Here is a 72,089-nt window from a genome sequence, read left to right as displayed (position 1 = left end):
AACGCTTCTTGAGGTCTGGGAAACAGCTGGAAAACGCTCCTTTTGGCAGGACTGTCAGCTCCTTTGTCGTGGCGTCTTAAATGACCTCCACTCTCTCCATCCAGAGATCTTTTAGGGCTCTCTTCACACGAGGAAACAGGAAAAAATCTCATGGGCAGAGGTCAGGCGAGTATGGCGGATGGAGAAGTACAGTAATTCTGTGCTTGGCGAGAAATTTTGTCACGCTGAGAGCAGTGTGCGGCCTTGCGTTATCGTGCAGAAGTCTCCATTTTCCAGATGCCCTTAAGTCAGGGCGACAGCGTCGCAGTGTATCACGCATGGGTTGGAGCAAGCGGATATAAAACTCATGATTCACCGTCTGCCCTTGTAGGACGAACTCGTGGTGTATGACACCTCTGGCATCGAAAAAAAAACTATCAGCATCATCTTTGTTTTGGTCTTCTGTCACCGCACCTTTCTAGACGCCGGTGAGCTTGTGAACTGCCATTGGGTGGTCTGCCTCTTTGTTTGAGGATCGCATTGAAAATACCATGTTTCGTCTTCAGCTATGATGCTGTCGACGAGTGCAGCATCCTTCTCTGCCTCGCAGAGCAAATCAGCGCTCACTAATGCCCGCGTGTCCTTCTGGTCCTGTGTGAGGGAGTGCGGCCCAAGTCTATCATTCAGCTTTCGTTTCCCCACGTTCTCACGCACAATTTGGTGGCATGTTGTCTTACTAATGTCGAGCGAATCTGATAACATGCAGACTGTATTGGTGCGGTCTTGCTGTACGATTTCCCTGATCCGAGCCACGTTGTTTTCATTCCGTGAGGTTGAAGGGTGCCCCTGCCTTTTGTCGCCTTCCACCGACGTTCTCCCCGAAACGAACCTTTTGTGCCACTCGAAAACTCGCGCCCGCGATAAAGTCTCGTTGCCGTAATCGTCACGAAGGAGCTCATAACGTCTGTATGGCTGTCTTGCCAAGCTTCACACAAAAATTTATGTTTACACGCTGATTGAGGTAGGCGTCCATCTCTCCACATTCACTCACTGTAGAATTCGCCGACGGCTAGTGACAATGTATTTTTCTACATGTAGTGCCATCTAGCGGCTGCCACAGCAATTAACATAAATAGCTCAGGTTAGCCCGAAAAAATGGCCCAACATATATGCAACAACATGTCTTTTGGGAAATCATTTCCAGTCTAGCGGCTTACCACTGAGCCACCGCGGCGGGTCCGAAACGATGGCGCAACACATATGCACCAGAATTTGTTTTTATAAACCGCTAAGGCGCCCGTGTGCTGTGCGATGTCAGTGCGGGTTAAAGATCCCCAGGCGGTCGAAATTGCTCCGGAGCCCTCCACTACGGCACTCTTTCTTCCTTTCTTCTTTCACTTCCTCCTTCATCCCTTCCCTTACGACGCGGTTCAGGTGTCCAACAATATATGAGACAGATACTGCGCGATTTTCTTTCCCCAAAAACCAATTAGTATTATTATTATTAATCATTTCTAAAGAAGAAATAAATCAGTCTCGAAACTTTACGGACAAAGGTTGTAGCATTACATTACCGCCGTAATATTTTAAAGAGATTCCTAGTTTCCTTTGAAAAGGATCCCTGCTGGCCGTAAGATTTTAAGGTTGTGGATTAACAATGCCTGTATGTATTTTCCTTGAAAATTTAAACCTGATTGGAGAATGAATGATTTATGTTCGTCCAAGTTGTGAGTAAAACATGATAAAGGTGTGTGTGTGTGTGTGTGTGTGTGTGTGTGTAGTGGTACAGGGCTGCCTTCATGAAAGGTGCTGTTTCGGCTCCTTGCACAGATGTACGATTTACGTTGAATCCAAGTTGTTGAAAGTCATGTTTCTGCCATTGGTTTTATAATCCTGGCGCATCGTTTGCTCGTACTAGAATCGTATACAGTAGCCATTTTGATATACGAGGACTGCAACGCGCACCCATATAGCTCCCAAAATTAAAGTTCGTTTTGCACTAAGTTAGAACTGGAGCAAATGTACAGAGAATTTTATTCTCATCAGACATAACTTGCCAGCCGAGGCGAGGCGAACCGAGAATTCCAAAAATGGCTTTATAAAATTGTTTTCTTCTGAATTTGAACTGCTTTCTGCTACAGATCTGTTTATTGACGCAGAGCGCAGATTTTATTGACACTCTATGTGTGGACTTCGCTGGAGGTTTCGCTTTACTTTCTCATATTTAGAGACTTTCAAACTATCTCTTTTTAATTTGGACCTGGATGTATTTTTAAGGCTAAAGGGTTTCCTGCCTAACTGAATCTAGTATGTAACTGCCTTGGAACATGCGACCAGACCACGCCCTGCCCTTCCTGCGTATCCCGAGGATCGGTACTTGATCTTTCGCTTTTCTTGCCTGTAATAATGAGCATTCATTAGTATCACGAATTCAAGCCATAAACCGTGTTTGTGGGCTACTGTGTCATTTACTACAAATATCTAACCTCACTGATGCCCAGCCTCAAGATGATCCCAGTGTCATGACAAACTGGTGTCACAAAAGCTAATGCATTTCAACACATCTAAATGCGAAAGTACGCGCGTTTCTCCGCCTGCTACCCCTTCTGATGCAATCTCCTCTTCAAATTGCGCTACCTCCCTGTCGGTTGTTTTGTTCTATCAGTAGCTTAGCCAGCGTGTCACTAGCAATTCTAGGTGAATATTAGGCCTTTTAAGAAGCAGCTTTGCATCAGGACCGATGTTATTTATTGTTAGCCCATACAAAACACAAAATAATTATAAATTGGAATAGTTTTTGGCCATAGCGGACATGCTCATACTAATCTCACCCATTCCTTTGAAAGCATTCAGAACTGCACCGTTTGCATTATTATCTTTAACTATTCACATCACTCTATGGTCCGTTAATGAAAAAAACATTCTAACTAACGTTCATTACACGCTACGACACAGACTGACAAAGCCCAACGGAACTAGGACGAGTAGAAGAAACACGAAACACAGGACAGGCGCTACAACCAACTTTTATTGCGCCATAAAATACCAGCACAATTTATACCATTCACATGAACGACGTGATATACTGTCAGCCAGTAGAAACTGCGAAGGAAAACGCCTCCCAACGCTGGCGATCATTACGTAGTGAAAAAGCACTCAAGACACGTGCAGTCAGTAACACGCAAAGACACTACTAATCTAAAGATAACCGGATAACAGAAACATTAGAGTTGCGCTTGTGCCTCTGCCATACACATCGGTGGTGCCAGGAGCAGTGACGAGTAGAAGAAGCGCGGCGAAGCAAATAACAAGAGAAAGGCGATGAAAGGGATGTGTACAATCAGCTGGAGAATGAATAAAAAGAAAGAAAAGAGAATAAAAGAATGACAACTTGCTATGCAAAAGGCACCGTCAGCAAAATAAAAGTTACAATAAAAGTAATATAAAAGGAGAAAAGATCCGCTTAAGGCCAACAGTCAACACGGCAAAAAACTAAGATCAAAAAATAAAAACGCAAACAAACAGGTAAGGTGCGAGGAAAAACCTTTTGTCAGGATGCCTAGATGTGGTTAACATGCAGGAACCGCGTCCGTTCTAAGAACTTTTCTTTCTCCAGTAGACAGACAGACGGGCTGCTGATGCATTTGTCCCCAGCCTTTTCAATCAAAAATCCCTCAATAACTTCCCTCTCTATTTTACTCCTTGCTGTCGCCAGAAACTTAGTGGCTGATAACATAGGCCGACATTCGTGGCAGGGTTGATTGCAATGAACTGCCATGTGGCTCCCAGACTTGTTTTTTATCTTGAGAAGGTGTTCGCTTGCTCTGCCATTGAAACAGCGTCCGGTCTGGCCGATGTATACTTTGCCACACGTGAAAGGAATCTGATAAACCACTCCGGAGCGACATTCGGTGTACTGATTCGGTGTGGTTAACTGTGGAGGTCACCTGTTTTTTTCGGTTCACCATCGGGCATATCTTAGCCAACTTATACGTTGCAGAAAAAACAACGTTAACATCATACCTGGCTGCAACCTTTTTGACATTGTGCGAGAGTTTGTGGATGTATGGAATGACAGCCGAACGTTTCTTTTCCTTGGGCTCCTTCCCTGTTTCGCCTAGCTTCACTTTCTGGAGTAAGGCTGCGCACAGGCCTGATAAAAGGAAAGGTGAGTAGCCAGCCGAAAGAAGGCGTTGAACCTGGTTGTCGAAGCTATAATCAGTCATGTGTTCACAACTCTTTGTTAGTGACGCATTAAGTGCACCAGTTACGACTGCCCGCTTAACAAGTTTAAAATGCGCACTGTCGAAGGGGAGCAAACCTTTCTTCGACCTAACGTTATATGACCAACACACCCGCTCGTCGGTAAAAACCAGCATCAGATCTAAAAATTGGATCCTGTTCTCTTTTGGCATTTCCCACGTAATGTTCATTCCACCAGACGAGGCCTTGAACACCCCGACGATGTCCTTTACTGCTTCAAGCATGTCGATGGCCGCTTCACTGTCTAAAACAATTAGGAAATCATCCACATAACGGTATATCTTGACGATGTGCTTGTCATGCAGATGTTCTTGAACTCTACTATCCATGGCGGACAAGTAAATCTCTGAGAGCACTGGGGCGACGGACGAACCAATACAGATTCCTGATTTTTGTATTAAAAATTGCTCATTGTAGGACACTACTGTGGACTGCAGGTAGAACTTAAGTAGGCTGATGAACCTGTCTTGGTTTATTCCGGTTGCATTCTGAAAGCTGATGGCGCCGATCTCGTCTATTCTTTGGAGCACAGCTGCGAATAGACCTTCATGTAGAATAGAGTAAAAAAGATCCTCTACGTCAATTAGAAAGGCCGTCGCAGCACCTTGCAAACCCTTGCGTAGGTCTTTGACTACTTCCAACGAGCCACGCACTAGGAATGGATCAGCTCCAGTCAGACAGTTCAAGCTGTCACGAAGATAATGCCCAAGGTGTTCCTGCCATGTGCCTTTTTCTGAAACTATTGTTCGTAGCGGGAATTCAGGCTTATGGGTTTTGCCTGTGAAGAACATTTCAAGGCATCTAGATTTTGATTTCTCCACTTTTCGTGCTATTGATTCCAGACGGCATTCTTTTAACAAACGTAACGCAGCTGATTTCTTCCTTGTCTCTCTAGACTTTACAATCTTGAAATTTTTTGCTATGGCAGTCAGTGCTTTCTCGTTAAAAATACCATTCGGCATGACCACAAATCCACCTTCTTTGTCTGACTGCATCACAGTTAGGTTGTTGTCTTGTAGAAATTTCGTGACTTTTAGAAGGGGCGGACGTATTTTCCGGCTGTGACTCACGTTTTTGATGATGCAATCCACACCGTCTCCGATGAGGCGTTCCTTATCCTGTGTGCGCGACCGGTCAGCCACCTCCCTCACCATGGCCAGCAACAACCGAGGCCGTGTAGTGGTCGGCTCATATGAGTACTTAGGCCCTTTCTGCAGAATATCCTTGATGTCCTCTGGAAGTCTGGCGCCTCCGAGAACGGTGACTTGATTTTGTTGGACGCTTTTTCATTTGCTCTTAACAGGGAAGCTGAGGCGTGCTTGCTGCCACAGAAACTCTGTGCTTTGGGCGGCAAGCCTCTTATAGTCCTGTAATTTCCTGGCTTCTCCACGGCTGCAACACTCGTCCTGGATGACACATCTGAGACAGTCCTGGTAGAACCTCACTTCTCGCCAGTACTCAGACTTCATAATCTTGCCGACGCGTCGTGCGTGGCCCCAGGAAGGTGCCAGTCCACCAAACAAGGCTTGAACCTATAGCGGGATTATTCTTCTCTTGAGGCAGTACGACAACACTCTAGACTTGCAGGTGGTGACAGCAACCAGGTTGACCAGCTCGTTGTGCATAGGTTTCCTTCGCAATTTCCACTGGCTGACAGTATATCACGTGGTCCATGCGAAAGGTATAAATTGTGCTGGTATTTTATGACGCATTAAAAGTTGGTAGTAGCGCCTGTCCTGTGTTTCGTGTTTCTTGTACTCGTCCTAGTTCCGTTGCGCTTTGTCAGTCTGTGTCGTAGCAGTATGAACCAACTAGCCCACACCAAGGTCCTCTTAGAACATATTTCTCCTACATTGGGCTCTTTTTTCTGTCAACGACCTATGCACAATTCTGCCATAACCCTGGTCAACCTGGTTGCTGTCACCACCTGCAAGTCTATAGTGTTGTCGTACTGCCTCAAGAAAAGAATAATCCCGCTAGAGGTTCAGGCCTTGTTTGGTGGACTGGCGCCTTCCTGGGGCCATGCACGACGCGTCGGCAAGATTATGAAGTCTGAGTACTGGCCACAAGTGAGGTTGTACCAGGACTGTCTCAGATGGGTCATCCAGGACGAGTTTTGCAGCCGTGGAAAAGCCAAGAAATTACAGGACTATAAGAGGCTTGCAGCCCAAAGCACAGAGTTTCTGTGGCAGCGAGCACGCCTCAGTTTCCCTGTTAAGAGCAAAGGAAAAAGCGTCGAACAAAATCAAGTCACCGTGCTCGGAGGCGCCAGACTTCCAGAGGACATCAAGGATATTCTGGAGAAAGGGCCTAAGTACTCATATGAGCCGACCACTACACGGCCTCGGTTGTTGCTGGCCATGGTGAGGGAGGTGGCTGACCGGTCGCGCACACAACATAAGGAACGCCTCATCGGAGACGGTGTGGATTGCATCATCAGAAACGTGAGTCGCAGCCGGAAAATACATCCGCCCCTTCTAAAAGTCACGAAATTTCTACAAGACAACAACCTAACTGTGATGCAGTCAGACAAAGAAGGTGGATTTGTGGTCATGCCGAATGGTATTTTTAACAAGAAAGCACTGACTGCCATAGCAAAAAATTTCAAGATTGTAAAGTCTAGAGAGACAAGAAAGAAATCAGCTGCGTTACGTTTGGTAAAAGAATTCCATCTGGAATCAATAGCAAGAAAAGTGGAGAAATCAAAATCTAGATGCCTTGAAATGTTCTTCACAGGCAAAACCAATAAGCCTGAATGCCCGCTACGAACAATAGTTTCAGAAAAAGGCACATGACAGGAACACCTTGGGCATTATCTTCGTGACAGCTTGAGCTGTCTTACTGGAGCTGATCCGTTCCTAGTGCGTGGCTCGTTGGAAGTAGTCAAAGACCTACGCAAGGGTTTGCAAGGTGCTGCGACGGCCTTTTTAATTGACGTAGAGGTTCTTTTTTACTCTATTTTACATGAAGGTCTATTCGCAGCTGTGCTCCAAAGAATAGACGAGATCGGCGCCATCAGCTTTCAGAATGCAACCGGAATAAACCAAGACAGGTTCATCAGCCTACTTTAGTTTTACCTGCAGTCCACAGTAGTGTCCTACAATGAGCAATTTTTAATACAAAAATCAGGAATCTGTATTGGTTCGTATGTCGCCCCAGTTCTCTCAGACATTTACTTGTCCGCCATGGATAGGAGAGTTCAAGAACATCTGCATGACAAGCACATCGTCAAGATATACCGTTATGTGGATGATTTCCTAATTGTTTTAGACAGTGAAGCGGCCATCGACATGCTTGAAGCAGAAAAGGACATCGTCGGGGTGTTCAAGGCCTCGTCTGGTGGAATGAACTTTACGTGGGAAATGCCAAAAGAGAACAGGATCCAATTTTTAGATCTGAAGCTGGTTTTTACCGACGAGCGGGTGTGTTGGTCATATAACGTTAGGTCGAACAAAGGTTTGCTCCCCTTCGACAGTGCGCATTTTAAACTTGTTAAGCGGGCAGTCGTAACTGGTGCACTTAATGCGTCACTAACAAAGAGTTGTGAACACATGACTGATTATAGCTTCGACAACCAGGTTCAACGCCTTCTTTCGGCTGGCTACTCACCTTTCCTTTTATCAGGCCTGTGCGCAGCCTTACTCCAGAAAGTGAAGCTAGGCGAAACAGGGAAGAAGCCCAAGGAAAAGAAACGTTCGGCTGTCATTCCATACATCCACAAACTCTCGCACAATGTCAAAAAGGTTGCAGCCAGGTATGATGTTAACGTTGTTTTTTCTGCCCCGTATAAGTTGGCTAAGATATGCCCGATGGTGAACCGGAAAAAACAGGTGACCTGCACAGTTAGCCACTCGAATCAGTACACCGAATGTCGCTCCGAAGTGGTTTATCAGATTCCTTTCACGTGTGGCAAAGTATACATCGGCCAGACCGGACGCTGTTTCAATGACAGAGCAAGCGAACACCTCCTCAACGTAAAAAACAAGTCTGGGAGCCACATGGCAGTTCATTGCAATCAACCCTGCCACGAATGTCGGCCTATGTTATCAGCCACTAAGTTTATGGCGACAGCAAGGAGTAAAATAGAGAGGGAAGTTATTGAGAGATATTTGGTTGAAAAGGCTGGGGACAAATGCATCAGCAGCCCGTCTGTCTGTCTACTGGAGAAAGAAAAGTTCTTAGAACGGACGCGGTTCCTGCATGTTAACCACATCTAGGCATCCTGACAAAAGGTTTTTCCTCGCACCTTACCTGTTTGTTTGCGTTTTTATTTTTTGATCTTAGTTTTTTGCCGTGTTGACTGTTGGCCTTAAGCGGATCTTTTCTCCTTTTATATTACTTTTATTGTAACTTTTATTTTGCTGACGGTGCCTTTTGCATAGCAAGTTGTCATTCTTTTATTCTCTTTTCTTTCTTTTTATTCATTCTCCAGCTGATTGTACACATCCCTTTCATCGCCTTTCCCTTGTTATTTGCTTCGCCGCGCTTCTTCTACTCGTTACTGCTCCTGGCACCACCGATGTGTATGGCAGAGGCACAAGCGCAACTCTAATGTTTCTGTTATCCGGTTATCTTTAGATTAGTAGTGTCTTTGCGTGTTACTGACTGCACGTGTCTTGAGTGCTTTTTCACTACGTAATGATCGCCAGCGTTGGGAGGCGTTTTCCTTCGCAATTTCTACTGGCTGACAGTATATCACGTGGTCCATGTGAATGGTATAATTTGTGCTGGTATTTTATGACGGAATAAATGGTGGTAGTAGCGCCTGTCCTGTGTTTCGTGTTTCTTCTACTCGTCCTAGTTCCGTTGCGCTTTGTCAGTCTGTGTCGTAGCAGTATGAACCAACTAGGCCACACCAAGGTCCTCTTAGAACATTACACACATCTTTTTGTTTATTAATAAGAACTACTATTTTCGCTTCATACAGAAAAATTTTCTTCAGCATACCCAGTCACCTCAACACTTATTCGTCATAAACGCAAAGCAGATGTGCCGCCTCTGACGCGCTAATATCATCATTTCCTTGTACCAAGACCTGCAACAGAATATACCCACTTTCCTGCATCTGCAGTCTCCATTGGTGACAAAGCAAACGTCGCGGTCGGAGTACTAAACATCTTATATTTTAAATATTTCATCTATTTATTTTGAAATGTTGCAAATATGTATATCTGAGCAGGAAATGCATGTATTTTGCTGTTTCTTGCTGCACATTCATGTATTAACTTCACCACTCATTTCATCTTTTTTGTTTTAACTTGGTATCCATAAAGTATGTTGAATAAACAAATAACTATGGGCTATGGTATACTACTACTATAAGATTATATTACTATATGTATCATCCAGTCAGAAGTGCAGTCATAACCCTTAGTTTCTCCACGCATGCTCTTCTGCACTTATCTTCAAGCATTCACGACGAACAAGTGCCGTGTACTTTGATATTTTTTGTTTTAATATATTCTCGTGATAGGCTGGGTTTTATTTGAGGGTAGCGTTTAAGCTTTCTTCCTTCAGGCAGGTTGTGGGGGAGGGGTATCTGAGACACTTGTTTAGGGCACATAATTGATAGCATAACTTACTTAGGTAGCTGTTACTAAGAATAGACGCAAACTGCTTGTAAATGCAACGCCGAGTGTTGAAGGCTTTCGTACTGTGAACTTTTTTTTTATATGCGAAATCTTTTTATACTGACAAGACAGGTTTTCTGAACTGTAATGCAATTTTTACTGGTGGGAAACATTTTGTAGGACGCCTTCAGGCAGAGTTTTAATGCTCTATCTGAGCCGTCGCAAAACCTTGTGTCCTGTATAATTTATGCTGCCGGTGCACACACAAATCCATGAACAGGAAACAAAATATTTCTCACAAAAAAGCCATCTGCCGCACTGGTGCATAAGATATTGACAAATTTGACACCGCCAACCACATATATTCATTCCTTTTGTGCATTTCTCCAATAATACATCACTACAGCTGCTAAAGAAAGAATGTGTCCTAGCCATAGGTTGTCAGCTCATGAAGAGCGCTGACAACAGAATACTAGTCCTATGAAGCTTAAGAAGAAAGGCGAGTAATACGTTTTGCTGGGCTAGCTGGTGCTTGATTGCCTTGGGTAAAAGTATCTATTGGGCAGTGCTTTCCTATCTTTGTCTCGCTTGTGAACGTTTTTGTGTGGCGGTAACTTTTTACTTAAGAAAAGAAACAAGAGGTGCAGCGAGAAAGACAAAATAAAGAAAAGCTATGAAAACTTCACAGATTACCTTGCAGGTCTTCACTATTCTTCCCTCCTAATCATCAAATGCGCGCCTTTCATGACCGGAGCAATATCTGTACCCTGCTTCGGTAAGCAGTCAGAGACGTCTACTGTTTCCTAATGCCTCCTTACACGTAGCTGCACCCCCCCCCCCCTCCCTCCAGTAACTAATCATCAAGTTTTAGGCTCTGGATACTTGAAAACGGAGAACTGAACGGTGCCCCACAGCTAGATTTTCTAGGCTGTGAGAGACCGCTTGCTTCTCCTTAAGTATTAGTTAACATCATAACGGTGATGTTCCTGATATCTCCACAGCACCACGACTAGTGTCGACATGAAGCAATAGTTTTCTCAAATACGCCGCTGCGGTGAGTCAGTCGTTATGGCGCTCAGCTGCTGACCCGGAATACGCGGGTTCGATCGCCGCCGCGGTGACCGAAATTCGATGGAGGCCTAAATATACAGACCCGTGTACAGTGCGATTTCAGTGTACGTTAAAGAACCCTGGGTGGTCGAATTTTCCGGAGCACTTCACTGCGGCGTTCCTGATAGCCTGGGTCAATTTGGGAAGTTAAACCACCATAAACCAAGCTTTACTAAGATGGACTGCGCGAAAACTATGCAGAAAATGATGTTCCTAATTTTTAAACCCTGGATAATAAGATTATGATAAGTGGTTATGCAGATGAGCGCATGTTTCTGTCCTGAAAGAAGCGAGATGTACTAAGGGCGCAGACTTGTCTGAACAATTAAGTCACTTTCTAGGGAATAGATAATAAAAAGTTTGAAGTTTTGCGGCTCAAAGCTGGAATTGTGAGCGTGTACATCGGCTAAATATGTTGGTGCTCATTACGCTCAGGTGCCGATCGAATAATTTAGCACGCCGTCTGGGGCGTAAAAGCGCTGTCCGCGCTTTAGGAGACACCGGAGATTTAAAGGGCAATATTCAAGAATTTCTTTACATGTTCTCTAATATTCAGTACAACCTTCGCCTCTCACATGATTGCACCAACCAATCTCTGTTGCGTTCTTCAAACTACTCATTGCACAAAGCTTTACATTTACGAGTTTCACAGAGTTATCACGATAAATGTGCGGGGCTTGTGCTTTCAACCCACCAAGACCTGAATAATTTTCTCTACCAAACAGCACAAGCGGGATTGCTTAAGTAAAACTTTTTTTACAGTATCCTTCTTGATGTTTCATTCCAAAGTACTTCCCACTTGACAGTTTTTCCATACTAGGAGACCAGTTGACCTTATGCTTTGTTATCCAAAATTATTTCCTCCTACTTGCCGCGTTTCTTGTTTACTGAAGCTAATGGAGGATGTGTACTTGGTTTTATGCATTTTTGTACTAGAGCTTCAACCTGGTATTTTAATATTACTATTACGTTTTTCCCTAAACTTTGAATTCAGCGCACTTCAATTCATCCATTAGCCGTTTATTGAGCTTTGGCTTCCCGGGACTCGATTCGCTTTGGTTATAATAAGAGCCAAACTGCGTCTACTGCAGTACAATGGTCGCTCATATGTGTCTTCAATTTACCCGACCCAGGTCCACGTTTTTAACGCTTTCTTTCTTCTTTCACTCCACACCTTATCCTACTCCTAACGGCGTGGTTGAGGTCCCCACCGATAAGCTAATTTTTGCAGCCTTTCATTTTTATTGCGGAACACGTCCAAATTTAATCCACCCACCTGACTCTTAGCCGCCTCTTGATAGGCCTGCCCTCTCTCAAAAGCCATTCGCTGCCCAAAAGGACCATCGGTTATTTTCAAGTCGCATTACATGCCCTGCACAAGGCCATTTCTTCTTGGTTGCGACAACGGTATTGTTACCTCGCGTTTGTTCCTGACCTACTTTGGTGTCTTCTTGTCTCTCTTCGTTACACATATTATTTCCTCCCATAGCACGCGGCAAATTACGACCAGCCTAATTATTCTGCCGTCACGTTTCTGCACCGTAGTTTAACCCAGGAGAAACAAAAATGTTATACACGTTCTTCTTGTGGGATACTGGTACACTGCTATTCATGACCTGATAGTGTTTCCAAATTCACCCCAGCCGATTTTTATTCCCGTGCTTATTTCATTCCCGTGGTCCGGATCCACGGTCATTACTAGCCCGAAGTAGATGTGCTCCCTTACTGCTTCTAATGCGTCATTGCATGCTGAAACTGCACGATGTTCCCATCTGAGGCAGCTGAATGTTATTTTAGATTTTTTCGACCTGAATCAAGATTTCCAATTCGCCCCCTGAGTTTCTTTGCAGGACAAGGTGTTCCGAAAATCAGAGCTGTCTGAAATATCTTTCTTTTATTTCCATCTCCGCGCTATTAAGTTTTCTGAATACCTACTGTCAACTCGCTGTGAATAGTCTTGGAGAAATCGTCTCTCTGCAAGTTACTCTTTGATGTCGTGTTACCACTTGTACTTAGCAGCACTGTTATCACTGTGCAGCCGCTTTAGATATTTTCCAGTCTCTGCTCATATACCTCTTCTATACCCTGGTTACGCAATGCTGGAACAAGTAGTGTTGGCTTAACTGAGTCACATACAACTGCACATGTTCAGAAATTCTTACTCCTTCCATGTACACAGACTTTTCTCTACAAGTAGGACAGTAAGTCTTTGACCGCGAAGAAAAATTTGCGTTGGGTAATCTACCGTCTCATGCTACGGTCACAGCTTATCTGAACATTATTCAGTCTCAGCAAGGATGCGATACGGTTCTATAATCTTCTGCACCGGACGATTGTAGAATCTTCTAAAAGCTTCTACAATCTCCAATCTTCGAAGAAGAAATTTTCAATTCTTATGCCAGTACGGTGCCGTCTTGCTCCTAAAATGTTGATAAACTGCTTCTAATGTATTTTTTTATTTTACACTGCAGTCTAGGAAACTCTCATATAATGGTTCTACAATAAAAAATTTAGTATTTGGAACATATTTCTATTCATCGAATTAAGCCGCCGCGGTTGCTCAGTGGATATGGCGCTCGGCTGCTGACCCGAAAGACGCGGGTTTGATTCCGGCCGCGGCGGTCGGATTTCGATGGAGGCGAAATTCTAGAGTCCCGTGTGCTGTGCGATGTCAGTGCACGTTAAAGAACCTGAGGTGGTCGAAATTTCCAGAGCCCTTCACTACGAAGTTCATCATAGCCTGAATCACTTTGGGACGTTAAACCCCCACAAACCAAACCATTCATTCAATTAATTTTTATCTGCAGGAAATTGTTATAAAATAAAACCAGATGGACACTGTCCAAGCCACATGTTCTGCCTTCCCTTTTAGTCAGCTCGGGTGTAGCCATGGTTTGTCAGTAAAAATATTTGTTACCGCTGAGATGCTTTTCATATAGCTTAGGCCCAACTATTAGAATTTTACTATGAAAGAAGCACTGCTTGACAAGATTGGAAGCGCTGCGCTGTGCGGACGCACTGGCGAAGCGTTTGACTACTGAAACCTAGGAAGCACGTTCGACCGCGGATATGGTGGCTACGTTTTAATAGAGGTGAACCGCAATGCGCCCGTGATCTCAAAGCACATTAAAGGACCCGAAGCGGTCGAAATTGTCACGAAGCCCTCCACTCAACTGCGTGCCTCATAGTCCCTGTCTGTTTGCGACGTGGAACCTTATATGCCATTTCATATCTTACGAAAGCAAAACGTCACTCTTAGCGTGGTCTCTAGTGCTGGGACTCTTTCTCACATCGCTCTCAATGTTTTGTTATGGTCGCCAAAGATTGGCGAGTTTCATGCCTGACTTATTGCTTGGAAAATGTTCCCTATCTTGATTTTTGATTACACTTGTCATCTGAAGAGCTTCAATCCTCATTCCATTCAGGAAAACAGTGCGACTAATATATATTTATTATGATGCTTTTAACAATTCAGATCTCTGAGAAAGCCACTTAATGGAATTGTCATGCCTGACACTCCTCGTAACGAGCATACTAATATCTCTCGGTCAATCACTAAGCTATTGTGAATGACTGAAACCACTAGCATCTCGGATAATTCTGCACAATTATTTTTCCCGTGTGCGCAAGTTTACATTTTGCCTTTTCTGGCGCTATTTGTTGCTTTTTATTGACATAGTTTGTTAAAAATCTGGAGAAAGAGACATTGTGAGCGCAAAAGGCTCGGAAAAGGTCAAGCAACTCGCTATAATTTTTCGTGAGTACCCATCAGATACCATAAGCACAGAGTGCGCCATGAGAGTCCATCACTCGAACGCATCATGGTCGCTCATCTACCTTTCAAAATCTAAACAATAGTTAGGACAAACCTGAGTCAACGCCTTTGTCGCTCTTGTTTCGTCCTGCGTTCCCACTGTTTTCCTTTTTGTCATTTTACCAGGCTTGATATAACTTTCTCACCCTCATTCATCTGTTCAACTGCGGTCGGTGGTATGATTCTTCATCTCAACAATTATTCCGTTTCAAAAAGTTTTAAGGAAAAAAAGTCTGCAAGCCTTTCAATTGTGGCAAGTCCCATGCCTGGCCACAAAAATCTCATTGCGTATGTTTTTTTAGATATATTTGGCACTAATAATTTTATGTACGCATGTTATCCTATTAAGCAATCATTCTAGATGTTTACTACATAAGACTGCATCGCAAAAAATATAAGTTAAAGATAGTCATATTACTGCGAAAAGCTAAACATGCGCCTTCCTGGAGGTTAATATGTCGGCAGTATGCTAAATAACCAAACCACAATACTTTCTTGCACCACATGCGTTTTTTAGAGACTTACTCTGAAGATGCGAATGAGATGACCCACAAAACGAAACCTGAATGAAAAATATCGAGCAGTAGGGAGCAAGGCTGGTGGAGAAAATTTGGACAAACAAAATTTCGATGATTCTGCCGCACTTCGTAAACCATGTGCTTCAGGGACACTCGTCCGGTCACGTTTCCACACAAACGTGCCCCAGCGAACAGCAATTCATTTAGCAGTAGCCTTCTCGAAATTTCCATTAGGCCTGCCCCTATATATAATGCGGCGCGTGTTGCTGAATGTGTACAGCTCATACTCGTAACAGTAAGCGCATGTGGCTAGGAAATTCGTCACATTAGTAAAAAAAACACTTCGAAATGTCAAACGGAAAGTATAAACCGCTGAGCTTCGCCTCCGGAACTGATAGAAGAAATCTGAACTTCCGAATTACAGGAGGGAAAGGAAGGTACCTTTTTCTGACTAGAGAGAGATACTTTGTCCTTTATAAATAAGTATAGACACAATAGTTGACATATTTTGGATTGTAGTGACTATGTACTCCAAATATTGTCAGAATTAAAAATTAGCCAACGAAAATTTCAAAAGAAATTAAAGCAGAGGAAAGTATATTTCGAAATTCTCGCTAGTTAAAGCGAGGGAAATATACCTAGCTCTTCACATGTGTTAGATTTGTCGCACTAAATGCGCTCCCAGATATGAAAATCCTATTTTTCCTGAGCGAGTGAACTGTGTCAAGGTGTGGTGCCGTTACCAGAACACTCCAGAAATTGCCATCTGACGTCTCAGAATGGGCACAAAGTAAATAAGGCAGGGGAAAACCTCAGCGTACTTGCCAGCATTTAAACAAGAGGACTTGCCTTCGTCTCATCAAAGCGTCCATCATTGGTGGCGATTAACTGCGGTCTTCGCACCTAGGAGGAAGGCCTGGTGATGGGGAGGAGGGTGTAAAATGGTAAGAGTGGTAAGATGAGGAGTGTGAATTTTGTCCAGGCATGATGGCTGCCAGATGTAGCGAGCCTGGGCTTGAAAGGCTGGGTGTCCACCCTTTCAATCCCGCGATCGCATCTCTCCACGCTCCAAACCTTGGATTCCTGTCTACCGGACTAGACATTTTCTTTTCGCAGTTTTGCTGGTCAACCAGTTAATCCTCTTTAGCAGCCCTCATGCCTGCACAACATTCATTATCCTCATCTTAACACCCTTCCCACTTACGTCTTCCCCTCACCGGGCCTTCCTCCTCGAACTGAAGACTTACGACATCGCCAGTAGTGAACACTTTGCCCAGACGAAGACAATTCCTCTTGTTAAAATGTTGACAAGCACCCTTGAAGCTTTCCCCTCCTTGTTCACTTTGTCAATGTCAAGAAACCATCTACCTATTCTCTCCTTACCATGGACTTTTTTTTGTAAGAGAGTTTACTTTCTACATTTCTCTTTTATGCCAATTGAGGTCGTGTACTGCTTTCTTATAACATTTTTCTTGTTCTCACGTATCTTTGGTACGTTTCGTGGCTCTCCTGAGCTCGATCACTCCGGTCATAACTAAACTACAGATCACCTTATTGACATGGACGCGGTCTGATCATGCAAGAGCACAGAAGCCTTGTTGGATAAAAAGCCACGTGTTGTGCCTTTAAGTCACACCGAGAAGGGGCGTGCAATGAAAGGGTAGAAGAGGGCACGAGAGGGATCCCAACTTCGGGCAGCGCGAGCGGAGCATATTCCGCGACCACTGCATTAGACGACTAGGCCATACTTTCTTTTTTTATTGTCACCACGCCAGCGCCACAGCCTACTATTCGTGTTTAACTGTTTCTCTGGCTATGCTTTGAGTGTAGTATTTATCAACTTCCACCCGCTTCCAAAATCAATGTACAAAAAAGGTTGAATGTATCATCAATTTCTATTCGTGCATGTGGCGCTGTGCTTGGGATGTCATCATCTTAATCAGCTTTGTAGCGGTATTTGCAAAAAAGTCCCAATGCAGCGCTGTCTGATGTGGTTGAAGATGAGCGGAACAGTTGGAGAGTTTAACCACGACACCAGGGTCGGATGAAACAAGAAAAGCTCGAGCCACACTGTGACGCCACAATTACATTTATTGTACTTATAGTTTCGTTTCATATCCGTACCGGGGCGTAAAAATAAATAAATAGTATTGAACCGATAGTTAATAACTCGTCTTTACGGGCGAAAGCTTCAGCTTCTTTTCAAAACACTATGTTTGTGGCGGTCAGAGTAGGCTTCAATCTTTCCGTAAACCGTGCAGGTAATGGCATCAACGAACGACAGTCACAGCATGAAAAAAACATCGTTAATCAGAATATGGACGACAGCAGTGTTCGTGTCGGCACAGGTGAGTGTATTTGACGCCAGTTTATTCAGCAAGAGCGTTTTCCAATATTTCCTATATGCAAAAAGGCTGCGGCATGTTTACAGTGAGTGCGGGAAACTCATAACAAATAATTAAATTTACAAAGGCATTTGAATTACTCTGACCTTTTATTGTAATCTTGAATTAATCCCTATAAGGCGTATCTCTGTAAGCTGCTTTCACATCGGCGTCATATTGTGACGAAGAAGACGGCGAACTGTCTGGTGGCGCGGGTAGGAGCGCTCGCGCTAGGCCAGCATCCATTAATTCACCTCATTGCCATCGGTCATCGCGTCTCTTTCTTCGGCTGGCCACCAAGTAACAATATTTAAGCACTGGTTTACAAGTGCGCCACATATTTGTCGGATAACGTCATCTTCATGTAAAGGAAATTTCTACGATGCGCTACAGTGATTGTAAGCAGGGCTATCAGCAGGCAGCACCAATGTGCCTTGCGCTGCGTTGAGCAATACTGTGTTGTTGAGAAAATGCAAGAAGTCGATATGCGTAGTCCAACATGGAGCGCTGCGCCACTTGGACATAACCTTATAAAAGCGGGTGCGGTCGTGGTGCTATTTAATTGCACTTTCCCCTCAACCCAACCTAATCACAGCTAGTGTACGCACAATGTGAGTTGCGACAGGGCGTATTTGTTCAGTTTTATAACGGCTGCCTAAACAATGACACCTGCGTCTTTTTTAGTTATTTAGGCCTGCTAAACCACTACTTGCGGATGCAAATAAGCAATCACTCGTGCAATATTCCTAATATTATTTCTAGGTAAGTTTAACAGGCCAATTTATTGGCTAGACGAGTCAGGAATTCTTAATAACCGTTTTTTTAAAACTACATCAAACTGTTCAATTTAGGAACCTGGGTGTTGTCAGTAGCAGGGGGCTACTGACATCAGCTTGGTGCAAAGACAAGGGGCAGGAACATAAAGAAAACAGACGGCCAGGAAGAGCTCGACGCGGAGGAGAGAAGACTGCCGCACCTCTCGTCTGGCGAGCCATGGCCGAGCAACATGGATTAAGGAGGAGCTGAACTCTCTGCAGCTACGTTGGGCTCGAAGATGCCTAGCTTGTTGCTGCCGTGGACATTGGTGCTGGTGAGCTACTTGTCCGCGCTAGCGGAATCTTCTGTGTTCTGCCGCACAAAAAGCACAGATTCATTACAACGCTGAAGAGTATGATGATAATCATGGCTACTAATAGCCCAGAGCAAATTTGCCGATGGGCGCCATGGTACAAGATCTTTCGTTCCACTCAACGTGCGGTCAAAGACCCACCTTCTAAGCATTTGACCTCAAAGAAACAGAACACCAGGAGACGGGAAATCTTGTTCCCATTTTAACCCTTCAGTATACTCAGTTGCATTGGGGATGTAGCTTTGCACCTCCCACAAACGAGGTGGACGCTCGAATCGCATGGCGACCGATGTGGGTCGTTACAAGACTACTAATGCAACGTGCGCAAGGTAGCGATATATTAGTATCTTATCAGAAGCCCTGAACCGATATGAATCGCTTCTTCATCTCGTGTCATCTTGCCATTATCAGAGGAGAAAAATTAATGCGGCTATTTTGCTATTTCTAATCTTCAGGTCTTCATCGAATACCGGCCGTAGTGGCCGCCCAGAAAAAGCCTCCTTTCTCAGCTCTCAGCTCTTCTCCGCCTTTACCTCCCTATTGGCTGATCACGGGCACTGTCCTTACTATTATGCATTTTTAGCTGTTTGTCATCTGTTTCTATTCACCGTTCAGAAACAGCAGATGCAGATTTATATTGTGAAAAGCCAGTGATTACCAAGTTGGTAGCGCGCTTAGCTAAGTTGGCAGAGCGACTGCCCGGGTGAAGCGGTGGTCCTGGGCTCAAACCTCGGACCAAGTTGAATTTTTCTTTAACTACCAAGTGTCTATGTGTGCTGTATACGTTCCCTGTGTAGCTCTATGGCAGCGCGAGTAATTACTCCCTTATTACAAATTCTCCGCATTGGAGGATCTCCTACACATTTCACCAACAGTTTTATAATGTGCATTTCTATGAGAATAAAAGTTTTACTACAATACAGGCACCAAACTGCCGGACAAATGATGCATTCAGCCAGTTAACTGTAATAAGACGACATTTGAAAGCAATAAGGTGGTTCTAAGCCTTTAATTATGGCTCGAGCAAACTTTATCGTCTTGAAGAACAATGTGCTATGACAAAAAAAAACGACTTTCTGAACATCACAGCATGTGCCAGCCACTGTAGTGGTAAGTGATATATTCCGTTCAAAGCTCTCGCCCTATTACATATATGTTGTATGTCTTATAAATTTCGCAAAATAGAAGGCACAGTAGAGTGCTTGAGGGACGCTGTAGGTAATCGCATGGCTTCGTGGTACTTGTTGGAACACAATGCCGCCGCAGTGACTCGGTGGTTATGGCACTCGGCTGCTGACCCGATAGACGCGGGTTTGATTCCGGCTGCGGCGGTGGAATTTCGATGGAGGCGAAATTCTAGAGGCCCGTGTACTGTGAAATGGCAGTCCACGTTAAAGAACCCCAGGTGGTTGAAATTTCCGCAGCACTTAACTACGGCATTTCTGATAGCCTGAGTTGGTTTGGGACGTTAAACCACAAACCAAACTTGTTGGAAAACATTCCTTTTCACTTTAATTTAAGCAACCTTGAAAAAAGCCACGTGTCCCTTCCCTGCAAGGAGACCACCGAAAGCACTCCGAAAGGAATCGCATTTCTTCCTTTAATGCGGTAATTCGAGTTATCTTGAGCCTTACGTTGCGAAATACTGTACATGAACATTGCTAGCATAGCCTTGCCTTTATGTAAAACAGGATACAAGCAGACAAAGGGTCTCATGTTCATTTACAAGGAACTTTCTTTTAATGCACTCGTTGACGGCCAAATTTTTAGTGACTCGGAAGATCAGAAAGTGCCATAAAACCTAAAACTAATTACAACAGGAGGGCGCCGAAATCCGCTTCCGTGCTCGCAGCAAAGAGGTGCCGATGTTTTCATGTTAACAGCTGGCCCAAAGTAGTCGGATTTGTCGCAGTTATTATAGTGGTGAAATGGAAATGCACTGAATCATCAAAATATGCCATGCAACCTGTATCTTTAACAAGGCCTCTTCTCGAAGGGTGAAGTCATATGCCTATATGGTGTTACTACCAAGAATATTTCAGTTTTTCTTTCTCCAGTCCTTTTGGCTTCACATCTTTTGTTATGCTGGGGTCATGTGCCTTAGTACTTGTCCAACAGTGCGGCATGGGCGTGCATATAACTAGCGAGACGTTATCATGCATAGTGTGCCTCACTCAGAGAAGCGTGGAATGGCAGAGGACAAAACAAAACTAAAACGAAAGGGAACGTCACTGAAGACAGCGCCAGGATACCTTACAGCGTTTGCAGCACTTCAGTGTCTTTCGCCACATGCGGACATTTTACCACTTCCTACAGGCGGCGCATCATTTCGGTGCTGACATAGCTGTTTGAAGGTGCATACTTCTTCAAGATTTTTACAGGATTGACGGGATGGAGCGGGAACATGCTAGAGAATTGTATCATCAGGCGCAGCTTCGTATTTGCGAAGTAATTAGTTGGGAAGGAAGCAATAAATTGTATTATCACTATGACCACTTTAAAACTCAGGATGGCCGTTCAAGCGGTTGCTAAAAGCAAGACAGAACTCTGAAGCGACAGAAAGAATCGTTGTTTTGTATCCATGATAGGTAATTGGTGAATATAGTATCAAAACACTTATGAGAGAGCACCTACCTACCTGCCCAACTTCCTCGCACGCCTGAAGCAAATGCTGGAGTAGAACTTAGAGCGACTCGTAATGAAACTCAAAAAAGCTGGATGGTACGCAAGGTCGAAATAGGTATTTGTTGCGAAAACAATATATCGTTCATACACTACGCCAGATGCCTTAAGAAAAATAAAAAGAGAAGTGCTAGACATCCACACACAAAAGGAGCTTCGGTAGTTAGAATGACGATTTTGATCGATGGATCCTACATAGCTTTCTTTGGCTACTTTTTGTTTAAATGAAATCAAAAAGAGAAAACTCAGCACCGAACATGAATGTTGCGGACAAGTAAATCCCTTCAGCCAGTGTCAAAACAGCCGTATCATATATCTCAAATTAATTAAAAATGTATATTTCTAAATACACGCATGCTTTCCGTATTTCCTTTAGTGGGTGTCGTGTCCAGTAGGTAGCCAGTGTGGCTGTGAATTTTGCTTAAAACCTTTTTCTCCATAAAATTATTAGCACGGAAGTCAATATTGGCAAACTATTGCATTCTCGAGTCTCCCTTTTGTCCTTGTTGCTTCGCGCTGCCGCTTTCCACGATGTCTAGACACGTCTACACCAAACCAAGCGCACCTGCCAACTCACGCCGAACCGAACACTAAGCTTGGTCATGCCACATTACCAGCGTTCCTGCCAACTATCTTCTCCCAACTGCCAGGGCACTTGCAAATGTGCGTTCACAACCAATCACACCTGGCAACTGGTGAACTGACGTTATGACATCGCGCACCGCGTCGACAAAAAAACAGCGTTCGGCCATGTGACGTGAAGTCATCGCGTCACACACCCCCTCGAGACACCAGAAAATTTTGTGAGATCACACCAGATGTCACCTGATTTTTTTCTCCGCTGATGCTTTCAATGTGGTCACATTACCGCAAAAACAGCCCTTGTTGCGTCTCATGACAAGGAATTCCCAAAACAACTTGAACATTCTGCCCTTCTATATAACAAAGAATTCTATTCGCCACACTTACCCATCAAAAAAAAAACAACACGCTAACAGGCTCAGGGAATTCTCGGCACTGCCCCAAGAGATGTTCGCTGATCGACGAGTAGGCGTCGTTTAATGTGAAATGTCGCCATTGTTCAGATGCTGATCGAGTGATCCTGGACGTTCACCCCCCCCCCCCCCTCCTCCTAAGTCCCCGATTCCTTCTTAATGTGCACAGCACCTGGAGACTACGATAGCAGCCAGAGGAGTGTGCATTAGGTAGCCACGTGATCAAGAATCGCAGCCACGTGTGCGTCGTAGCATGACGTACGTGTCGTTGACATATGCTAACTCATCCATTTTTCAAGAAATACTTTCTTGCATATCTAGCTTCTGAAGGGGTTAATGCAATGCAGCACGCACGGTGAAGGAAATCATTATTCAGAAATAAAGGTTTTCTTTATAATCTTGTGAACACATTTCATGTAGTTATAACGTTGACTCCAGAAGACAAGAAGGAATTTACACTGGACAGACCATAAACTCTATTTCAAAGAACGTCAGTACTCTGCTTTTGGAAAATCCCAATGTTCCGAAAATAGGACATGCCAGAAGACACGCTTAGGCGCTATTATTTTAGGCACAGTTGTTCTAAGAAGCTTATATCAACTGCCAGTTTAAATTTTCGTCTTCAAAAGATTGCGTCATCGTGCGAAATTTAAAAGGGCATTGAGCGACACACTTTTGTAGTCGCCCTCTCTTCTTATGGCAATTTTTCACTGTGGTAGAAACATGCAGCGTTGATTCTGCCTTCATTCCATCACGATACGAGGTGCTTTCTAAATACGTTTGCATGCAAAAAAATGTACTTGCCAACTGACACCGAGCCCGCTACTGCACCCAGTCATGTCACGTGACCAGCGCCCCTGTTGTCCGCGCACGTTAAAAAACTCCAGGTAGCCGAAATTTCAGGAGCCCTTCAGTGTGGCATCCCTCATAGCCTGAGGTGATTTGGGGTATTTAACACTATGAGCCAAACCATAGTGATCCGGAGTGTTTTAAAAATTTTCTTTAATGTATTGGACAGACACAAGGAGCTTCCCATAACTCCCGTGCCATTTTCAATAAACATTACTTTCGTTTCGTAGCCTTAATTATTATTGGTAGAGCCCGGGGCGTACTGAACCAGGTTTACATTTTGTAAGGCCGTCTTAGAGGAACTTCAATGAAGTTTTAATTTTTGGCACTGTCCATTGCAATTTTGTTTAAATATTCAAAATTTATTTCGTCACGACATGTACTGTTCTCTTCGTGACATTATCTTAACTTACCACTGATTCTTTGCTGCTCTATAAGAAAAGCGCCTTTGCTTTATCGGGAAGAGCACTGGTAGGCCGTACGCAAGTACCTAAGGTAAGATTTTTCATATATAACGTAAATAAAGATCAATATCCTGTGTCTATTACCCTCATAGCAAACGAAAAACACAGAGCAACCAGCATGTAAGGAGCTTAAATGGTTGATTATTTTTAACAAAAAACATTCCTGCGTGCTGTGCGATGTCAGTGCACTTAAACAGCTCCACGAGGTCGACATTATTTCCGAGCACTGAGCTATACCGATAACCAACGTGGACAACAGGTGCAATAAATCCCGTGTGCTCTTTCATTGTACAAGATTAGACAATATGGAACTAAGAAGAGGCATTCTCGACGAAAGCTCGAATATCCAAGTGTCTTGTGCTGCGCAGCAGAAATTCAGTTGGCAGTTCTTAAAAAAGAGACAAAAATTATATAATAAGATTTAGTTGAATTTACTACTACTGCTAAGTAAGAAAAAAAATAGCTCCTTTTGTGAAAGGGTGCGGAACGAATGCTGATGCTTGCATGAGAAAAGGCGATTTATTCAGGAGAAAGTAGTCTTTAGCACGAATGGGGTTCCGAGGAGCCATCATAGGATAGCTGAAAAATCTGTGATGAGCGAGAAACAGCTTTGTGCAGATTACCTAGCGACGCTCTTCACTACGTTCTGGAGTGCTAACAGGACTTGATGCGTCGCATGAAAAGTCATTGAAATTACGGGAACTATGATCTAATCCCCGATGTATTTCAAGCGAAAGCTTGTTTTTGTCACATTTCTTGTGCGGAGCCACAATAATTTCAGCTAGGTAGACTATGCTTGATATAGGATACAGCACAATACGTTATGCTTTCTCTTAGCTTCTTTTCACATTTAATAAATACAGTCAGCATCAAGGAGAATTAAGTGCTTTAGAAAAGCCTAATTTTATGAGGATGATTGTTTAAACTCAGCTCAACTTCATCCAATTCCCGTTTTATATTCCACTAAAAGGTACAGATTGGTGCAGCAGTTGACATAGGTTATAAATTCGCATTCTTAATAAGAGCCTGCTGCCTCCGAATATTTGGCGCAAAGGGTTTTAACGTCCGCGAGAAAGGATTATTCCGTTAACTTAGTGAATCCCCCATACAATTAAATACCTCCTGAGCCCCAGAAAAAGCTAAAGAAAGCCTACTGCTTAGCAACGATGCTGCTTGAAAAAAAAAAAGAAACAAGGGCAGTCGTCAGGCGGAGCGTTATGTCTAGTCTCCTTGCGGTCTAAGCTCTAGTGGATTTCTCAATGGCTTCTCATGTTTCTTTAGTGTTTTATTTTTCGTAGATTGCAGGGACGATTAGTGCTCAGGTTTTATCACATCACGCCGTCTTCCCTCCTGCCTCATCTTCAGGCGTATCCAGTGGACAAGGTGGCGCAGTACTGCATCCAAGCAGATTTCTTTAGTGGGAAGCAAATTCAGTGTCTTCACAGAATCTCGCTAACTATGACTGAGTATTGAAGACAAATTTTGTTGAAGCGCTGGCGGAATTACGCGCAGAGGTGGTTAGAAAGCTAATAAAAAAATGCAGTTTGTGGGCAGTAGTTCGCTTCGTGTAATAAAACACGGTATGTAGACAAGAAAAGAAAGCTCTACTCACCGAGATAACTTCTGGTTAGTAGCAGGGCTACAAAGGGCGATATCAGGACTGGAGTATGAAGCCTCAAGAGTTACAGGAGGTATTTGTTCCAAAGATACTTTATTAAACCCTCCGTCTGAGTTTGACCAGCCGTTTGGCTAAGCTAGCCAGCTGTGCACTTTCTCTTTGTTACTACCGAAGTTTGAACGTTGTTTAAGCGCACTAACCGCAGCGGCTACAAGGAAAACATGAAGCACAAAACAAAATGACTTTTGGATGATTGAAAAAAAAAATGCTGTACATCTCGAGATCTAAACCGGAAACGTTCCCTGCTGTTTTATGCTCGAAGCAACGTTAAAGGGACATTGAGGACAACTCTACCGAATTTATTTTATTAGCGAAATCAGATAGTTAGGCATTTCATATATTTGTTTTCGCTTGTCCGGTTCTGAAACACGCATTCATTGTTTAACGATTTGGATTAAAAGTTAAAGAAACACTTGCTCGCCGTGCTGGTTAAAACTCGGCATTTCTATGACAAAAGAGACAAAAGGTAACGTAAATGGGGACTCCATGATTCATTTCAGTGAGCGGCCAGCACAGCAGCAGCCGAAATTAAAACTGCGGCCAGCCGGACGTTGAAGGCCTGTGTCGTCATTTCGTTCAAGTTTGCAATGCACCAGCGTTACGATGGATTCCTTTCCAGGCACCTACAACGAAGCTCTCACAAAGAACTGCGGCCAGCAATTCGGCTATGTTTCTGAGGGCTAAAACACTGGGTCTGCAGGATGGTCCGAGCACCGAATAGTCGGTAGCGTCGGCTGTAAGCCATGCTACTGATGCGGTAGCTGTCACCACCTAGCCGCCGCCACGATTGGTGAGTAGAGAGTTCATACGTGCGGACATATTTAAATTCTATAATAATAGTATTTGCAGTGCTGGTATTGCATTCCAGCATACACACCGTGCGGCGCGTTCTTGCTAACGTGGGGGCTCGTGCAACAATACCTACCCACAGGTGGTATTCCATGACGCAGCTGCGTGCCGCAGCATGAACGTCATCTGAGGAGCACTTAGAGGGCCACTCGGAAGTGCACAGTTGCTCCGCACAAGTGAATCGAGAGACGTTCCGAAACTACGCTGGCACGCAGAGCGCGTAGCGGCGAAGCAATAATAATAATAATAATTGGTTTTGGGGGAAAGGAAATTAGCGCAGTATCTGTCTCATATCTCGTTGGACACCTGAACCGCGCCGCAAGGGAAGGGATAAAGGAGGGAGTGAAAGAAGAAAGGAAGAAAGAGGTGCTGTAGTGGAGGGCTCCGGAATAATTTCGAACACCCAGGGATCTTTAACGTGCACTAACATCGCGCAGCACACGGGCGCCTTAGCGTTTTTCCTGCATAAAAACGCAGCCGCCGCGGTCGGGTTCGAACCCGGGACTCCGGATCAGTAGTCGAGCGCCCTAAACACTGAGCCACCGCGGCGGGTCGCGGCGAAGCACCAAAACACGTCTGAACTCAGCTGGCTGCCTGCTGCGCAGCAAAGTACAGGTTTTCTTTGGCGTACAACATTATCTTCATTTTTCCGTCTTCCTCGTGTGATGAAAGTTCACTAGCGGTTTCAGACCAAAATTTATATACTTCAATATCGATCAAACGCGTAACCTTAAGGCACTTTTGTCAGCCTCAGAGATCCATTGAATTTTGGCCTATTTCCTTATCGCGCTACTAGCCACGAGTTTGGCTTGTGACGCCCATACCTGTATTTTCAGGCTTGCTCCTTTCTACCTTACAAGAGCTTTGTGCTTAGGAGATGGTCTTTTATCGATACCAGTCATATTCAATTTCTCCATAACTCCACAGCACGAAAGGCGAAGACGAAAGAAAACGAGGGGAGACAAGCAAGGAGCTGAATAACACCTGAATGCTTTATTCATAGTGAAAAATATTTATAGGCTGCAGGAAAACGCGAACAATTATCGAACACTCCATCAATTAAAAGAACGGCAAAAAGTTTCCACCCATGCCCAGCTCCTAAAACAAACACCAAACATCAAAAACAGAAGGTGAGAAAGGCACAAAGCACCGCCGCCGTCAATCAGGTCCATACATTTGCCCCCGTTATTGCCCTTAACAAAGCGTCGGCCCGCAAAAAACAATTAAAATGCCGGAATTTAGGGTTTCTGCGTATTAAGAACAGGACAGAGGCTGCTTTACAAGCAAAATTACTGCACACGACCGGTGATCAGTAAGAGACGGCGTTTTGAAAGTTTGAATACCAGCCACCAGGTGTGCCTTGCAGGCTCAACCGGTCACCGGGTGCGCGTCCCCTGCCCAATCGTATATGCGCCTCAAGCGCTGCTGCCATGTCCAGGGAGCGCGCACATAGAGAAACATACTTACGTAAAGAGCGGGCACTCAAGCCGTTTCGCGGCCTAGCAATAAAGAGTCTGACCACCCGCCAGGCGGCCTATGTTTGCTTCCACTCTACTTCAAAGGTCGGCAGCTTATCACATGTCCACCGGGTTGCGTCCAAGCGCTCCATTTCCATATAGATGTTGGTGCTGCGCCGGTCGTGTTCCGCCGGTTACTCCCACCTCACCGCGCTTTTCAACGCGTCGCCTCGTTTTTCCAGTAACCTGTTTCATTTTGCCTGCAGGATTAACTTTGTTGTTTCTTGAGCTAAGAACATTGTAGCAAGTCGGTTGTTATGCTGCGTGTACGGATTTTGCACGTGTAGCATATAATATGAGCTGTGAGCCATCCGTTTGTTGTCCTTTTCCGGAAGAGTTTGTGCATACTTCTAAAGCGTAATTTTCCAAAAGTCACTCGCTAAACGTTTCGTTTAAAACACAGAATTTGTAGATGGCTCACCCGTATCGCAACACAAACCTTTTATATGGCGTGTGTGGAACAGTGTAATTCACGTTTGAAATCGACCACTTGAAATACCTTTATCACATGGGAGGCGGGTAGTTATGATCGTAATCGGTCAGACCCTAATCGGGCCTCAATATCCCCCGAACGTATTTGAGCTGCAATCAGCAGTAGTTGCCTGCCATCGGAGCATCAGAATCGAGCTGCCCAATTGCGTTCGAAACCTACTATGTGCTTTTTAGGTCACATAGAGTGCTAGGAAACGAACAGCAAAAAATAGAAGCCTAAAATATAAACAAATAAGGTTGTCTTAGATTGCAGTACCTCAAATGCTAATACGTTTTATTCAGGCATAATTTCTCATACCTGTGTCAATACTGCTGGCATGATGTGTTTCGATAATTTCAAGTGATCGGCATTGATAGGTACGTTTTTTCAGCCATAATACCAAATTGAAATATTCTTTTCTTGGAAGAAGTAATATACAAGGACTCTTTTCTTTCAACTTGGCAAAGTTTGATGGGGGTTTCGGGCCTACTTAGTGATATCTGATGCGCTAGGGCTGTTCTTACTGCCGATCCTTGGACCGCTATATCAGCGATCATTTTCTATCGCGATTGAAAGTCGGATCCCGGTCCAGGGATCGATCAGAATTGAAAGTGCCCTCGTGAAGGGGCATAAGAAAATCGTTGCGGATACTGCGATTTACGCAATCATTACAACAGTGTGCGATCACTGTAAAATGAAAGTTTATTATTGGTCCGTACCACATACAGGTACGGTATGGAAGAAAACCACACAGACAACCATTGACAACAGTCACTGCTTTATAGACAAAAAATCAGTTTTCGTCAGCTCGCTTCCGCAAGGGATTGAAGCTTTTTAGACAGAATTTTTCGTGAACGACATTTTAACATGCTTGCCTACAAACATATAAATAACTGTGATCAGCGAGTTTATTTTTATTTTCTATCTTTTTTTGCTGCGATACATTTCTGTTTGCCGTTTTATGACTTTCTGCACACAAGCCCACTCTAATATGCCACGGAGGGGAGCTACTGATGCGTTTCATGATGTGGGAACAACGGTCGAAGACAATGGAAACCGGGGACGAAGCTCTGACGCACTCCTCGTAACAGCAGGTGAGTGACGCCTGTTCTGTGAACTTTAACAGAAAAATAAAAAAATAGTGCTGCCAATCACTCGTTAGAACCGGCTACTATGCGCATGTTTCTTTTTTTTAGTCAGCCAGTGAAGTGAATGATTACAGGTTGTACTGCGCCATAATTGTTTCAGGTCGAAGGCTTGGATCGAGTGTGCCAAGAGGGGCGACCTGTTAGAAAAGTCGCTGACTCAGCTTTATAAGACACATACCGCATATGCGGGGGCCATTTAACAGCAGATGACCTCATGGACCCCGGGATGACTTCGCTAAAGAAGACTGCTATTCCTACTGTTCAGTATCAGGATACTGGGATTGTCAGCTCGCTCAAGGTAGTTTTCAGTGTGCGCTTGTCATGTATTTAAATGCTTGACAAAATCACCCGGTCAATGAAGCTTTGAATTGTCTTTTTCTAGCTACGATTTAAGATTACCACATGGCCCACTCGATGGAACCCCAGCGATTAACACGTACATTTGTCAATAAAATATATAGAATTCCCCATTTTTGGCATGAACATTTCATCAAAAGAAACTTAGCATTCGCTTCAAGAAACCAGTGTCTGGCAGACAGCTGGACAAATTTAAATCCTGATGTGTCATTGTTTATCGTCGCTGCGAATAAAACACAGGGTTTGCTTACATATATCCGTCGCTAAGTTCATTATTGCACTGATCATTCATTACATATTTCCTCCCCTTTGCTACATTCAATAATTAGTGAAGATATTGACTTAAGTCTGTACATGTAGGAAAATGCTTGTAGAAAGTTATATTTTTATTGTTCTCGAAGGCAACTGCAGCCCTTTTTGATGAGACGATTTACGTTGTTGTTGTTTGCCATTTTGCCATATTTGTCTTGCTTTAGAACAAGAGCGTGCAGCACGAATGTGAATTTTTTTTTTTGCGTGGTGTCTACACATTGACCAACAAATCGCAATAATCGCCTTTTACAAAGAGTACAAGCTTACTATTGTGTTACTATGATGTATTGAATATGTTGTGCTTTTATTTCTGAACAGCCTATGAACCTATCACTCAAAGCTGCTGATGTGCAGGAATCGAGCGTGCTATACGTGCCTTTTTATCCCCTTACTTGTGTCTAGCTGTTCACATGTCCTGTTGTGTTGTTCGCACGGGTGATGTTTTGGATGACAAACCCGCAGAGCGTATGTGAAATATGTTTTTTTTTTGTGACATGGTGCCACGGGCTTTACCATAACTTCTTTCTTGTTGCTCTTTGTATTATGATGTATTTTATAAAATGTGTGTGATCCAGCATTTCTTTTTCTGCACAGTTCAAACTGTAAACAAGTTAAAATAAACTCTTTGTGTGAAACCACTCCCTTCTCTGTCTGCAACTGAAAGAGGCGTCTCAATGACGGCACGAAATTAATTTAAGAACAGCTGTGATTGCATTATTTCAGCCTCCATGAACTAATTCAGCTTGCCTAGGTTCTTCGAGAAGCTTGGTGGTATTTCCAGTAAAAGTCTGCCATCCTCTGTGATCCGAGAGTTCATTACGTCTATATGTATGACATGCTTAGAAATGAAATATTAAAGCCCTTGTGTTCCACTTAGACGATGTAGTTGAATATTTTAATAGCCAAAGGTAAATCAGAATCGAACGCATTGCTATCGAAACCGAAGCTGAAACAAAGCTGAAGCACGAGACTAAGATCTCGGAGGATGAACTTAGCGGTCTGACTGCCCGCTCGGGGCGCTGGCGGCAGTGTAGTAGCTCAGCCGCATGGCCCTACGGGAGTGTCCGCTGTTTACGTAAGTATGTTTCTTTATGGCGGGAAGACAGCAGGAAGTTGTGTGCTGCGCGCACATGCACTGCGATAGCTTTCTACCTGATTATTGGAGCTTTGTTGAGGACCGAGGACTAGGATGCCGACTTATCACCAGCTGCAGTAAACGCCTCAATCGTTATCTGTATTATCGCGCCCATAAAGCAGCTCGACCTACAGCGTATGACGTCACGGGAGAGCTTATAAAGTGGATTGATAGGGTCTGCTTTGAAGAAGCAGGTGGAAAAGACGTACAGCGGGAACTTTTTTAAACAATTAACGTAAATTTCGTCTCTGTGCATTTTTTTTGCAATAATAAGGCAAGGCGACACGCTACTAATTTCGGTTATAACGAACGCAACCTGCGTGACCGTCAGGTTCTTTATAAGTGGACTCGGCTGTATCGCGTATGGTTGTCGGGTTCATATAAGTGACGAGGGGAATATAATTATTACGAGCATTGTTTTTATCTATCCGCAGTCAAGCACGGCCATCTGATCGGGCATTCACGGGGCTGTTAGCGACGTCTTCATTAAAGTGAGCTGACAATTCTAAACAACTTTCAAAGGTGAAAGCCATCCCTTAGCAGCCTTATCTTATGTAACCGCCAATTGCCTACGTGGCATCGTACTGCTCGTCGTGTATGACAGCTCGGAGATTTTTATAAGGAACGACAACACTGCCGCCATTTGTACAAAAATAGAGAGAATTAATGCTTACAACGACGAGTCTACTGCTTTGGACGTTGATGGAGGAAGTAGCTACATTCTTATGCTGAGTACGACATGAACTTAATAGTAGCTGACATTAATAAATAGTCTCCAAAGCAGCACGTGTGCAGTTGTCACTGGGACACTTCATTGCAACGGGGCTGTTATGCAAAATAAGCGCTCAGAGTGCCTGCTTTTTTCATGACCAGAAACCGCAGCGCGAGCTGCACTAAAACATGCACGAAACATGAGATACATCAGGCACGAAAGCCCTTATCCCGCGGGCTCTTTGGATGTTTTCGTACAGTTCGTGTCCATTTTTAATATTATAAATCTGTACCAACACACCCAACTCAATATCCTTCCCGTTCCGTCATCCTGGCAGCTGAAGATGCTCTGGGGGAGAAAAATTAACTGTGATTGCAACGATCTAGCGAAAAGACAAACGCAAAATAGTACCTGAAAGAGAAGACATATATCTGGAATTCATTTTTGTCAGAAAAAAAACACACAAAAGTCTGCTCTCCAAAAATTAACCACGAAAGTATTAAACTTCCATGAACTAATATGATGTGTTATACTTCACAGAGGTTTACAGTTTGTTTTCTTTCCTAAAAGTACCACGAGAACAAGCGAGCTAGATCTATTGAGAGCAAACGGGTTTCTAAAATTTCAGAAAGTGAAGCTGAAGGAGTACTTCGCGGAGCCATTTAAACTAGGCCTGAGATATAGCTACTTTTGTTATTTGACATGGCGATATGAAGGAAAGTAGAGGCATTCAGGATATCGTTTCAGAACAGATATTCGGCTTTAACTGAGGACAATGCCCTTAATGTTCAAGCAACAGGCGAGAATCTCACTACTATAATTACGGAATGCGGAGCATAAGTATGCGGTTGGATGGCTGCGCAGGTTACCGGCAAGTTCTCTCAGGAGACAAAATATCTGATTAAGAAACGCCAAAGCATGAAAGCATCAAACACCGCAGACAAAGCTATCAAATGTAAACAACAAACTGAAGGTGACTGACAAAAGGAAGCTTTATATGAAGGGAATCGAGCACGATCTAAAGAACGCACGTAGCCGCAAAGCGGTCATAAGGAACTAAGCATAGCCAAAAAAGAGATGTATGCTTGGTTGATGAGGGTTTAACGTCCCAAAGCGACTCAGGCTATGAGAGACGCCGTAGTGAAGGGCTCCGGAAATTTCGACCACCTGGGGTTCTTTAACGTTCACTGACATCGCACAGTACAAAGGCCTCTAGAATTTCGCCTCCATCGAAATTCGACCGCCGCGGCCGAGATCGAACCCGCATCTTTTGGGTCAGCGGCCGAGCGCCATAACCACTGAGCCACCGCGGCGGCTACAGATGTGTGCGTCAAAAGACAAAGAAGGAAATGTCATTAGCAATGTAGAAAAGATAGTTTAAGTAGGCGAGAGTTGTACATAACTCTGTACAGTAGCCAATGTAATCCGGACGTAAGTGGTATAAGCTGCATCACACAGCAATGGGACGTCCCGCCAGTAACGAAGAAGGAAGTCAAGAAAGGCGTAAGAGCAATGCAAAGGAAAAAAGCAGCTTGTGAGGATCAGGTAACAGCACATCTATTGGAGGGCGGAGGGGAGATTGCGCTAGAAAAACTAGCCATCCTGTATACACAATGCTTTATGACCTCGACCAACCCATAAGCTTGGAAGAACGCTACTATTGTCTCAATTCATAATAAAGATGCCAAGGACTTGAAAAATTATTCGCCGATTAGCTTACTGTCCGTTGCCTACGAGATACCTTTGCCCGTAAAGTTCCGAGACTAAGTCCATTAAAAAAAATGCGTTTAAGATTGAAATCATTCGCGCAACACCCGTTCGAAATAGTCTACCTTGCAATCTACACACAGCATCCAACGCTTCTTAACGTCTTGGAAACTGTTGGAAAATACTTCTTTAGGCAGGGCTGTCAGCTCCTTTGTTGTGGCGTCTTGAATGGTCTTCACGCTCCCCATCCAGCGACCTTTTAGGGCTTTCTTCACACGACGAAATGGGAAAAATTCGCATGGAAGAGGTCAGGCGAGTGTGGCGGATGGGAAAGTACAGTAATTTTGTGCATGGAGAAACATTTTGTCATGTTGAGAGCAGTGTGCGGCTTTGCGTTATCGCGGACAAGGCTTCATTGTCCAGATGCCCGTAAGTCAGGGCGACGGCGTCGCAGTGAATCACGCATGTGTTGGAGCACGCGGATATAAAACTCCTGGTTCACCGTCTGCCGTTGTGGGGCTAACTCGTTGTGTATGGCACCTCTGGCATCGAAAAAAACTATCAGCGTCGCCTTTGTTTTGGTCTTCTGTCGCCGCACCTTTGTCGACGCCGGAGAGCTTGTGGACCGCCATTCGGCGCTCTGCCTGTTTGTTTGAGGATCGTATTGAAAACACCATGCTTCGTCTTCAGCAATGATGCTGTCGACGAATGCAGCATCCTTCTCTGCCTCGGAGTGCAAATAAGCGCTCACTGATCCTCTCGTGTCCTTCTGGTCCTGTGTGAGAGAGTGCGGCACAAGTCTGGCATTCAGCTTTCGTTTCCCCAAATTCTCACGCAAGATTTGGTGGCATGCTGTCTTACTCATGTCTCGAGCATCTGATAGCATGTGGATTGTAATGGTGCGGTCTTGCTGTACGACTTCTCTGATCCGAGTCACGTTATTTTCATTCCGTGAGGTTGAAAGGCGCCCCTGCCTTGTGTCGTCTTCCACCGATGTTCTCCCTGAAACGAACCTCTTGTGCCACTCGAAAACTCGCGCCCACGATAATGTCTCATTGCCGTAAGCGTCACGAAGGAGCGTATACGTCTGTGTGGCTGTCTTGCCAAGATTTACACAGAATTTTATATTTACGCTGTTCGAGGTGGACGTCCATCCCTCCACATTCACTCACAGTAGAATACAGAGACGACTAGTGAGAACGTATAATTTTACAGGTAGTGCCATCTAGCGGCTGCCATAGAAATTAGCATAAGTAGCTCAGGTTAGCCCGAAAATATTGCGCTACACATACGCACCAACATTTGTTTTAGGGAGTCATTTCTAGACAACAAAATAAATCAGTTTTTAAACTTTACGGACAAATATTATATATGTAAAGGTAATCGCTATTAAAATCAGGGCAACTTAAGACTTCAATCAATAAAATGATAAGGCAGGATTTCGTAAAGGATATCCCACAATAGATGATATTCACACTATCAAGCAGGTGATAGACAAATGCGCAGAATATAACCAACCCCTGTATATAGCGTTCATAGATTTGACTCCGTCGGGGCCCCAGCAGTCCTGCAGGCATTGCGGAATCAGGGTGTAGAAGAGCCTCAAGTAAAAATACTGGAATATATCTGCAACGGCCGCAAAGTTACCATAGTCCTCCGTAAAGTGAGCAAAACAATTTCAATAAGGAAGGGAACGCGTCAGAGATTGAGACGCAATCTCGCCATTTCTATACACCGCCTGTTAACAAGAGGTATTGAGAGGCTTGGACTGGGAACAGACGAAGATAAGAGTTAATGAAGAATACCTTAGTAATCTACGACTCACTGATGACATGGCCTTGCTAAGTCACTAATGCGGTTAATCACAAAGGTCAATGTCTTAGGTAGAGCAGGACGGCGGATTAAAAGTTAAGACACAAAGAACTAAAGTAATGATTAACAATGTAGGAAAAGGAAAGCAGTGTACATTTAGTAGCGAAGTGCTGGAAGTTCCAAGCAAATACGTCTAAGGCAGGTAGTGACCGCTGATCAGGATCGCGAGAGGGAAATAACGAGAATAAGAATGGGCTGGAGAGTATTCAGCAGGTTCTTTCAGATAATTAATGGAAGTTTACCAATATCGCTCAAGAGAAAAGTGTGCAACGGCTGTATCTTACCGGCATTCACCTACGAGGCAGAAACGTGGAGGCTAACGAAAAGGGTTCAGCTGAAGTTAAGGGCAACGCAGAGAGCCATGGAAAGAAAAATGATAAGGTGTAACGTTAAAAGACAGGAAGGGGGCAGGGTGGGTGAGGGAACAAACGCAGGTTAATGACACCCTAGTTGAGATCGAGAGGCATAAATGTGCTTGGGCAGGGCATGTAATGGGAAGGCAAGGTAAGCGATCGTCCTTAAGGGTAACAGATTGGATTCCAAGAGGAGGCAGGCGTAGCAGGTGGCGGCAGATAGTTAGGTGGCCCAATCAGATTAAGAAGGTTGCGGGGCTAGGGTGGCCGCAGCCGACTCAGGACAGGCTTAATTAGAGAGATATGGGAGAGGCCTTTGCCCTACAGAGGGCGTAGTCATGCTAATGATGATGCTGTTAGTGGCCTTTACCACTGATGAGTTCCCTGCTCTCACAAAATACTCACCAAAAAGGCTTTAATGAACACTGCATTTCCAGAAGTTTGATCAGAACCATCCAACAAATCCTCTCCTATTCAAATAACATATTAACGTATATTAAGGACCAATATTTGTTTTCCTTCTTTGATTCAAGCCACCTGAATGTCACAGTAGTTCATAAGACACTTTGCGACACCCCTAATTTGTGCAGAGTAGACCATACTCTCACAACCACGTGAACATTATTCACTTAATCCATGAAGCTCAACGTTATTCGGGCGTGTAGGATGCCTGTGCGGGGTCGGATGATAATGCATATCATGAGAAACTAATCAGTAACTCTGCGCCGGTTAGCGCTCATACCTTAGAAGCCTGTCTGCAGTAGGCTCATTACCCTATCATTCATAGAGGTTAATATCCTGTGACATTGGAGTTCAAGACAAAAAATTCATAAGGCAAAAGCCCAGAAAACTTGTAACGCTGTCTAGACATATTTCACAGTGATAACTGATTACAGTCAATTGTGTCGGTACCACCGCGCTACTGAAAGATTGTTAAAGGTTATCATGGCGTCAAAAAAAAACAATGTTACACTATGAGCAAGATATAAAAGCATCGAAGGATAGCTCAAATGTTAGCGCACCAGAAACCACTGTTAAATATAGCAGCTTTAGACTGTGGTCATGGAAATCAAAAGATGCGTTTATTTTCTTTTAATTCTGGCCACCGTGTACGGTAAGTGAGTTCGAGACAACCTTATTTTTATCGGGTCTATGTGTAGTCAGAGTTTTCCGGAAAAAGGCTTCAAAATTTTACCACTTATGAACCTAGCATACTCCTAATACATGCTACCAGCGAACCGACACTCCAATAATACGAAAAATATGAAAAGGTTATCGCAGGTGAAGAGCGCTTCGTTTTCTATCCTGACTCGCTCCTTTTACTATTTGGCATGTTATAAATGCTTCCTTGTCAAATATGGAGTGGCTGGCCGGTACGTAGAAGGTCTTGCCATGTTAGACTTCATAAAAATCTTCAGTCCAAGGCAAAATCCTTGCGCATAGGTACACAATTTTATATATCATTCTAATTGCAATATTCATAGAATATATATATATATATATATATATATATATATATATATATATATATATATATATATATATATATATATATATATATATATATATATATATATATATATATATATATATATATATATATATATATATATATATATATATACAATGTTAAAACGCTCATGCTAACGAATGGAGGCTAACGAAAAGGGTTCAGCTTAAGCTAAGGACAACGCAGTGGACTATTAAAGAAAAATGATAGGTATAACGTTAAGAGAGCGGAAGCCAGCAGATTAGGTGAGGGAACATATGCGGGTTAATGATATTCTAGTCGAAATCAAGAGGAAGAAATAGGCTTGGGCTTGGCATGTATTGCGAAGGCAAGATAACCGCTGGTCCTTAAGGGTAACGGATTGGAATCCAAGCGAAGGCAAGCGTAGCAGGCGATTGCAGGAGGTTAGGTGGGAGAATGAAATTAAGAAGGTTTCATGCATTGGGTGGACGCATCTGGCAAAGGACAGGGTTATTTAGAGAGACATGGGAGATGCCTTTACCTTGCAGTGGGTATATACTGATGAGGACGATGATGATGATGATGTGAGCCAAATGCTCAAGTTGCGACGCTACCTAGCCTTCAAAGCGGTGGTAGTCGCTTTTGGATACGAGCAGATGGAAGGAGTTACTTTATGGGTATATTGACACTTCATAGAGTAAACATAATGTCAATATTTGGCCTCTTAAACCAAAAATTTTTAACGGACAGTCTACATACTTCTATCGCCTGCATTCTTTTGCGCCAATCAAAACCTCAATGCCCAAACAAACTAACACAGGGGAAACTGACTCATCGAGGAAGAGAATGAAGAACACATCGACTCGGGATTAGGACGTCAAAGCAATGCACACTGCTGAAGCTATGAAGCGACAAGAAGGCGGCCAAAATAAGCGCCGCCGAACAGGAGATCAAGCCGACCGATTGCTACGATTCGCGCCTTCATACTTTACCAGTCGCTACACAGTACATTTTCCTCAAAACTTCCTTCAAGATCAGTTACCATGGTTCTGGACACGTGGTTGGTCTTGTTGTTGAGGTGGAGGCGTGAACACAGCTGTCGTTCTTCAACGACTGGGGCAGGCCGGCTGCGTGTCCCTTTCAAGTTTCGGGAAGAATGCCCTCAGGCGCACTAAACATTGAGCGCTTTCCCTGCAGAAAATCCAAACCAGTTTCTTAGCACCGTACTGTTAGTTCAACTTCACCAGGAATTTTAATTAGGCAGATTACTATAATCTAGCCCAAACTGTTTTTTTACTTTTTCTTAGCACTTCAAATAAAGATAATCTTTCAGATTGCTCAATGTTTCTAATTTTTGCTCGGCTTGCACCGTTTCGGTGACTCCAAATGCCTTGTGTGAGGAAAGGACTATTCACGACAGCACACATAATGTCTATTGTCCTGTACTGACACCTCATTTCAGGTACACCAGTCAACAATTCGTCCATTTGCTCTCTGCCTCAAGTAAACGGCAGATGCAGAGGGCTGTTTGAGATGTGGCACTATAACTCTACCAATGATATATGCTCACCCTTCACATATGGAGGATGCGACGGCAACCAAAACCGGTTTGAAAACTGCACGCACTGCATGGAGTCATGTAGCAGTAAGTAGAAAACTCTCTCTTCAACATGCCTTCTTGATATGCTCTTTGACATTCGACGTTCAATCACAGTGACGTCTTCTTGGAATTACTTCGCCGAAAGACGTCAGCGCATATTCTGCGGTGACAGCAAAGCCTAAAGTGCTGCAAAAAAAGACCAGCTAAGATAAGTCTATGCTAACCTTGATGGAGCGAGAGCAGGCACCTAACCGGGCAGTCACCTGTGATACACCGAAGCCCAGCTGTCAGAAGCACATACGAGTTCGTGAGACTTCAACGCCGACCGCACGGGAGCGCACATGTCTTGAACGTAACTTGCATTTAAATATTGCGACACATTTGACGAAAACCGCCCGAGAAGAGGTTGAGATACTCCTCAATTAGTCCAAGTCCTTTATTTTCACTTTTATCGGCGGTCAACGTAAAGGGAACAACACCGGCTGAGCGCTCCGGCCACAGGTGCTGCTGTCAAGCTTAGGTTTACTGCAGGCTGAAGCCCTGAGGAAAAGTGCCTCGCCGACATCCAAGTTCTGCGGCTCTAAGCGTAAATAGAACTGCTCTCGCTGCAAAAGAAAAAAAAGTAAGATTGCAAGATGGCCTGCCAATAATGACTTCGACAGGTAGCCTAGATTTAAATTCGGAAAATGAGATTTGCGCCGAATACAAACCTTTGAATGCCACTTCACAAAGCTTTAAAAATATGAAATAGGCAGCTGTTTCCTCCTCTCCTGCACGAGAAATGAGAGGAGTGCAGTGATCCAACTTGTTTGTTCAGCTGTCTATTTTACCTTAACGGTAATAATGCTCTGTTCATTCACGGAGAATTTTAAACAGAATGTAACGAAGTTTACAGCGATCAGCCCGCATGCAAAAACTGCTAAGAGGAATATCTACTACACTGAGAAGAAAAATATAAGACAGAAGGTAACACATTAGCACTGAGAAATCCATTAATTCACTGCCGTGGTTTATTGTCATCAAGACAAAAGCTTCATCTGAAAACTGGTTCTGTCTCGAAATTGTGACTGTGCTGCAAAGTATTTCCCGGAAATATGAAGCCACGCGTCTATATTGTCCTAACCTCTGGTAGTTAACTACACCTCTTGATATATAACGCCAACTACAAAAGTGCGTATTTTCTATTTCCCGGATGAGATTTAGCTTAGGATGGATTTACCTCAGGTTGTATTTAGGTTGGGAAAGCGATGGTCATTAAAGTACTTAGGCTACCTAGGTTACGATTTAGCGTTTCGCTTGCACATCAGGCTTGTGTTTAAGCTTGGGCTGCGACAAAGCAAATGGTTTTAGTTCTTTGTATCTTACAGTTTAATGTTTCATGCGTTTGATAAATTTGAACTCGAGAAGAACATGTTCAAAGATACCAGATAAACGAAGCAGCCCTGGGAGGGAAACGATTAAGTACTTAATCGAAAATAGTGTTTGACAGTGCATGAGGCCAGTGTTTTGAAGAAACGTAGGGACACAAAAAACAACATGCAGTGGTATTTCTCGGTGCGTCAAAACTTCGGTACCGCACATCGTATGCGTAATTTCATACGTGTTCTTTTCGCTAGCCTTAAACGCAGTAGCCAAAATGGTTGCGCAGAGACTTTGGCGTTCCACTATTTGGCCAAGGGTCGTTGACAGAGTACCTGCAGGTTCGATGCCATTACAGTTAAGGTGAATGCAAAAATACCAGTGCGTGGAGCAATTTAAATAAATTTTAAAAACCTGAGGCTGCCAAAATTATTCTGGAGGACTCCACAAAGGCATTCCTGATAAAACCGTCGTCGTTTCCCGCCGTCGAGTTCGACTTAGCTGTCATATCGAAAGTTCCGTGCGAAAAAGTCAACGCAATTCTTGGTCCCTTTCATTTGTCCAAACCCAGAGCTTTGCCAGAAACACTCTGCACAAGTGGCACTAATATTTTGCAGTGATAGGAATTGATCGTTTATTTTAAGAAGCAACACACGATTCCGGAAGCTTGAAACCCACAGTATGTTAACAATGGGCTGTCGCTATCAATGAGGCGTGCTAAGAAGCTTATTAAAATTTTTCATTGTGTATGCATTCCTATGTTTCAAGTTCTTTTTTATATGCTGTTCTGCGGCACTGATTTTCAGACTGGGTGCGTCAATCAAGACAGGATTTTTGTGCTACACTTGTGTAATCCGTTGGTAGAGGTCGGCATTTCGCATTGCATTTTTAACTTTGACATACTCGCTTCAGCAGCTGTGTGGTTTTCATACGGAAAACCTCCCACTTTGGAATAGCAGAGGGCGGAAACATTCGTATCCACCCCTATTTATCTCTTCTGTTTGACTTTTACTGCCGTATTCCTCCTATCTTCTGTGGGCTTCTATCAACGCATTGCATCTCTCCGGCATAAAGTGAACAAATCTGAAGCAGGTGAAGTGTCATCGTCCACTGGGATTCCTGCGCGTACCTCTGGAAACAAACTGCAATATTTCGTGTTAGAACAATGAAAACCTTCTTTTAACGAATTCCTTTCACAGTAGAAGGCTAGGGGCCACTAAACTGAGGCTATAGAAAAAGCAAAGCAGGATTTGGCTAGATTCACACTGCAGGAATTGTAACACACATCACGAGCACCATGATATTAAACAGGACGTAACTTCCTTTGTGCACATCGAAGCAGGTTGAGATAAGCGGAATAATTAACCGATTCACTGGGGAGCACGGTAATATTAGGTCAGGTAGAGGAGCTTCTTAAAACACAACCACAGTCAACAAGATGGACGGAAACGCCAAGGTAGTTACCCAACATTTCAACAAAAAGACTCGTCTTCATCAGACGAAAATAAATCCTCTTGACCAAACGTTGGCTGAGCACCTTGAGGGCCTCCTCTCTTGTTTACTTTGTTTCTGTTCAATAAAGAGGGCAGTTTTGCTTTGCTATCCAAGCGAAGTATAGTTTTTGAGCTGAGAATGTTCTAGAAAGTTTTGTCTCAGAAGTGCGTCTGACGATAACAAATCGTCTTGTCGAAACGTTCACGAAGCACCGTGAAGGCTTGTTGTTCACTTTTCTGTGTTGCCATTAAATGGTGAGCTTTACTTTGCCCACCAAGTTATGCGGACGTTTTGCGCCCAAAATGATCGGGAAAGTTTTTTTTCACGAAACAAAAGGAACCTACTATATATTTACTCGGTAAAATGTGGCAGGTGTTTAACACAGTTAAACCTGTAGACGTGCCAAAACGTGTCTTCATTATTGAATTGGAGGGGACATTTAAGCCCCGCCTTAAGGGCATGACGCGACAGCTCTAGCGCATTAATGCCCATATATGCAGAATTTTGCCAATTTTCTGCTAAGCATTCATAGATCACTGCGAGTCCTGTACCAGCGGAGTGGCACAGCGGTTAGGCGACGTGCCACTGCACTGGCAGGTAGCTGTTTTCATGACAGCCACCTTTAGGGTGTGTGCAACCGATGTTGCTCTACCCCTTCAACCTCTCGCGCCCAATCAATAATTTAACTCCCACCACACCACGATGGTCACTTTCCCCAAATCTGGTGGGCTGGTTGTGATGTCGCCGCATGTTTACGTGACCCAGGCAGCGCGACAGCCTTCTCCCATTGGCTACAGCTGGAGCGACGCTGCTCCCAACTAAACTGATCATCTTACCCGAGTAGCTAAAGTAAGCTCGGGTTAGTTCCGAGCAAAAAGCTCTTGTGCTCTCTCGCGTGTGCTTTACTGCATAAAAGAAGATAATAAAGGTCTCTTGTTCAGGGTTGGTACATCTGGAGCAGTGCTTTCGTAGTAATGATCAAGCTTTTCATGCAATCTCATGAAGGTCACTTTGTTTCTCTCCGCGCATGTTTTCATTTGCATGATAAAAAATTTTAAAACGACGCGGCCCGTACAGTGACTTATGCCTCTTTCAATCATATATACACACCACTTCGTGACTGCCGCTCAAAAACAGTCTATATTCTGGTTGCCTAATCAAAACTGGGCTATTTTAAATGAGTATTCGACGCAGTCATTGCTAAGCCTGCTAAAGATAACAGGGAGCCTGGCATCACTATTTTGCGGCGAAACACGGGTCAATGGCTTGTGTACTCCATGGCAGATCGTACAGCGCTGGTTAGGAATTCCAGGGTCTGGTGTAGAGAGCACCCCGCAACTAGCTGTGTCATATAAATAAATTATTTACTGATAGGCGAAAGCTGGCAATCAGAGGCAGCAGTTAGATTTTGAAACTCAGTGGAAGAGACTGCGGTGCCATCGGCTCAAGCGCCCGTCTCGTGCACGGGCTACCAACGATGGCGGTCAAGCGGAACCTTGCCGCTTTGTCTAAAGTACCTAGATAGATAGCTAGGTACGCTGGTCAGTCTTATTCCAAAACCTACGCAGAAACTATAGCTGCGCATTAATATTCTTTTGTACATCAGTCTTCTTTTATAGTATCGAATGAATGAATGCAACAGTTTTCCGAGGTATTGAAAGTAAGGCGTCGCCTAAATTGTCTTATTTGTTTATTTCCCCATGCAGCAAACGAAAATCGAACACAAATTTGCCGACAGCTTGAACAAGAGGCTGACGAAGACTACTATTCGGGATGGGACGATAATACAGGCGGTGGTGGCTACACCGCTCCGCCACGTGAGAATTACTATGAGTACGACGACGAAGAGTAAACATTTAATAAATAAAGACTCTCCTTATTTTCAACGTGTAGAAGCATGAAGTTACATTGATGGGCTCGCGTAGCATATTCTAGGTCTGGCTGAGATGGCGTCAGACGCTGTTTCTCTTCACTTCTGTGTAGAGAAAAAGACTAACCACCTCTGTTCTCACCCTGCTTCCGTCAGTGTGGGCTGTTGTGCAATAGATTTTCAACAAATGTTTGCTCTGGTGAAATCCTGCTTAAGCCAAGCGCTGAGCTGATCGGCGCAAAGCAAGCTCGCCTCGCTGTCCAGCGCCCGGCATTTAATTGTCCAAAGCCCATGCTTGGCCGGGCCAGCACGTCTTGGCCGGGCCAGTACGTATCTGGGAGATTTGGTTGGTTACAATCATTCAAGGGAAGCAGTGCTGCCATACGACGGGCGAGGCCAAAAAGCACACTCGATCACGTATAGTTGTGTCAGCTACGTGTCATCACCCGTTGTCTGCCAAGGCTGCTTTTCGCAGAATGATTGTATATCTTAGAACCAAGTACTATCGGGGGATAAAATTGTCCATGACTCGCGAGCTCCCACAAAAATATCGCTTAGTCAATTTTGTGTCTGGGCAATCTGCTGTAGAAAGTGAACTTCACTAAAACATCAGTTCCGAAAGGTGAGGCAACGTAGAATGTTCCTCGAACAGTGTACGGAGCACCGTTTTGGGCCACCCACGATGGCATACTAATAGCGCCTACAGACAATGTTTTCTGTGCCGATATTAAAGATCTTTTTTACATCGATAACTCTCAGGCGCCCGTCCCTGGCTTTCTTGTCGTTGTCGGCGTACGCGCGCCGACCGGTGGCGCCAGTCAACCTTGGTTGCATAAGCCTACGGGTGGCTCTGTTTGGAACAGCGACCAGCCAGTGCCGGGATGCATCACTTGACCACTACACCAGTGCAATATGAGGCCACTGTATCGTTTCTACCTCAAAATATCCCCAAAACTAAATGCCTCGATAACTATCCTTGAATCTCGCGTTGCATAGGCCTAACCGTCCTCAGAGTTTTTTTTTTTATTCTATTCAACACAAAGAAATATTCCTAGCCGTTCAATCTTGTACTGAAGAGCATGGCGCTGTGTCTTTCCTGAATGCACTGGGCATGTCAGTTCAAAGTAAGCGCCCGTCCGTGTCACTTTCTTCTGCTCGCCTGCGTTGGCGCTTATTGGTTACGTATCATGCACCAACAAGCCCAGCAAAAAGTTCTTGTTAAGAGAAAATAAATGTTATTTTTTCATAATCATTTGAGTCCCCGGCTTAGAAGAAAATGTTCGTTTATTTGCGCACGCTGGCCCTTTTATTCTACAAGTCCGTTCGCAAACAGAATAAATCTGATCATGCAAACTCGTCGAAAAAGCCGTGCTGTGCCATTTAGTCTCCCTGACACCTGATATTGCGACTTCTGTTTGCGCATGCTCAGAATTTTCGTTCACAGCTTTTGCAAATCGATTAATCCCGTTCGATGCCCACCTTGGCTATAGTTAATGGCCCGAGATGACGGTGTGGAATCCTATACAGCTGCTGCGCTGTTTGAATGACTTGGCGCGCTCGCTGAATACTTCTCCCCGCACGTGGTCTCTCGATAGCGCACGAACAGCGTAAAAAGATCTCTTAATAAAATACGTTGCGGGCCTAGTTGGCGATTCCCGTCCTGTCATGTTCTATGTATCCGTCTAAATATGCAGTCCTGTCTAGTGACCATGTATGATGAATGTTTTTAACCCAGACAAAAAATAGCAGTGGCTTAGCTCGGCTATGCCAGGATATACATAGCGTGAGCTACGCTGAGCCGCTGAGCATCAATTGCCGCTGAGCAGCAATTTCTCTCTCCTTCTCCATGGCTATACCAAACTGGCAAACGCCCCGCTATATGTATGCCCCAACTAACACCTCTGCGCATGCGCACAAAATAAGAGGAGCTATCAAGCGGCTGCGTCGCAGCGTCAGACTTGGCTACTGCGCAACGGAGGCGCACAGCTGGGCATGCGCCGGCGCCAGTGCGTCTGCCGCGGCTATGTCCGGAGAGGCGCGCGCGGCGGCTGCAGAGCGAGCGGCTCCGGCGCGCCAGCTGTGCGCCGTTTGACATCACTGCTCCTCGCGCATGCGCAGCACGGCTCTCCAGGAGCCACGCGAAACTGCTCAACCTCGGCCAGTACAGCTCACGCTACAAAAAAAAACCGCATGGATCGAATCATTCTAAGGTCGCCCGTGGCTGGAAGTGCAGGACCTTCGCTGGACCTTCTGGTCGCGTGCTCAAGACCTAATGCTACTGTATGGCATGAAGACTGATACAGCAGGTCTACAGGTTGCTCGCAGCAGGTTCAACTCTTCCTTTTTCGGTCGTCAGGGCTGTTGATGAATCCGGGTAGTGGAGAGCGAAAGGTTCTGCATGTGAGAAGTCGCCGACCTTTGAGCAAATGAAGAAATAAGTATTGCTGGTCTTGCATAAATTATCCCACATTATTAAGAAGGTGGTTGAAATGCGTGGTGTAAGAGCTGTGTTTTCCGCACCTCGTAAGCGGGATTTCCTTTTGGCGAGAATTCAGAAAGAGGAATGGAAGAAAGGAGTATGTAAAATGTAGCACGTGAAACCCTTCATCGGGCGTAAAGCTGGTGTTGTTAACCGCATTTCTTTGGCCTGTGGAAAAGTGTATACAGGGAAGACTGCCAGGTGTACTCATAAACGCTTGGAACAAAACAGCACGTCAAAATGAGAGCTGGCTGTTCAATGCCACAGCTGCAAAAACTCCAAAAAACCTTTTGCGATGCCCGATGATGTTACCATTTGAGAGAGAGGAAGGACCAAATATGGAAGGGAAACTTTAGATGCGGTGCACATTGGCAATCATAACGAAAATTGTCCAAGTGATACGTCCCTGTGTTTAACGAACAAGAAACATGGCTACCTGGTTGGTTTATTGGTTAGTTTATTGTGTTCAACGTTCCAAGACGACTCAGGTTATGAAGGACGCCGTAGTGAAGGGCTCCGGAAATTTCGACCACCTGGGGATCTTTAACGTGCACTGACATCGCACAGTACACGGGCCTCTGGAATTTCGCCTCCATCAAAATTCGACGGCCGTGGCAGCGGCGTTGCGTGTGTTGTTTTTGTCTGTCTCGTGTTTCGCTCTGTTTTCGACGCTAATCATGAACAAACTGGCCCAACAATCCTTCCTTTTGCTCTCTGCAAAGTCTCAAATTTAGGCTATGATTAATCATTCTCACCCAAGAAACAAATTATGGTTTACGGGTTCGAAGCCGACTGCGGCGGCTGCGTTTTTATGAAGGAAAAACGCTAAGGCGCCCGTGCGCTGTGAGATGTAATTGCACGTTAATAATAATAATAATTGGTTTTTGGGGAAAGGAAATGGCGCAGTATCTGTCTCATATATCGTTGGACACCTGAACCGCGCCGTAAGAGAAGGGATAAAGGAGGTAGTGAAAGAAGAAAGGAAGAATAGGTACCGTAGTGGAGGGCTCCGGAATAATTTCGACCACCTGGGGATCTTTAACGTGCACTGACATCGCACAGCACACGGGTGCCTTAGCGTTTTTCCTCCATAATTGCACGTTAAAGATCCCCAGATGACAGAAATTATTCCGGAGCCCTCCACACCGGCACCTCTTTCTGCCTTTCTTCTTTCACTCCCTCCTTTATTTCTTCCCTTACGGCGTGGTTCAGTTTTCCGCCGATAATGAGAAAGAAACCGCCATATCCTTTCCCCAAACACCTAAACCTATTATTATTATTATTATTATTATTATTATTATTATTATTATTATTATTATTATTATTATTATTATTATTATTATTATTATTATTATTATTATTATTATTATTATTGGAATGAGCGTTTCAAAGCGACTCAGACTATGCGGGACGGCGTAATGAAGGGCTCCGGAAATTTCTACCACCTGATAGGGTTCTTTAACGTGCACTTACATCGCACAGCACACGGGCCTCTAGAATTTCCCCTTCGTATAAATTCCACCGCCGCGGCTGGGATTTCACCCGCGTCTTTCGGGTTTGGAGCCGAGCGCCATGCCAAATGAGCCATCGCGGCTGCGAACTCCATCTTGTTTTACAGGGAGAGTTCTCGTACCGAGCACGCCACGCGTGTAGCTTCACTTTAGCCAGGTGACACGGGTGCTTAGCTTGGTAACAAGCCGGACGGCTGCGCCACACAGGGTAACTGCCTGGAGCGTGGCCAACCGGCGAGTAATCGCCCGGCGGGAAGCGCGACAGACACAGCCCAAAAAAAGTGCGAACGTGAAGGAACGTGAGCCAACGGCGCGTCCCGTGGGAGCCGAGCAGCATGAAGCCCGCCGCACATATCAGCTCGCGTGACGTCAGTGCGAATCATGGAGTAACATCACAGCGTGTAGCAGCTGAATTGCTACGGGCCATGTGCAGTAGAACGCCATGTGCCGCAGCGCTGACCAATCGTGGACACCATTTCAGTATCTGGTAGAATATGCTGAACGCGCTTGAACTATCGACGCCGGCTGCAGGCAGCATCGCCACCAGACAGTGACTGTGTATGAACGCTAACGCGTCGATACCAAGAGGAGGCGGCCTAGGCGTATACATGGTCTCTAAGCGAGCCACTGGGCGACTTAGGCAGCCATGCGCGCAGTTGGAGCATCTCTCGACAAATAGTGCGCTTCAAACGAAGCCTAGGAATGCTGTCTTATTTCCCTCTCTATCTGAGCAGCTCAGTCTTTTGTGATCTTGCAATTACTTTAGGATATCACATTTCTTGTTCCTGTGTGAAACGAGTAGCGAAATCCCTACGAGAATCCGCTACCGCTCGCCAATGGCGCATGATGTGCAGCTACACTGCAAAAGTATGACGCCTTTGCCGTTAGGACCCTGCAGGCCAAAGTGGCGTTCAGAGCCCTTATAGGCCCAAAAGAACGCTTTCGATAGTCTGTGATCTCAGCCCCACCAAGCGTACATAACTAGAACGAAAAAGTGAAAATCTATGAAGCTAACAAATTGTTACCTCTTCTAAATATCCAAAGTTTGCATTGTTTTATTCTTTGAAAGAATGCTTACACTTATGCGCAGGCCACAAGTCATTAACATAGTAGCAGCAACACGGAGTGCCCGAATCGTTGGGATGATAAAGAAAAGCTGCTGTTGAGAAGCTTTGGGAATGTTCGTTAAGGACGAACTGTAAAGAAATTAATTGGTCACTGCAACGAGTAAATAAAATACTTCGCTTCCGTTTGAAAACTACTTGCGCCGTCCGAACACAAATGTTACGAAAGTTTGACGACTGTTCAGCTTTTGAGCTCCAATTGGTGGCTGCGTGGCTATTCCTTTTCCGTTTTTATCCTTTAACAAAACGAGCGGCATTTGCTTGAAAGGGCTTCAACAACTGACGTCTGTACATAGTATTAGGAAGCGCCTTCATGTAATGATGAAGGGCTCCAGAAGAAGCTCGCACATAAGACATTGTTCCGTACCGTCTCAAATTCACTTAGTTTTTCCTTCAAGGGCAGCCCGAACAGAGCAGTAAAGAGGCGGTTCTTGCATGCAGGTACCCTAACCTAATGTTGCGAGATAAAGCAACGAGAGCAGCGAACGCGCGGAAAGTAGAAACTATTTCCATGAAACAACTAACGTCTTCATCAACAGGCGCGGCCACAATAACAAACCAAGAGCTGAGACGCATTCGTGGCCCAAATAAGCGCCGAGCTATATTGGAGTTTTCGAAATGTAGCCGCCTGAAATCAGAAACGCATACTCTGCCTCCCGCGCAAATGCTATTGGAGAAATTTGTGCACGCGTGAGAGGAATTCATCACAGAATCTCGGAACGAAACGCAAGCCATCTCTTGTCGAGGCGACCTTTACCCAGCTTTCTAAATTATGTGCCAGCAGGCCAGCGGCTGCGGCCAACAGCTCGGATAACAGGCATGGACGAATGCATACGTGTGCAACGAAGGGGAGACGGGATGCAGCTCGTAGGTTCTTCACGGTGTTTGCACACCCTGGTCATTCGCGCCGACAACGACTTTAATTCAACCACCACACCATGAGGATTCCTCCAGCGTCGCTTAACTATAACTTTGACAAACGTCCCGTGCTCCAGTCTGTAGCATTACAAGACATCGTAAGTAAAACGTCGCTATTGGACGACGCGCACCGAGCGAGCGTCTACACGTAACAAGCAATGAACACCTCTCAATGAACAGCACAGCTTAATAACACGACAGTTTAATAAGGACAGCTTAATAATGAACACGACAGCTTAATAAGGTGGGCGCACTGCGCATACCTAGACAGCGGGCATGCATCGTCAGGTAGCGCTGACAAGCAGTTCCACCATCGCAACAATGGTCTCTCCTTTTTGCTCACCCTCCTACATAAGAATTCCGCTTAATGACACCTATAAACAAAAGAGAACAGCAGCCTCCATAAGGTGCAACCGTATTCCCAGATTTGTTTTTGGGGCTACGTTTTAGAGCGTCGTTTTTTATTGTTTCCGTGAAGTCGAGGAAAAGAAAAAACAACGTAAGATTAGCTATTCTTCTTAATGTGCAGTTTATGAGTTTGTCTACCCACACAGCGTTTTAAACACGCATCCCGCAGGTGTTCGCGAAAGCCTAACTTGTTTAAACGAAACCGGGAGCCGCTCCGCGAATGGTCATCTGTTGTGTGGAGAACGCTCAATCACGCTGTAGCTAACGTCGCTAAAAAAAGCTAGGGTTTGGCGACAAGGAATTGTATAGCCCAACTTTCCACTGCTTTTGCAGGTCAGAGCAACTTCTGAACCCGATGTTGTGCTTGAAAAGGGTGCTTTTGTTTGCACAGGGGGTCTTAGTTAAGAAACTTTCACATGCGAGGCTTAAAAGGGTCACATTGTGGCTGCACGCTTCAGCATGTAGAGGTAGTTCACATGCTCTTCGTAGTGTACGAGATGTCGCATTTAAGGCTGTGAGTTTTCAGCAGCGAACAGATTCAACAAAACGGTACATGTCGCCGGGCCTATCCATGGTATTGCGCTGACAAATGCTGTAATCGATTCTTGCAGCTGCGAGTGGATTGTCTTCGCTTCGACGTCAGCAATGACGCTCTAAAAAAGAAGTTTGTTGGAGGGAAAGTTACATAGGGAAATAGATGGAAGACAGCGGGTTGTGGTGATGCTGGCACGATTACCCAAGCCGTTCGGCTTTCTGTGGGCGTGAATTTCATAAGCTCATTCCATGCGACGCGCATGCGAAGCTGTACAGTTTATGCCCCCGTTTGTGGGAGGCAGCCAGTCTGCCTTCGTGGCATAACCTCAGCTTTGAAGCTGTAGTACGAACACTTAATTGCAATCTAAAAAATCACATTGTAAAGGAAAAATTATTTCCGCACTATAATGGCTACTTACAAATATATACTTTAAAATCAGCGGAAGATAACAAGAAAAAATTACGCTGGAATAAAAGTTTCTCTAAAAAATCAAATTTAATTTCATATATCTTGTGATTTAACAAGTTACAAATTCTGTGTACAATACGTTCTCCACTTGGCGGAACATCAGAATCCTCCGAGAAATCTCAGCAGTACAAAGAAAGCGCAACTGATATGAAGTGCAACAAACTCCTGAAGTTTGTTAGTTATTTTATTTTATTTTTGTTTATCATACCCTCGGGACACAGAGTACATTACAGAAAGAAGCGCTGTTTAAAGAATAAAAAACGACTAACACCTTCTATTCAAAAATGACATTCAACTGAGATCTAGAACAATAAGGCGACCGATCTCAGAGTTTGTTAGTTATTTTACTTTATTTTTGTTTATCATACCCTCGGGACACAGAGTACATTACAGAAAGAAGCGCTGTTTAAAGAATAAAAAACGACTAACACCTTCTATTCAAAAATGACATTCAACTGAGATCTAGAACAATAAGGCGACCGATCTCAGAGCAAGATAACAAAACTTGTAAATAATAATAATAATAATAATAATAATAATAATAATAATAATAATAATAATAATAATAATAATAATAATAATAATAATAATAATAATAATAATAAATATATTCGGAGAACCAAAACAAACTAAGAAATCAAATTTTTAACCAATACAAATGCGCTAATTAGGCGACGATAGTGGTCTGGATGTTTTTAAATTGAATGGAATCATTGATTCTTGGTAATGATGCAGGTGGGGAATTCTATTCTTGCAGGCTCGCGGAAAATATTATGCATATGTGGTTGTATAGCCGGGGGTATGTGACCTTTGGTTTGAAGCTAATGCGACAAGAAATAAAGGCGGTGGTTGAATCCATCGGGAGCCAAGATGCGAATTACGGTAGAAAATTGTATGCAACAGGCTGGTGTGCTTTCGGCGGGTAGCTAGTGGAATGAGATTTAAGTATGTTTTCATTTGAGTGACGCTAGCTGAACGATGGTAGCCCCCTAAAATTAAAAAGCTGCACAATTATGCACAGCTTCCACTATTTGTGAGCATGTGACCTCCGCATATGCAAATACAGATGACAAATATTCGATTTGTGATCGCACGTTGGCGGTGCCTAATTTTTAGTAACGATAGAGCCAGAGAGAATATTTTCGCAGGTAACCCAGTTTCTTGTTTGTTTTAGATGCTACGTGTTCTATATTTAATTTGCAGGGCAGAAGACCTAGTTGCATGAACGCCGAAGTACAAATGTAATGTTTTTCTTTCAGGGGCATGACTATGTAGAAAATAATGAGGTCCAGTTGCATTCGACCGAGAAACTCTCATAGATTTACATTTTTTAATGCTTGGTTCCATTTGGCATGTATGACACCAATCATGTACGTTACTGAGATTCACCTGGAGAGAGTGGATTACAGTTAGTCATTTTACGGAGAATCACAGTGATCAGCAAACCATCAAGTTCTGGCGGTAGCAGCAGTAGATAAGTAATTTATTTGAATTACGAGCAGTATTGAAGCAAGGAGTGGTCCTTGAGGAACCGTGAACCTAATTGGTCGGTCGAAGAATTAGCGGCATTAGTGTTCATGAAGTGAACACGAGAAAAAAGAAACGCGCGTGTAAAGAACAGCTAGGTCAATTTTTAGCATCCAAGAGCATATACATACAAAGAGCAGTTAGCCAAGCCCGATACTTTGTTTATATGAAGCAAATTTACAGTATAATGCCGTGTTTTTTCTTCCACAAGCCGATTGTTAACGTGGGCACGTAAAATCCTGTACCTGGTCAAGTTGAGTTTATCGCCAATGGCATCTAAAACATCAGCCTCTGAATAAGAATGTCTTTCATTTCCCTGATCTTTTATGAAGTAAAAAAACTAGCTTCTCGCGTCGAGAGCGGCTCACAGCTTTATCTAGCCGATGCCGCAGTGCGCAGGCTTCCAGCTGAAGTGGTTAACTTTGTCATGTAGTTCAGTATTATCGACCTGCCATTACTGAAGTGTTGAAATTAGGCCTGCTACAGGTTTTAATTGTGCCTTTATGTCTGTTATAGCTTAAAAGTCGCTTTTCTACTGATCTTCTGGGTTATCACTGTTTCGGCAACTGATTTTTGTAAAGGTTTTCACCCTGATTGCTGGTCCGTTTAAATCTTTGAAAGTTTCAAAGGTTTCCGCAAGAGCATCAGCAGATGATTTTTTAAGCTCTGGATAACACTCAACATCCCCTCAGAAAGGCAACACCAGGGAACAAAAAGGCGCAAACAACGCCTCAGGCCATGGAAGCGCAATTGTAGCGGCATAATCGGATTTAAAGGAGTAGTAAAGTAATTTGGACCGGCAACTAATCCGCATGACTACGAAAAGCGTGCGTGAGCCTTGTTCTTATGGTGTTTCCATGACCATCGCGGAGAAGCTATGCAACACTCGGTTTTAAATAGCGTGTTCTTGGGTCTGCTGATGTTCCTGAGTACGTGATGAGGCAAGAAACGGCAAGATGTCAACGTCTCGGATCCGAGCGGGGTGGCATCATTGGACGCTCCTGAAGCTGTGGCGCTTATGGTTTGCGCGGTGAGAGGAATCCCCGGGCACTGTCCACCCGCCTGGCAGCCGGAAAGGCGAGCAACTGCATGAAGAAGACGAGCGTGCAAGAGGCTCTAATTTTTTAGGTGGTTCCATGCCCATTCTCAGGCAAAGAAACTGTTAAAAATATACTGTGTTATCTCAGAAACCCTTTTAAAAAGTTTCACCGCATTATTTGTATGCGGAGGCTGCAAGTGGAAGGTTGCAAAAAAAAATCTGTTTCATGGCTCAATCCGTAAATTTTGGGCAGTTTATTTCTTGCGTTCTAAACATTCGGGGCTGGATCCTGATTGCAAACTCTTGGCAGAATAAGACTGCATAAAATCACTCATCTATAGTATAACTAAAAAGCTAGGCCATCAAAAGGCTTCAGATGCTATATTTCAGCATTGTCGTCGTGATTGTGCGTCAATAGTTTCACCTGACAAGAAACAACACACCCCGGAAATCAGGATTTCAGCGCAAATAGTTACGATAATTATTAGACGTGATACTGCTTTTGACACAAGTCATGCCACGCGACCGCAATGTTTGCCTACAATAACGCTTACAGGTTTGATGCTGGTAACGAAGTGGGCACTATGGTGACCCTAAAAGAAGATCGAAGCATTGGTGTAGGCAGGTCTGTGGTGATAAATAAGCGCCCGGCTGACAAGAAGAATTTTTCGCCCCTTTCTACTTTTTTAGTCGATGTTTAGGCGCATGCATATCCGCTCTACGGAAACAGCCCTCGTGAGCCAAAAAGAAATAATGTAGACGCATTCAGCCGTAAGCATATGGCACTAGGCATATACATGTATTTCTCTAAGGCTATTGATTTATTTAATCGCTCCATCCTTGTTAACAAATTAGAAATGTATGGTGTACGTGGAACCGCCCACTCACTTATGATATCTTATCTGTCCCACAGGTCACAGTTCATAGATGCCAATAACGCAATATCTTCAAAGAAGCCAGTTACCACTGGTGTGCCGCAAGGAAGCATTTTGGGCCCACTTTTATTTTTAATTTGCATAAATGACATTGTACGCTGCACAGATAACGCTACATTCGTTTCGTTTGCCGATGACACAACCATTTTTATTACAGGCAACGTGGACACATATATAGAAATAAACGCTAATAAGACGCTGTTTGACTTAGAAAGCTGGTCCGCGATAAACTGCTGAAAAATCAAGCCTCTGAAAACAAAAGTAATCTTGCACACGCCTAGAGGAAAGTTGTTGACAACTAATATGAATTTGTGTCTGGTCAGTGAACAGTTAGAGATAGTCGATTCCGTTAATACCCTTGGGGAGCGTTTTTAAAAGCACCTTACCTGGAATGAGCACGTTGATCACCTCCAATCAAAATTGTCATCTTCCAATAATGTCATTGCTCGTCTGCGTCGCATTCTCCCGACCAAGGTAAAAATAATGTTGTATAATGCTCTGGTGGTATCTGTCATGCAGGACTGCATCATGTTGTGGGGCACAACTAGTGTGACAAACTTTCAAAAACTACATGTGCTTCAAAAAAGAGCTGTGCGTTACACAGCTGATGTCCATTATACGTACTCCACAGAACCACTTTTTTCTAAATATGAAATTCTTCCTGTGTTTTGTTTTTATAAGTATTGGTTGACGTTGTGCTACAAAATTTTCGTAAAATTTGGCATGACGATACAATTCATCTGGCAAAACTCCGAGATTACAAATATTCGTCAGACCGGACATAAAGAAATGTGGTTCATACCCACCCCGAGAACCTCGTATGATGAACAAACTTTATCTGATACATTACCTTCGCTCTTAAAGTTATTAGAGCGACAAAATTTTGATCCCTCCAGAAACCGAAACTCTCGCATTAAACGTTTTTGTCAACTTATTTATTTGGAAGTCTAGACCATGCCTTTTTATTCTCCAATTTTATTCACCACCGTTGCTTTTTTGTGTTGATTGTATGCATTACCTTTTTTTGCCTGATTGCTTGCCGTCTTGTTTTACTCTGTATTACCCGTTGCTTTGTGATCCTTTTTTTATTTCTTGTGTATGACTGGCCGTCATCTTGCTGTCATGCCAACTTGCAAGGGGTAGGGATCTTGTCAAGCTGTCCGAGCTTTTAGTCCCGTAGTCCTCCTTTTCTAAGGAAACAAAAAGATTGATTGACTCTCAGAGCAGCTGGCCTTTTTCGAATTTCTATGAAAAGGGAAAGAACAACATGCTTTCTGTGAAGATTGTAAACGTAGTGGAAAACAGTTTTCATTCACCAAATAATATTTTCGTCGAGTAGCTGCCGAGAAGCTAGTCTTGTATCTGCTTTTGTTCTGCACATGAAAGAAAATCAAACTCACTTTAAACGAAGGTTGGAAAACTACAATTCCCGCACGAACTTTTCTTTCATAGCACATTCACGTCTTTGGAATTTAAGCTCTGTTTCGGCGAGCTCCTCTTTGGCAGCGCCACTAACGCTCTCCCTCGCTTTTGCTACTATCCGCTGTCAATTCCCGTAGAACGCCGTTATTCAGTGAATGAATAGAATAATCATCCGCATTGAGGAGTAATTCATTGCCGAAAAAATAGGTTTGGATTATGGGCGTTTAACGTCCCAAAGCGGCTCAGGCTATGAGGAACGTCGTAGTGAAGGACTTCCCAAATTTCGACCACCGGGGTTCTTTAACGCGCTATGACATCACACAGTGCACGGGCCTCTAGAATTTCGCCTCCATCGAAATTCCATCGCCGCGGCTGGGATCGAACCCGCGTCTTTAGGGTTAGCACCGGAGATCAATAACCACTCAGCCGCTGCGGTGGCGCCGAAGAAATAGTTTTTGAAACTGGACAATACGCAAAGTGTGGGACAGAGTGTTTGTCTAAGCGAACGGGCAATTCAAGCTGTTTTGCGAAAAAGTAATCCAAATTTTCACTGAAGCATATTTAATATATGCATGTAGCATTATCTTGTATTATTTTTAGAGACGTTTGAAGTGGTCTTGCGCTACTCATACGTGAACTTAATGATGGTAAAGGCGGCAAGGAAAACTTATTTGTTTGGAGTGGCTTTTCTCTTGTACGTGCATCGTTTGACGTAATGTGTAAATTAAAAATCCTGTTACTTTCCTTTAAGCCTGTTTGTTCAAACAACTCTCTTATCGTGCATCGCACAGACTGATACTTTTTATTTGAGATTTCTTTGCGCAAGGCGCACGTCGCCGTTTCTAAGAGGGTAAAGAAGGCATTTACTCCGTCTTGTTCCCGCGAGGCCTCTCTTTCTCTGTCTGTGGAGATTAACCGTACGCCAGAAGTCACTTTTTGTGCTAGTGGAGTCTGTAAATTGTTGAAAGATATAAACCAGGCCAAGGCGTGTGGTCCTGATGATATTCCCGCAGCAATTGTAAGAAATTGTGCGGAAACGTTATGCTTTTATTTTACGCGGTTCCGAAATTCCCTCAATGAAATTGCCTTGCCATGTGATTGTAATTTACCGCGAGTTCTTCGTATTTATAAGAGTGGTATGAGAATCTTCGTTCTGAACTACAGACCAGTTTCCTTGACTAGTATTAAAATTATGGAGTGTGTAATATAGAGCTGCGTCATGACTCATTTAACCGAACGTAATCTCTTAAGCCCTCGCCAACATGGATTCAGGAAAGGTTTATCGTGCGATACAGAGTTAGTAGAGTTCACCCGTGATTTGGCCTTGGCAATTGCTAAGCAACAGGTTGTTGACTGTGTTTTCCTAGATTTCCGCAAAACATTCGATGTAGTTGTGCATAGCCTCCTCCTTACCAAATTAGAAGCTCATAAGCTTGACTATAATATTATTAAATGGCTTGCCGAATATTTGTTATTACAGAGACAGGCTGTTGTTGTGAACGGTGTTTTTTCCCAATATACAGCAGTGACTTCGGGAGTTTCCCAGGGTTCTGTGTTGGGCCAACGGTTTTGTCATATATTAATGATATTTCAATTGGTATACGGTCTTCATTTAGAATGTTCGCTGATGATTCTGTTGTTTACACAGTAATTAGTGCAAATTCTGATTCACAAGTCTTGCAAGATGATTTAGATAGCATAGCAGGTTGGTGTGCGTGTTGAGATATGTCATTAAATTGTAAACAAAACTGTTCATGTCATCTTTACAAGAAAACGCGCTTGACATCCGTATAGTTATAGATTTGGTGACATTACCTTAAACACAAGGAAGGAATTTAAATATCTGGGAGTCTTTTTTTACATCGGACTCACGGTGGAACAGGCACATTAACTATATTGGAAATAGGACGGCATCAGTTTTGGGCTTCTTGAGGAGGAATTTCAGTCATCTTCTAAGTAACTTAAAAACCCTGCTTTACTTCAGGCATGTTCGACCAATACTTGAGTGTGCGTGTGTTTGTTCGGATCCTCACACAGCTGGGCTTATAGACAAATTAGAAAAAATACAGAACAGGGCAGTCAGATTTGTTCTTGGGAATTACAACCGGAAACTTAGCATGACAGAAAGCAAACGTGATTTCAATGGCAAGAGCTAAATAATCGTTGAAGAAATGCTAGATTAAAATTTTTGCATAACATTTATTACTGTAAAACAGGCATCAACCACGAAAAGTATATGCAGGCACCAAATTATATATCGGAGCGCCCAGACCCCGCTTTGAAGGTCAGGGAATTTTCTTGTAGAGGTGACGTCTTACGTTACTCTCGTTTGTTAGAACTGCGCGAGAATGGCAGAGTTTGCCATCAAGCATTGTGTATATTCCGATGAACAATGCCCTTTACCGTGCGTTGAAATAACATGTAAAGGGACAGTTAACGTTTGTAGCCCCCTACTGTAATGCCCTACAGGCGATGCAGGCATCCAATAAACAAATAAATAAACAGTCTTCCAACCTCTGCATACTTCGTCGCTAGAAGCTTGGGCCATCACACAGACATTGCAAGTCTTAGAAATAGCTTTCGCGATAAATATTAAATACCGCCACAGAAAAAAATTACAACACACCGACACGTGATCAAGGATTTTAGTTGGAATGGGTCAATGCCATTTCGGGCTACCAGATGTGATAGTGCTGACGTCTTCAGTAGGGTGTCATTTATAAATCATTACAACATTCCTTGGGCACATGTCACACTTGATTTTGCAGTCTTTATTAATTTCAGCATCTAAAGCAAAAAAATATGTTCAGAAGAACTGCGAACTGTCAGCTTAGTTGCTTCATAATACTTTCAGAAGACTTTAAACTCCTTCTACATGCGCTTCTAGCGGCCTCTTCTATGTAACACATTTAGAGAATAGCTACATATGCGACCTCAAATGCATCTCTGCAAGCACTGAACATCCACAGTGAAGCACATAATCTCGTCGAAATACGACATCAGGGTGGATAGAGCTACAGATTTCGCTCAGTTAATTTTACTACGCAGAAAAAATAAAGGTTTCAACAATGCGACATTATCATTTCAGTCACACCAAGTGCACGGGCACTGAGAGTCGCGTTAAGAGAGGGTTAAATTTATGCACAGTAGGTGCAACAATAAAAAACATACGCACGACGTAGAGGTTCTGGCACAGACATATCAGAACTGCACTTAAAGTTGATTTATTCCGAAGATGAAGCCAATATTTATATATTTCCTGCGCAAGTTCACACCCTGAACAAGATGAAGGAAATAATTTACGCGGGTAAAAACTCTCACTCCTGTTCGGTGATAATAACTGAATGATCGCTTAGACATGTGTGCTAATTCTGTCTCATTAAAATTGATTGTGTACCTGTTTTATGCTATGCCATTTGATGGACTTTATATAGCAGTGCCTGAATTAATTTAAAGCACCGCGACAATTTTCGTGCAAAATAAGTGCGGTTTCGCCCAGGAATCTTTGCTCGAACTTTTCAAGATGTAATTGAATTCAGCCATAAAACAACATGACAATAACTTTGTTGTACAAAACCATGGTACCTATTTCGGCTCCTCTGTGGCGCCAGTTATTTTCAATATCTATTGAGCGAAGCTTGACTGGATGCTGCAGGGCTTACTTTAAGGCACACGTGTTGTCGAGGTCTTTAGGGGTGTCGAAAATTTTTTGGTAACTTGAAATTTTACAGAATCTGACCAGCTTACACTTCTGATAGAGCAGACTTTTAACGTTTTCAGCACCTGTGTGAGGTGCAGAAAAGATCCTCGGAGGATTTGTGAACGCAGTGCGTCGACAGTCGTGCATCGGACAGCGGAACGCTCCGCGTGCCAGCCGAGTGTTGCGCGTGTGTGCGTGCAAAGGGTGGGTGCGAAGAAAAGGCCGCAAAGAGCGTGGCGAGCACGAGGAGCAGAGAGCTGACGTGTCAGAAAACCGATGTGTTAAAGAACACAGCGCAGCGGAGATCGGGTCATTGAAGCATGGAGGTGGCAGCCGTCGGACGATGGATCCCTGCTGCCGTGGACCTCCCTTGGATCACCGACGTAAGCCACCAGCGTTCTTCGCAAGTGTAGAGGTGGCAGCCGATGGACTGAGGGTCCGTGCGGCCGTAAGGCACTCTTTGATAGCCTGGTTGAAGCCTCCGGCGTTTTGTGACGCCGTCGACGGGACCCGGATACGCTTGTTCTTTCTGCTGCTGCCAAGTTCTTCGGGCTGCTGACGGGGGTCCAGCGGCGTCTCCCTGTGTTCCTCTCCGCTCCTAATACCGCCAGGCGCTCTTTCACCGCTTCCGTCGACGCAACGCCACCGACACGTGGCAGTTCATCAAACCACGTTGTCCTGTCTGCAAGGCATCGCCGCTTCACCTGGGACGCTCAGTACCTTGTGAACTCTTTCCTTTTATTCTGTAGTGTTGTACGCGTGTTGAGTGTGTGTTTTTCTTGTTTTCGTGTCCGTTTCTTATTGGCTCATTTTCCTTTAAATGATAAATACGGCTTCGATTTGTTTTGTTTGATCTCTTTGTTCTCTTGTCCGGTTATTCGAGTCTGCAGGCGATAGCGTTCCCTGTCGGAAAGTCGGGGACGCGCAACCATTCGCGACATGTTGTAAGAACAAGGCTTCACCAAAGATGATCTGTGTGACAGTACCATTAGGTTCTTATATTTAGAATTGACTTTTTTACCTGATCGACACGTGTGTTGGAAAAAGGCAATTGAGTGCAAAAGCACGCTTTTGCTGTATATATCGGCACAATAGAAGTTGGTGAAGCGCGGCATCGCGAACTTGTGCGTTTTGAGAGCTTTAAAGAAAAGTTGGCCGCATGTGTTGCAGCAAAGTCTGGTGGTGTAGGCTGACCACTTGAAGGCCTCTGGGTTTCCTCCTTCGGTTTGGCTGGCGGTCGGTGAATCCTTGGTTAAAACTATGAAAAAGCGTTTAGAAAAGTCCGCAATCTGCGTGGAAGTGGGCAGGAAGAAGATTAAAGTGGTCATTTGCATCCAAATTTGTCTCATGGGCTTGAATGGGGCTCAAAAATTTGGCACTATTTTTGTGTTTTCTGCTCCCCGTAAACTCTCCCGTTTGCTCCCAGATCTCTGGTGGACAGCGGAAAACTGGCGCTTGTGAAACTTGGCACCAGGCGAAGCTCACTATATGCGCAGTGGGTGCGGTCTATTCCATTCCACTGTCCATTTGCAGAATGTATATTGGCCGTATTGTAGGGTGCCTAAAGGAACGTCGAAGGCAGCACCGAACAACTTTAGACTGGTGCACGGAAAGCAACTTAGCCTTGCATGTCAAGGTCTGCCACTGTTCTCTTCGGTTTCACCTCACTAGTTTTATTGGTGGAGGGAAATCAAGACGTGAGCGTGAGGTTCTCGATGTGTTTTTTTTTATCAGAAAGAATAAGCGGACATGCATAAGCGATCCTTCAGTTGCTATCACCGGAAAAGAGTATTAGTTTTACAATCGCAAATTATTTTCCTCATCTTCTTCAGATTATGCGCTTGCACAGAAAAATAAAGATGTTGGTTTATGAATAAATTTATAAGTCCAATTGTATTGCATGTGTGCGCCTGCTATTTCCCGTCCTGTGTCTGTGTTCGCTCGTTCCACACTATGTGCATAATTAACTAGCCCAGCAATTTGCGCTCTTGGGTTAAAATTAAGGAAGCTGAAGAAAGGAGAGCGCATCGAGGAAAATTACATTATAGGTGAAATTAAAAAGAAAACAATGGGCACAGACAGGGATTGTAATATGTCTAATGTCGCTACGAACACATGTCACGAGAAACTCGAGACTTCCTGCTTCAAGCTTCCAGAACAACAAAGTTCCAACAGCAAAGCTTGCTTATAAAATGAACAATAAATTTTACGTTAGTCAGCTCATAAGCCCTGCAAACAAGTTTTCCTTTGGTAAGGCAATTGCATGAAAAAGACAGCAACAATGTAAGCTGTTGTGGGTTGCCAATAGGAGAATGCTTTCGTGAAAGGAAAGTAATGAAAATTGTTTTGATATTTCTACTAAAAGTGGTCTTGCTTTAATCAGCTATTTCTATTTCTCGTATCCTCTGTTCCCAAATGAGTTTAAGCCCTTCCAAGCAATCTCCGGATTTTGCCGTAAATGGCCGTATCCGCTTCATTTTAGAGCAGTATTCAGGGCTTTTTTATGTTAAATTTGTTGCCTCCAGGCAGAAGAGGGTATGCAATGACGCTTGAAAAAAATAATGGTAAAATATTTGAACAAAGGTTGGCCGATGTAATGAAGTCTAGAAGTGAGCAGTTATGCGGTCCCTGTGTCCAAGTGGTGTGTAACAAAGGATTAGTCGGCGCGGGACCTGCTGGTGCCAGGTGCAAGATCTCCGTCAGCTTCAGCGCCAGGCAAAACACAGAAGGTGGTGCACATCGGCCTCAGTAATTCGAGATTTTCAGATTAGACATCCAGGGAGCGGTTACGTCTCAAAATTGAGGCCTGTTTCGGGTTACGCCAGTAGCGAGGGAAACCCCGATCCAACTCCTCCTAAACGCAACCTTCTTAGCACGGGCAAGACAAGAGGAAAGAATCAGCGCACACGAAGGGACGAGAGCAAGTGTGCGGTGGCATAAGTGATCCTTTCTCTTTAAAAGGAGGCTTGCATAATCCAGAATTAGGAGCCGAGGCAATTTGTGTCGCAGAATCTTCACGGCTTTGGGAGCTCAGGAGCTCAGGTGTCCTTCACTCTATACAAATTGGCTTCGGTATGACTGCGGCTTGACGATAGATGTTTTTCCAAAGTTTTTAGACTGCGGATGACACTTCAGAGTACTCGCGTTACGTGAAGGATTGCGTTGCGGACGACTATGCAGGTCACTGGCAACAAAGGAATGGCGGCCACTGTGGAAAGCGCCTAGTCAGCAGCACTCAACTTAACACAGAAGGAGAAGGGAGGTTCCGGAAGTCGAAACAGGGGCTACTATTAAGGGCAGGGTTTTGTGGGCAATAAACTGCAGTTTTCATTTCGCAGGCCTGGATGCTTGCCTTTACGTTGATCACGATGGAGCCAATTGACAAGTGAGCATCTTGTTTCTCATTTTAGTTGATATTGGTCGCCGTTTATCCATTGGTTTGTTGTGCGCAAACTGCTTGAGAGGAAAAAATGACAACGGTGGTGGTAGGATGGAGTGCGACGAATAATCCTCAGAGCATACATTGTGAACCAAAGTCTGGTCTTAATCTTATGAGCATCACACAATTAAGTTTGTCCAAATGATTCGACGACGAAACCACTCAAGCGTATTGCAATTTTTCTACCTTAAAGTAAGGATTTTGTACAATTGCGCACTCTAAGGGTAAAATGCAGCATTTCCATTAAGTCCCGGTTGGCAGCATGATTGACGTTATCATATACCTTTTGATCAACCGAAGACTAAAAGGAATTATGCGGTGATTTTAATCACTTTGCTTTCTTTGAGCTGTTATTTTTGCTGTGATTATGTGCGAAACCTTTTCAAATAATTACATCAGTGCCGCAATAGATTTGAGAGATTTTCGCATTTCTTAAGAGATGCTGGCCCCTGCCGGTTGTAATTTCTAAAATTTGTTGATTAAGAATGGCACTCGGTATTTTATTTCCCTTGCAGATTTTGAGTCTGAGCCACAATTTCAGCTGTTCCTTCACATCGAACGCAACAATTACTAGGCTGGTACGGCATTGTGGTGCACAAACTGTGTCGTAGTGAAACAAGAATGTGCCTAGGTTTAATGTAGCCAGCGGTAACCGCCTAGAGGTAAGAATTTTTTATATTGAAACCACCATTTCCTGTTAGCCTCCGAAAAGGCGAAAAAATTGTGCATAGCGGCATGACTGTTACTCCTTATCTGATCTACCAGTTGGAAAGGCATTCCAACGCAATTTAAAATTATTACTCAGCGGGTTCGAGAATTTCGTGAAGCCAGATAGTGAGGTTGTTTTTGTGTTATCCTGCCGGCTACGAGCTCTTTTTCTTATTTAGGAGTTCATACTTGTTTAAATGCGTTGTTTAGTGTACTGCGACAAGAGAAAATGCAATTGCTTCATTCCTACCCAGCGCTTATAACGAAAGTTTTCGAAAAATGCGCTGGCATTTATCTAAAAAAATTTTTGCTCTTTGCAAAGCGCTTGATATTTTTTACGGGAATAAAAAGGGCACGGGTGGCAACGGCATTCCAAAGTCGACATTGTGCTTCACAAGGATCTTGGACAATCATTTAGCAAAATGTCAGCTTCTTTTGACGTAAAACATGGAGTTAATGGCTGTTGAGAAAATCTGAGGCTGCAGAGCAGCGAGTGACGACTGGAATATATAAACCCTTGAACAATATGTGTAGAGGAAACAGGGAAATGCATTTTTAATATAGCTGATCTTAAAATGTCAGTGTTCACTTGAGAAGAAGTTTTTCACACTGTATTGCCTTTTTTAGGTACATTGAAGGCCTCGAAGAATATGATTAACTTCTGCAGTCAATAAAAAATATTTCGCGAGGCGCTGCAAACTTAGACATGTTGCTATGTAATAAGTCCAACATATTTTCAACTGCGTCTCCGAAGACCGACTAACAGGCGTTCAGCGGGAGGATTTAACAACATTATTTTGGCAGTGGACACATGTGACCTTCTTTATACTTTCAAGAAATACAAGTCCACTGTGAGGCACATCATGTAATGAAAAGAGAGCATCCTGTTCGACAGCCTGAAAGATTCATCAAGCTAAATGGAATTACGCAGCTTAAAGAAAAGAATGTTACTGCCATGATATTACTGCGTTTATTCGAAACTAGGCTGGCGATGACTCTAAGCAGGCAGCCTAAAGTTGAAGGCCAATTAAAAAAGAACTTTTTTGAACGTAAGCCGGCCGAAAACATAAGTGAGAACGACAGCGGGGACAGAATGCAAACGGTATTTATTTTCAAGAACGCCTCCCCGCGCACACGTCCTCATCACTGCCTTTCTTATCACGCTCCTCTTTACATACTACACAATCTTTTGACCCATCAAGTGCATTTCAGATGCTGCACTCTCGGAATAAGTGCGCAACCAAGCTTTTCGGAATAGAATCTTGAATTTCGATGTCGCATTTCAATGAAGACGAAATGCAAAAAGACCCTGTACTGTGCGTTGACAGTGCGCATTAAACAACCCCAGGAGGTTGAAATTACCGAGAGCCCCCCACTACAACATCATCATCATCATCAGCAGCAGCAGCAGCAGCAGCCTGACTACAGTCACTGCACGGAAAAGGCCTCTCCCATGTCTCTCCAACTAACCCTGTCTTTTGCTTGCCAGCTGAGCCCATCCTATGCCTGCAAACTTCCTAATCTCATCTGCCCACCTAACTTTCTGCCGCCCCCTGCTACGCTTGCCTTCTCTTGTGATTCACTCCGTTATCCTTAAAGACCAGCAGTTAGCTTGCCTTCGCATTAAATTCCGTGCCAAAACCCATTTCTTCCTCTTTATTTCGACTACGGTGACATTATCCCGCGTTTGTTCCCTCACCCACTCTGCCCTCTTCCGGTTTCTTAACGTTACACCGATTATTTTTCTTTCCATGGCTCGCTGCGCTGTGCTTAACATTAGATAAACCTTTACGCTACCCTCTAGGATTCCGCCGCGCAGGTGAGTACCAGTATGATATAAATGTTTTATTCTTTTTTCTTCAGGGATATTGATAACCTGCTATTTATGACTTGAGAGAACTTGCCATATGCGCTCCACCCCATTCTTATCCTTCTAGTTATTTCTCTTATTTCTTAACTTTGTTCTAGAGCAAAAGAAATAAATCTATAGGGTTGAGGAATACCACTACGCGGCTGAGTAACTGTAGAATACAAACTGAGTGTGTGTTATTGACGCAACAATATTCGGAGATAAAAGAAATTATATGCATGCAGGGTAGACTTAAATTCCCGAATATGTACTTAAGCGCGCGACCCAGTATTCACGCAATGCTGAATCCTTATACTGCGTCTTAGCGAATTGCGATCACGCGCTAGACAGTGTGGGAAGGAAATGCAGACTTCACAAAGAAGATGATTCTATTAGGTATCCACTCACCTTAATCATCATCTATATATGAAGAAGCGCCTCTCCCATATTCCTCTTGTCAACACTTTTCTCTGCCAGCTCTGTCCACGTAATCTTCGTAGATACCCTACTCTCATCCGCCCACTTAGCTCTGTCATGCCTCATCCGCCTCCTGCTACACTTGCCTCATCTTGGAAACCAATCTGTTACCCTTAAAGACCAGCGGTTATCTTCCCTTTGCATTACATGTCATGTTCAATCTCATTTCTTCCTCTTCATTTTGACCAGGATGTCATTAACCCACAATTTTTTCCTGAATTACTCTCCTGCTTCCGGACTGTTAACAATACACCTATCATTTTCCTTTCCATGGCTCGCTGTGTTGTACTTAACTTAAGCGGAACTCTTTTCGTTAGACTCCAAGTTTCTGCCCCGCAGGTAAGATACAACAGTTGTACACTTTTCTCTGGAAGGATATTGGTAAACTGCCGTTCATGATCTTAGAGGACTTGCTAATGCGCTTCACCCCATTCCTATAATTCTAGTTACTTCACTCTCATGATGCGGATCAGCGGTCGCTATCTGCCCTAAGTAGACGTATTCATTTGCCACTTTCAGCACCTCGCTGCGAATTGTAAACTGCTGTTTCCTTCCTAGACTGTTGTACATTACTTTGGTTTCGTGCATGTTAATATTTAGACCCACCGTTCTGCTCTGCCTGTCCAAGTCATTTATCATGCTTTGCAGTTCACATCCTCAGTGACCCAGCAAGGCAATGTCATCCGCAAATCGCAGATTATTTAGGTATTCTTCGTTAACTCTTATTCCCAACTATGCCCAATTCAGGCCTCACAATACCTCCTGTAAACAGGCGGTGAATAGCATTGGCGAGATCGTGTCTCCTTGCCTGACGCCCTTCATTATTCGAATTTTTTTTTTGCCTGCGTTACGGAGGGCTATGGTAGCTTTGCAGCTGCTACATATATCTTCCAGTATCTTGACATAAGGCTCTCCTACACCCTGATTCCGCAATGCCTGTATCACTGCTGAGGTTTCCAGTGTGTCGAATGCATTTTCGTCCGTGATAGCTTGAGCCGCTCTGGGACGGTAAACACTTAAACCGATGAAACCATACCGGTTTAAACTGGAGTGTTTGGGAAGATGGGCGCTGGTGCTGAGTGGCGCACTTAGCGTGCGCATGAATAGGGGTACAGAAACAAAATATGTCTAAAAAAGACACGAAATGTAAAATGCTTAATGTACCATTTCTTACTTCCCATGTATGGAAACAGGAAATGAGAAAAATAACAATTAAATACTCAAGTAGATAAATAGCACTCCCCTCGCACAGAAGGTACAAACTTTGTCAAAAGTATACAGCCCAACGTGCCCTGCGGCGGTGCGGTTGCTCTTGCAGACCAAGGGACCCTAACATCACGAAAGCGGGATGAACTTGAGTCATCAACCGTGCTAAGCTTAATGCTGTCAAAAAAGTTAAAATGCCCCGATACAGGGCTTCGAAGCAAACTCCTTGGGCTGTATATTCTTGAGAAAGACCGTACAATCATATGAGAGGCGCTTTCTGGTGGTTAGGCTCATGGACAAGTACACGTCCAGACGTGGTCCTGTAGCTTCGTTTTAGTTTAACAAAAAGGTTCAGGTGTATTTCTAGCGTAATGTAAAGACTAGTGTACTCACGCAGCCCACCGTCTCTTGGTTTGTTCTTTGAAGCAAGCAAAGAAGAGATGTTTAATATTTTACACACATTGGCAGATGCAAGGCGCGTGAGTATCAGCCATACGAATAAGCAGCTGACAGGGGACGTCAAGCTGAACGCGGCCCAGTCAAAGTGCACTGCGGGGGACCCTGTGGCAGAGGTAGTAGCATGATAAGGTCTAAAGTGTGAGAAATCAACTTTAATCCTCACTGTAAACTTGGCGAGAAAGCACAAAGTCATGAGTTCATGGTGGAAAAAGCGCTTCAAGACGAAGACTGAACGTACAAACAACAAGGCCGAGCGCTCCGTTCCGTCTTCATGTTTACGCGCTTTTTCCACCATGCACCTAAACCAACCTGCCAAACTTTCTGTTCTAATCAGCTTGAGTTCAGCTTACTGGAAAGCTTTATCTTGTGCGGAATATACAAGTATGATAGGGGTTTCGTTAAACTCTGGCGTAAAAGCATGCTGTCATTAAACGCCGGAATGCATGTTTGAATCCCTGAGCCTACGAAAGCAATGCGCTGAGGATGACCGAGAAAAACGTTTTCGGTCCCTTTGGATAACGCTTCTTCGCGCTCCTGTCAACTTGTAAAAAGCCTGTTAATGCTGAGAAAGTAGCATATCGTTTAGCACTCAGTCTTTCATGGGGGCATAGCTCGTGCTAATATTTTGTTATTCGACGTTGGAAAACCGCTTATGATGATGACTAATTGTCAGTTGGGTCGGTACTCATCTTAAAATTAGGGTGACTTTTAATTGGGACATGTTAGCACACTGATACTTAAGTTAGCAATGTTGGGAAATAAAAACAAATTCTGCTCTTCAGTTGGGGCCACTGCGTAACGTGGACATCAATCAGATTTTTGCATAATATCTAAAAAAGACGGGTATTGCCATGAGATTTTTCGGCACGGTTCGTCGGGTTGCTGAAAACTGCAATAAAGGTGCCGGGAGAAAGTTTCTTTCAAAACAGGACATCTTATGAGAAAAACGTTCAGTGCCTGGTTCTCTCAGGGCTATTAAACCCCTTTTCAAGTGGTGAAGGTGCTGGGTGGGTCAGAGACGGCAACTTCGGCGCGAGCACAATCGACCACGGCGGAGTGCTCAGAAAGAAAGTCCCATCCTAGAATTACATCATGGGAGCAAGAGGAGAGGATCAGGAATTGAATGATGTGCAAGACGTCTTGAATAACGACACGCGCTGTGCATGTTGCGAGTGGCTCCACCTGTTCGGCAGTAGCAGTGCGAAGAGAAACTCCCGAAAATGCAGTCATAACTTTCTTCAGTTTTCGACAAAATTTTGCGTCCTTAATTGAGACAGCAGCCCCGGTGTCCACGAGAGCACAGGTTGCAACATCTTCGACAAAAACATCAATAACGTTCGTTGGTGAGATCAGAGACCTTGTAGAGTTCCCAGTGGGTGCAGCTCTTACCTCGGGAACTGCGCTCATTAGTTTTCCGCAACGATAGGGCTGTCGCGACGGCGCATGGGAGAAATGGAACGGCGCCGCGGAGAAGAGCGGCGAGAGGTGGCAGCTTAGCGGTCGGTGGAGAAGGCAGGAGGCAATGGGTCCGCTTGCACGCGGGATGGCTGTGTGTAAGACCCATACGCAGATGGCGGCAGGACGTCACCAGGCGAAGAAGGACGACTGCGGCAGGGGCGGGCTACATGGCCGGCGAAGCCCCAGGCAAAGCAAATGGGCGTGTTGTCGCGCGTATTCCACGGACGACCGTGGTGAGAGATTGCCGGCGCGAAGCGAGGTGACGGTTGTGCCACCCGAGCCCGATACGAGAAAACAGGCCGGGGTCATTGAAAGTAGCGGCGCTTGAGTGGCGTGTTGGAAAGGGCCCAAGGGATGGGATGGTGATCTGGCCAGAACGGCGGCATACGTAAGAGGGGCAGCCACAGGTTGCTGAGGCAGGGGTGGCAGGGCCTCCGCGAAATGGGCTCGGATCGTCTGATGAACGGTGGCAGTCAGCGCTGGGGGGGGGGTCCCGAACTCCAGAGATGAGCGCTAGTTGACGTGCGATCTCTTCTCTGATGAGCTGCTGAATATCGTCCCTGAGGTGCTGCCCTCGTGCGGTCACAGCATGTGCGGAGAGGACCTCGGCATGCTGTACGGTGCGACGAGTGAGGACGCGCTACTTGCGGAGGTCCTCGTAGCTCTGGAGCAAGGTGATGACGGAGGCCATGGTGTCCGGCTGCTTGGCCAGAAGAATTTGAAACGCATCTTCATCGATATCCTTCATGATATTTTTCTATCTTTTCAGCATCGGACATATCACTGTTCACGCGCTTGCAAAGATCCACCACGCCCTCAATATAGCTAGTGAAAGTCTCGCCTGGTTGCTGAGCCCGCTCTCGTAAGCACTGTTCGGCGTGGAGTTAGCGCACGCCAGGGCGGCCAAGTACTTCACTAAAGCTCGTCTTGAACGTGGACCATGTGGCGATATCCGCTTCGTGGTTACGGAACCAGAGATTTGCCACTTGAGCCAGGTAAAAGATGAAGTTTTTAAGATTCATGGCGTCATCCCAGCGGTTGTGCGTGCTGACCCGCTCGTAGGAAGCCAGCCATTCCTCGACGTCAGAGTCGCCGAGCCCACTGAAGACAGCCGGGCCCCGTTGTCGAGGCGTGCCGGAGCAGACAAGCGGAGCAGGCGGCGACTGGGGAGTCAGGGGGGCGTTATTCGGCATTTCTAATGTTACAGTGCCGCTCCATGACGGGATCAAGGGCAACCTACACCACCAGTAGCAATATATCTCGTCGTGAATAACAGGTCTTAGCTTCAAATGCTTCGCCATGTTGGCGGAACAACTCCAACGCAACCTTCCTAGAAGCATTGAAGGGCTCTGCATAATAATAATAATAATAATAATAATAATAATAATAATAATAATAATAATAATAATAATAATAATTGGCTTTTGGGGAAAGGAAATGGCGCAGTATCTGTCTCATATATCGTTGGACACCTGAACCGCGCCGTAATGGAAGGGACAAGGGAGGGAGTGAAAGAAGAAAGGAAGAAGGAGGTGCCGTAGTGGAGGGCTCCGGAATAATTTCGACCACCTGGGGATCTTCAACGTGCACTGACATCGCACAGCACACGGGCGCCTTAGCGTTTTTCCTCCATAAAAACGCAGCCGCCGCGGTCGGGTTCGAACCCGGGAACTCCGGCTCAGAAGTCGAGCGCCCTAACCACTGAGCCACCGCGGCGGGTTATATTGTTCAAATGGAGTTTCATTAAAAACCAAAACTGCTCTATGAGCTTGTTCCATCAGCCGTTCATTATTTTGAAGCGGGTAGCCAGCTAAGCGTCGCTGGCTACATTCACTGCTTTACCCACCGTAGCATGCGCTGTTTTTCATCCGCCTTAACAACTTGTATCATCCGTTTGGAACAGTCTCACCATTGTTTCCGGTCACGCAAAACTCCCATATTGGTACTAGTGATTCCCTTTTCTTACTATACTATCAAACCATTATCGTGAATCGATTCCTATGTAGGAGGTGCTTACTAGCTCTTCGATAAGTGCGCTCAATTCTACGGCTGGAGAACCAATGTAGCGGGGCAACTAAAAGCGCATAAAAGATATGCGCTGCGCGCTCTCCGTAATACCTGGCCGGTTCGCTCACAAATTTTCATCGGATGCTGCATTGCCGGCTGAAAAGCCGCAAGTAACCTCTTTATTTCTACTGTGGAAGACTTCCCGTGTGACCGAGGTAGCACGCACGAGCCGTTTTATAAGTAAATCTCTATCGCCAGCTGCTTTCGCGGGACAACTTTGCACAGGTTGTATGTGGTTCTGCAAGGATAATCCAATCACCCCCAGTGTGGCGGAATATTTAGCGCTGTGTATAATCTTGCAAACTGAGCTCATCGACCCATTGTCTTTCTCTGGCTCGCAGTGATCCCAAATTTTGCAGGGGACACAGCTCGGCAAGACAAACTGGCTAATATAGTGGTTACTGTGCAGAACTGTACTGTGGAAACAACCACCGTCGAGCGAAAGCCGTGTGTTGCTTAAGACAGCATTCAGAACCAATGCGCAAAGTTTTGCTGCGATAGGAGCTTCCAACAGAGATTCACTGGTTGAAAAGCTCGCGCGCGTTATCTCGCTCGTCTATACGGCGTACCGCCGCGGAAGTGAAGCCCGGTCCCTGGTGGCTTCTCTGTCGAAAAGATTTGCTGCGCTTTAACTACTTCTGAACCTGATTAGAGAGCTAAAGCTGTGGTGCATCGAGCAATTAGGCGCTACTTGGCG

The 72,089-nt window shown here is 44.3% G+C and overlaps 1 long non-coding RNA gene across 1 annotated transcript; it reads left to right on the top strand.

The window, feature by feature from the left end:
• The first annotated feature begins 38,807 nt into the window (after positions 1 to 38,807).
• LOC144135269 (uncharacterized) lies at positions 38,808 to 43,679 on the top strand. Its single transcript, XR_013315423.1, has 2 exons — positions 38,808 to 38,985; positions 43,500 to 43,679. It is a non-coding gene; the product is annotated as an uncharacterized LOC144135269 (long non-coding RNA).
• Positions 43,680 to 72,089: the final 28,410 nt, after the last annotated feature.

The sequence above is a fragment of the Amblyomma americanum genome, chromosome 5 (assembly GCF_052857255.1).
Source record: "Amblyomma americanum isolate KBUSLIRL-KWMA chromosome 5, ASM5285725v1, whole genome shotgun sequence".
Lineage (NCBI taxonomy): Eukaryota > Metazoa > Arthropoda > Arachnida > Ixodida > Ixodidae > Amblyomma > Amblyomma americanum.
Note: the sequence above shows the minus strand (reverse complement) of the source record. Positions and strands in the feature narration are given on the sequence as shown.